Below are 72,089 nucleotides of genomic sequence, written 5' to 3'. Positions count from 1 at the left end.
GTGGTGAAAAATTATAGTGGCTACACTACCCGCAACACGGCCTGCAAGTCTCTTGCTCTATGGGCTTAATTTCTCTTCTTGGCGTCATTCAATTTTACATGCATTAGCCCAACAACTCGCAGCTATGCCGTAAGCCGTTTGCAGTCTCCATCTGAGGTATTTTGTGCGAATTTCCAGGCAACGTTTTATCTGCTCCACAAAGGTTTTGCCTCAATCACTGCTGCCTACAGACTGTGCGACGTACTTGCCGTGTTTGCTCTAGGAAGCACGCCACTTCGCCCTTGCCACCTTTTCCACTCTCCAGAGCCACTTTCGTTTTAAACAAAAGCACACTGGCTTTTACATAACACCTATTTCTTATATTGTTGCTAAGCGTGACCATTTCTTAAATTGTCAAATTTACATCAACATGAACAATTTATACACACAAATATTTTTAAATACGAAAGGTCATCCGAAAATTATTTACCTATTAAACAATTTACATAGTATTTTACTTACATTACTCACATACAAAACAAAAAGCTTCAACCTCCTGTGTAGTATACTTTACTTTAATTATACAGAAAATATAGTACCAATACGCGAAAATTTTAAAGCAAAAAAATAAATATGAAAAATTTAAATGAACCATAAACAAATATTGTTATAAAGGGTCACCATATTATGCGAGATGCCGGGGCTAAGAACTGTTTTGTGGACGCCTTCATTCTAAAGAATCTGTATGTGGCTTGATCACACACACAACCTCCCTCCCCCCACCTCTTTCTAACTACCACGTTAACTAAAGCGAAAGAATAAATACAAGTGGAAATAATTAGCGAAGTTACCCTGTAAATAATAGGTACACAAATAGCTTCACACACTCAATAATTTAGTTAAATTGTGGAGTAATTAGTTTCCATAGTAGTCATTAATCAATATGGAAGGGAACTGCAGTATTAATTGACTACTGAATGAATAACAGTTTCAGTGAAACAAAGCGATTAATTGAGATAAGGACATGGAACATATACTATACATTACAGTAAGTCCTCATAGTGAAGGCACAATAGTTGTAATATTGGATAAAAAGTTGGCCATGCACTTGAATGATAAGAGTGATCCGATCACTCACTCGAGTCCACACATTAAATGCTACACCCCGGCTATCTAACAGTATGACTATCGGTGGTGAGAACTGTGATTAGAAAAAATAGAATATGTGGGTGGTACTGACGACTTTGGAACACATGCTGCTAACGGCATCAGCGCAAAAACTTTTACGAAGTCCCTACAATGCCAGAGCAGCCAAGATATTTTAGCACAAACTTCTTTGGCAATACGAAGTCGGCAAACTGCAAACAGGTGGTTTAGTCACTGAGACCCACGGCTCTGACTCTTCCAATATACTCCGTTCCTGAAGACGAACCCGACCCAAACTATTCTGTCCAGGTGACCGACACAGTGCCTTTCTTAGTTCGTGATAAAGTGTCTCCAGCAGGAGAGACATAGAAGAACGCCCGACTCGAAATCTTGCACCCGTGTGGTACCAGGGTAGACCCTGCGCTCACATTTTTCACGTTGAACCGTTCGCGGCCCCACCACTGTCAAAAGTTGCCCATCGACCGCGGTCGTGGAAACATGCGCCAATCGTAAGATTCAAGGTGCAGTGGAAAATTCCACTAAACTGGCGAACGACATATACGCATCCAGTGGGATCTTGTCATGCCTGTTTCAGGGCAAGTCTCTCTGATGTAACAGAGCGTCACTGTGCATTGCCCAATCGATTTCCTACATCTACGCTGCCACGGGACAATAGTTCCAACCATCGCTACAGACATAAGACCAAAAGAGCATCGAACTGCCGGCGCCAGAGAGTCGCACCCAGCGGTTCGTCTAGAACCTGCTGCTGGGAGGATCGGAATATATCACTCGCTGGTGGTGTCAGTCAAGTTAGGGCGAGACGTAAAGCAATTCACCGGCACCGGGCTTTCTCCTTCCCAGTCCCATCACAGTGTGAACAATAGACCTGAATGCAACTCTGGCCGCATGTGCAGACGGACGAGCCGGTGCTATTGTCCACAGACACTAAAAAATTCACAGGAAGTTCAACCGAGGATCAGTTCGCCTCTACCTTCTCTAGCCCCTACAGTTATCCTGGCTCTGTCATAGACCACCCAAATGAAAGCTAACAGTAACGCAAAGAAAGCATGCAGAGTCCTACACCAAGGATGATTAGAGTTCTCAGTACTCATTGCATTATCCGGAATGAACTTATTCGGCCTTTTCTCATAGAGCCATAATAAAAATGATGATAAAGATGGTAAAAATGAGAGGACACAGGCCAGAAAAGGCATACGAAAGCACGTCACATCTCAAGCATATGCTCCTGAAATCTGAACGAGGGGCCAGTTTGCCCAATGTAAGAGGTAGGACTGTTCACTACGTGTTGATTTATAAAGGCTAGAATGCTAGAATTTGTCTTTACATGGTTGAATTCTGAAGACACCCCAAAAAAACGAAATGCATCAAGAAATCTTCTGCTGTCGTTTCAGCCTGGACTGATTTTCTCAGGAGAAAATTCTATACGTTTGTCTCTTAAACAGTCTGATCCCCGTAACTCGAGACCTAATTTGGAACTACCAAAGTGGTTTTCGCAGAAATAGATCCACTTTAAGTCATGACACAAATAACTGAGATGCATGGGAATTCAATGTAGAAGTCTACATCTTGTTTCTACATTTCAAAAAGGCATATAATAGCATGCGCCGATACTTGTAGCAAAATGTGTCCTGGACTGCTAAAAGGAGACGCCATTTCACCTACTATATTTAGCCTCGGATTAGAGACGATAGATAAAGAATTAACTAAAACAAATCCAAAAGAGAACACTACTAGACTTATCTACGGATGGCATTAATAAGTACTTTCAAAATGGAATTCATCAGCATGAGCCAAAATTATTACATAATCGCTGACAAAACAGGATAATGTGTGCATGACAAGAATGCAGAATCAGTATGGATTCTGGAGATATGCAGGAACACGCGAAGCAGTATTGACACTACGACTCATCTTAGAAGATAGGAACAGAGATGGAAACAGTTACTGCAATTATTAATTAGCCTTAGCGTTAGCCCTGTGGAAAATTACGTTACATTAAAAAACCAAGTGATCTTAATCTGCAGAAAGTAGAGTTCACCGTGATTAGTGAACTGACCTTGCAAGAAAAGAGGAGGCTATTTAGAAAACAAAAATTAAAAACGAAACTAGTGAAAGAAAATGGAGACAAGATGAGATTTAAAATAGAAGACCTAATGCCGGAAAAGACTAACCAGAAATCCAAGCGAATAAATTCAGAAATTGTGAATGATTTGTCAGGGTCTTCTTCAGATGGAAGGGAAAACAGATGGAAATAACTATTGGGTCATATACTACCAGAAAAACATTAGTACGTGCTTTTAGAGATTTCCAATTCACTCAAGATTTATTGTTGCAAGAGTGCATATAACGTACATGAAATGATTATATTTACACATCAATAGCACAAGCAGTTCTGAGGTACGATGTACAACCCACGCTGAAACATCCATATTAGTATGTGGTATAGCCTCCATTGGTGGCAATGCAGGCTCTGACTCAGGCATCAAGTTTATCGTTCAGATGCCAAATACTGTCCTAGGATACGTTACGTCACACCTATTCGACTTTGTCACGTACACTACTGGCCATTAAAATTGCTACACCACGAAGAAGTGCTACAGACGCGAATTTTAAACGACAGGAAGAAGATGCTGTCATATGCAAATGATTAGCTTTTCAGAGCATTCACACAAGGTTGGCGACGGTGGCGACACCTACAACGTCCTGACATGAGGAAAGTTTCCAACCCATTTCTCATACACAAACAGCAGTTGACCGGCGTTGTCTGGTGAAACGTTGTTGTGATGCCTCGTGTAAGGAGGAGAAATGCGTACCATCACGTTTCCGACTTTGATAAAGGTCGGATTGTAGCCTATCGCGATTGCTGTTTATCGTATCGCGACATTGCTGCTCGCGTTGGTCGAGGTCCAATGACCGTTAGCATAATATCGAATCGGTGGGTTCAGGAGGGTAATACGGAACGCCGAGTTGGATCCCAACGGCCTCGTATCACTAGCAGTCGAGATGACAGGCATCTTATCCGTATAGCTGTAAAGGATCGTGCAGCCACGTCTCGATCCCTGAGTCAACAGATGGGGACGTTTGCAAGACAACAACCATCTGCACGAATAGCCCGACGACGTTTGCAGCAGCATGGACTATCAGCTCGGAGACTATGGCTGCGGTTACCCTTGACGCTGCATCACAGACAGGAGCGCCTGCGATGGTGTACTCAACGACGAACCTGGGTGCACGAATGGCAAAACGTCATTTTTTCGGATGAATCCAGGTTCTGTTTACAGCATCATGATGGTCGCATCCGTGTTTGGCGACATCGCGGTGAACGCAAATTGGAAGCGGGTATTCGTCATCGCCATACTGGCGTATCACCCGGCGTGATGGTATGGGGTGCCACTGGTTACACGTCTCGGTCACCTCTTGTTCGCATTGACGGCAGTTTGAACAGTGTTACGACCCGTGGCTCTACCCTTCATTCGATCCCTGCGAAACCCTACATTTCAGCAGGATAATGCACGACCACATGTTGCAGGTCCTTTTCTGGATACAGAATATGTTCGACTGCTGCCCTGGCCAGCACATTCTCCAGATCCCTCACCAATTGAAAACGTCTGATCAATGGTGTCCGAGCAACTGGCTCGTCACAATACGCCAGTCACTACTCTTGATGAACTGTGGTATCGTGTTGAAGCTGCATGGGTAGCTGTACCTGTACACGCCATCCAAGCTCTGTTTGACTCAATGCCCAGGCGTATCAAGGCCGTTATTACGGCCAGAGGTGGTTCTTCTCGGTACTGATTTCTCAGGATCTATGCACCCAAATGGCGTGAAAATGTAATCACATGTGGGTTCTAGTAGAATATATTTGTCCAATGAATACCCGTTCATCATCTGCATTTCTTCTTGGTGTAGCAATTTTAATGGCCAGTAGTGTATTTCTGTACGAGTTGTTGGTTGATGAACAACATGAGTCACGTCATATCCCGCACATGTTTGATTGGAGACAAGTCAGGAAAGTTGCTGCACATCTTGCAGAATTGAGTTTCATAGGCAGTGCTTTGGCAAGAATTATGCTGTTGAAACAACACATAACCTTCCTGTTGGAAGAACTTCGGAAGAGCGTGTTTAATTACATTCTGCATGTACCGAGCGCTGATTAGCGTCCTCTCCAGTAATTCCAAAGGTGAACGAAAGTTGCAGCTTATTGCAACCCAGACCATAAGGCCTGTGATGGGGCCAGGAAGTCTTAGACGGATGCGCTTTCTGAGACTGCACCCACCAAGTCTACGTCGAACGCGAAAACGACCATCACTTCCGTGCAGGCAGACTCTGCTTTCATCGTCGAAGACCACGGCGCGCCATTCCATGTTGCAAGTGATACTCTGGCGGCATCAGTCGAGCAGTGCACTTCGGTGCTGTGTTGTGAGTGGAAGACGGGCTAGAGGTGTTCACGCCCATAGCCCCATTGCTAATTGTTTGTGCTGACACGTCTGGGCTCACAAGCCCTCTTATCTGTGATGTGGTAGATGTATGATTCGCCACTGCTGTTCTTACAATACGACGTACTACTGGGCGTTCGTGGTGTGTGGTCCAGAACATCGTCTACGGATGTGAGAATGTTCACTTGACCACTGATACCAGCATCGTTGCACAGCTGACACAGCACGTCCAGCCTGTGTAGCAGTTCTCCGAAAGGACCATCCCGCCTCTAGGAACGCCACGATTTGACCCCTTTCTAACTAGCTGGTTGGCTTTAGGAAGCACGGCGCATCTCTCTGGCATGGTTGCCTGCTTGCTTCACATGTTAGCAACACACTGAGCCTTCTGGCTCTGAGCATTCCCTATTAGAATGTAGACACAGATGACGCTCTGGCAATTATGGCACTACACTATCTGTTGGCGGACGACGTTGAAACCATTATCGTTACATCTACTGTGCCCCAGGTGGCATATGCCGTCATCAGATCAAAATCGACGTCGTCTTTCCAAGTGTACTAATTTTTTTCCGGTTGTGTATGTCAAAACTGAAAAAGAGTTGACATTTAGTCTATTAAGAGAGGGAGAGTTATAATTTCTAGGAATTCAGCCGCTCCATTGCAGGTATAAACTTCGTGCATATGGGTTTGTCGATATGGCTGACGGTTTTCTTCCTTTCCTGATATAGTGTCTCTCCCTTTTACGATACTACTGGCGCCGCTTGGGATTGAATGTTTCCTGCTGTCTAATTTAATACTGTGTGCACAGTTTTATGAGCAAAGAGGGTATAAATTGTGATAAAGATTGAATGTGACTTACCGTTAAGTCACATTCAGTCTTTATCACAAATTATCCCCTCTTTGCTCATAAAACTGTGCACACAGTATTAAATTAGACAGCAGTTGAGAGTTGGCACGTAATGTTTTGCACTGTAGCAGCGTATCGCTACTAAACTGCACTCTGTGTACGCGAAAATGTGACGATAATCATGACAATTTCCAGTTGAGGAATAATATAATTTCGTGTGGCTCAATGCCCTGGAGCAGGTTTTTCAATAGGATGACACTTTGTCGATTACTGTGTCCCTAACCTGCACCACTTCATTGAGAGCTAAAGACTGGGTTAAAAGCAGTCTGAATTGTACCGTTCTCGAACGGAATCCGATAGCGCGACATTGTTCTTCCTGGCGTGCACTTCATTGTCACACCACCAGTCCCGACAATGGGGAAAAAGCAAATCGGGTACATTGGTTTTTACTGATATTAAAGGCTATGAAGCGCATAGTTATCTAGTTTTTATGCAGCAGAAGGAGGCAATTTTGATTTGAGAGCATTGGCAATTTTTATATCCCGGAAACCACGAAAATAGCTCCAGGAGCCAATGCTTAATAAACGGGTTCACTGAGGTATAGTGAATTGTTTGAGCGTTCGAAGAAGTAGTGTTAGGCACCCTACTTTTGACGCTCTGATTTCTGTGAGTGCATTTTTCATGTGGACAGGACATAGTTCAGTAGTAGCAATGGAATAAACAGACACAGTACGAAAGAAGCACCAAATGAAACGTATTTACAGAGCAAACACTTACAAAGCGATTCTGGGGATGTAGCTTAAGTTATCGTCGAAGCATACTGTGCAGCGGCGCAACGTTTGTTACAGAGTAATGTGGAAAAGGGTAACAAACTGGAGCTAGGAATTCGGCTTCCCCTTTTCTGGTAAGTGAAGTAATTGAATTATGCTGTTTCGATGCTTCTAGAAACCGCGTAAAATGATGTTGCCTTGATGCTACTCTACTGAACCTAATTAAGTACATTTACATTTTAGTTTGTAACATACATATTTTTGGATTATATATAGTACAGTAAGTGAGAAGAAGCTTGGCATAATTCTTGTTTACTTGTTGGTTTCATGGTAGGTTTACGCATTGTAATAAAAGATGATTAAATTCTGTGTGTTCCATTTGGGACTTAATAGGAATTGAGAATTTGTGCAGAGGAACTGATTAAAGTGACGGATGTTAAACATGATGTACAACGACAGATTATCTTCAGTGCAGGATTAAGCATTGGCTAAGTAGGCTTACGATTTCTAGGGACTTCATACACTGGCGCAAAAAATTGCCTCGTGCAAAAATTTAGCTTCTAGTTTAAAAAGTTCGCGGGCAATGACTGCTGCTCCCCGACACGATCATCTTTCGCTCTGCAGAACCTCAGCTCTGTCCTGTTGTATATCGGTACTAGTGCAGCAACCTTTGCTACCCCTTTGACGGCTCACGAATAATTAAAAAACAAAAACATATAATAAAATAAAGAAAATAAAAAGTACACTGCGCTTGCCTCAGGCCTTGCAAAGCGCAACAGGTTCACAGTTAACATAGTAAGTCCAACATTCCTAATTTTTTCCTGAAAAACTGTCGCACAGCGTATTTACGATTTAACGCCTTTTCATAAATTTGCTTATTTATGGACAAGATTTTTGTAGTGGAACCACTTCGTACAAATGTCTAGCATTACCTTAGACTACGTCACAGCAATATTTACGTACAAAATCGGAGAAAGTAGTATGACGGAGATGTCAGCACATAATTGCGTAGAAACATATGGTTGCGGTTGTTTTCACAAACACACTGCCATAAAATGACCGAAAAATTTAATCTTCTTACAAATCCTTACACAAAAATCAAGTTTTGAATGTTTTGTTGAAAATAATAACAAATATATTTATGCAGAAAGGTACACAAATTTTCTGTTGCAATACCAAAACTCATTTTATAAAATTAGTGTATCTGAGGTAAAATACCTGTTTTTGGAAATTGTAGTATCATAAAAATTTAGGTACGTAATGTTTATTTCAGTAGCACGTGACTATTGGCCTTACAGCAGCTTACTGTTTCTTCTTCGTCTTCTTTTTCTTCTGCTTTTATGGCGTCATCGGATCACTTTAGTCAATCGTTTTCTGGTTATCTTCTTCAGTTGGTTTTCTTTCCAAATTTCCCAGTATCTTTTCAATCGTTCAGATCTTTTTTGTCGTTCCTCATCTGGAAAAACCCTTTTTATTGCTTGTCGATTGTCTGTTTTTGGTTTATATCCTTTTTATGTTTTTCAGTTTCTTCAAATTTTCTGTTTTGTTCTGCAAATCGTCAAGTGCTAATTCTAGCTCTTTGATATCCTCTTGATTTCCTTTATGCATCACACTCGTTGCTTCATGTTCGAAGTTTCCCTATAATATTTCTTGGTAATATAGTTTCTGGATGTACTGTTTATTACAAGAGCACACCAAAACCCATGTTCAGTTAATACGAGGGTTGGAATTTTAATAGTGGCAACTATTTATTTAGAGCTCGTACAAAATAGAAAATCAGTAACAGCTTGCACTGTACGTTCTTGAACATTGTCCTGCAAAATGATGGTCAGGTCCTGCAGAAAGTGTCATCACTTCTGTCTCTAAGCTGGTGGTAGGTTGTGTTCCAAAACTGAACAGCATAGAGACAGAAGTGATGACACTCTCTGCAGGACCTGACCATCATTTTGCAGGACAGTGCTGAAGCACGTACAGTGCAAGCTGTTACTGATTTGTTTGACTGATGGGGCTGCTAACTGCTTTACCACCTACTGCACTCCCCTGACTTAAGCCCTCGTGAGCTGAACTCGATTTCTAAACTGAAGGAAACACTTCACGGCATTCGCTTCAGAACTGCTACAAATTCGTCAGGCAATACACCGCCTCGCTCGAATTGTCAACACATCTGGCACTGCTAAGAGTATCCTACGACTTCCACATCGCTGGTAACGGGTTATACAGAATGCTGGTGACTACTTTGAAGGTCAGTAAAACTTTGAAACACGTATCTATTTTGTACGAGCTGTAAATAAATAGTTGCCACTATTAAAGTTCCAACCCTCGTATTACAGATAATGTTTTAAGGTATTACAAACAAAATCAGATAATGTTCTTTAACAAATTCTTCTGCAATAGTAATCTTATTAGTATGTCAAATGAATGCGAAGAGGTGTTGTTCAATGCAATGTCTTTGCTAAGAGTTGACTGAGTTCAAAAACAACTTGGGTTGTTCATTCCAAGTAGAAAAGATGTGATACTAGATAGCTGATGCTTTACATTCACTAGAATGGTTAACACGTATTGAAATTAAATATGACATTTACTGCATTGTAGCGTGGTAGTGGTCATTATTTTGTTCTTTCGGCGTATTCACAAAATTTTGTATTAGTAACCTGCACGTTACACTTTCTCTATGCTGAGGTCTTCAGTGCACAGAGGAATTGGATAATAATTGCACGAGGAATATCTGGAAAGTAAAGATAGCAAGAAAAAGAAATATTTCTGTTGGGAGACCAAAAAGTACATTTGCTTCTTCCTGCAGTGTGGTTACAGTTTTTGGACATTTCTGATTTTGTTTAAATTCTGTAATAGATGTTTCGAAATGACAAGAATGCAAAGCCGGCGTGTCTCAAGGAATACGCCGAAATACTGAGCAGATTTCTACAATATACTAGAGGGCCAACAAACAATTAGTAGCATAGCGTCATCAAAATTCTTTATTTTGTCTTTTCTGTAATCCAAGCAGCGGAAGGTAATCAGCAATCACAAATTTCTACAAGTTGTCGATTTACAGATAGAAAAATATAAACTAATTACATTGATTATATTTTTCTACCTTTTTCTTCAACATCGTACCCTTTCTTCTTGCAATTTAGATATGTTGGACAAGGTAATGTTTTAAAAACACTGCTCGATAAATGCAGCAACAACGTCGTATATTGTGAAAGTCTGTCACTGGTTGTAAATTTAAACCTTGGTGTTCATAAATTACTATGAACACAGTTTCGCATGAAATTTCCCCAAGATGTTGAATAAGACAATTCAAAACGAAATTTGATTGAAAGAGTAGTACTTTGAAGAGATCAGCACATTCGCAAATGCAACTTTCAATCGGTTCACAATAACTGAGATTTAAATGCTGACTACCGAAACAAAACAACGAAATTTTATCATGTATTAAGCCATGTCTTGTACATAAGTCGTGTGCAGGACAATGTACTTGACATTTGTGACATATACTGGCAGAAAACCTGTTACTCTATGATGGTTCGGTGGAGAAAGTAAATTCCACTGACGCAGTTTGTAGTGATGCTGTGCTAGTTCTGGATCAATGGAGCTATTGTTCTTATCAGCAAGGTCAAGGGTCAATGTACTCCTGATCTCCAAAGTCAATGCCTTCTATTCTAAGGCAGCTGTGTGACTTCTTTCCAAGGCCAATGCCCTTCGCATTCACTCTCCCCACCCACCCCCAAACCTACTCACTCTCCTTCCTTCTTTAGGCCAGTTGCGTGGGTCTTATCACTTGTGTTCTATTCACTGTAGTTAAAGATTCAGCATCATGACCATCAGATGGACTCCTCCTCATGCTCTGTCTCTCATCCTATCTGCGCTGCTGCCCTGTACATACAAACACCTCACATGTGCCTCCAAATTTTACACATATTTTGTTTTTGCAATTTGCAGCAGACTATTGTGCCCAATGACATTTCTAAAAGAACTCCAACGTCTGACCACCTCCTCCTTTGCTATCTACAGTTTTGGAGTCATTTGTTATAATTTTGCTGATTTCCCCCCAGTATTCAAAAAACCCACATTTCATCATAGTCACCCAAATACATTAAAAGTTTGACAATTGCCACAGGGCAGTATTTAAACAAATACACGAGCAGTCTCACATTTAAACAAGTGACAGCCTACTGTGGTCTTGGAAAGTATTCCGTAACATTTGTTAGACGTGTACCAACCTGGTACTTAGGTGTGACACAAACAATGGCCAACACACTATGACTTTACTATCAGTTCGACTAGGCACAATACATAGCTGAATTACACTGCTGTTACCACTACTACCACTAGGATAGGAACTGAGGAGTGGCGGCCGCTGTGTCCGAGCGGTTCTAGGCGCTTCAGTCCGGAACCGCGATGCTGCTACGGTCGCAGGTTCGAATCCTGCCTCGGGCATGGATGTGTGTGCTGTCCTTAGGATAGTTAGGTTTAAGTAGTTCTAAGTCTATGGGACTGATGACCTCAGATGTTAAGCCCCATAGTGCTCAGAGCCATTTGAACTATTTTGAACCGAGGAGCGCACACTTTATTTAAGACAAGGAAAATAAATATCTTCCATGGCCCATAATATAATTGCATGTTGCTCTTTGAACTGCCTGTCTGGGCCACTTTGGCTCACAGTGTGAGATTCCAGCCCTGCTAGTGTGGTACTCGTAACTGTTTCATGCTGCTGCCTTCCGACTCGGAGAGAAACGGAATGTAAAATGGCTCACACCGGCCAGAGGTGAATCCTAACTACCAGCATCACCTGTGTCCCTAACTGCATGGCGCATCATGTGCTACCGGGAAAAGTCGAGTCCCCCACTATCCCATCCATATGAGTCCTAGAAAGCTAGTCTGGACATGGGTCATGCCTTTCAATGCAGATTACTAATTTAATTGTAAAACTTATTTGAGGAAATTTGATAGACATGTAGTGAAGTGTAATCTGTATAATCTATGTGATAAAAAGTATCCAAACACCTACTAATGAATAATAATATGAGATATGTCTACTGGTCGAGTCGAACGCTGTAATTAAAGAAACCGCGAAATGCATATGGGAATTGCAACCCATTTTAAATGCTTTTTTCAAGGTATTCTAGAGTAATATCCAGTCACAATTCAACACTGCCATTTCGATGTTGCTTACAGTAACATCTCAACAAACGAGTCTATTCCAACTCACAATACGAATATAAGGCAGAAGAAGCCACTATAATCAGTACCAAACACCCTCCACTATGTACAGTGACCTGTGGTCTCTATGCCGGCAGCACTTAACAATATTACACACACAGCAGCAAGATGTTTAGAGATTAAGCGCATTGTTAATTTTTCCTACATGTTATTCCAGGGAATGACTCTTACATCATTCCACGTTATTTTAGTTCAGTTTCATATTGCTGCGACTATTTTAGCAATCAGCGATTTATAATCACACATGTACATTATGACAAGCAGTGTAATTCATAAGCCATAAGCATTGCTTGCATGACTTCAATGGCCCACTGTTTTTTCACTAGCTGTTTATACTCCAGTGCGCATAGACGGTTTTGCTTTCCTGTTTGCTGCTTGTAATGCACTGTGTGATTGATATTGTGCATACACTGTCTGGTCTGCTATATCTGGACGTCTACTAGCGCATATTAATAGAGGATGTGTTTACCAGTCGAAATGCAGCTCACATCCTGCCCAATTCATGTGACAATTATTTGTGTATTAACTCTACTTTCCCGAGACGAATGTGGGAGGAAGTGATATATTATCTAGAACTTACAATCTAGAATGGTAGGCAGCATTAATTACTGCACTCAAATTGTAAGTAGGCTGTTTATGTTTTCTCTATGTAAGTAGGCTGTTTATGTTTTCTTATTGGCAACGTTACGTAGCGCTCAATATGAAAATCACTGGCTGTGCTGTGTGCAGTCTGTGGCTAGTTTGCATTGTTGTCTGCCATTGTAGTGTTGGGCAGCGGCAGCTGGATGTGAACAGCGCGTAGCGTTGCGCAGTTGGAGGTGAGCCGCCAGCAGTGGTGGATGTGGGGAGAGAGATGGCGGAGATTTGTAATTTGTCATGAACTGATATATATATTATGACTTGTGATGATATCAAGGTAAATACATTGTTTGTTCTCTATTAATATCTTTCATTTGCTAACTATCCCTATCAGTAGTTAGTGCCTTCCATAGTTTGAATCTTTTATTTAGCTGGCAGTAGTGGCGCTCGCTGTATTGCAGTAGCTTGAGCAGCGAAGATTTTTGTGAGGTAAGTGATTTGTGAAAGGTATAGTTAAATGTTAGTCAGGGCCATTGTTTTGTAGGGAATTTTGAAAGTCAGATTGCGTTGCGCTAACAAAATATTGTGTGTCAGGTTAAGCACAGTCCTATATAAATTGTTCAAAGGGGACGTTTCATATGTCGACCCTTAGCCTAGGATACCTCACTGGAATCTTCTGATTTTTCTTGTAGTTTGTGTATTTAGTGTAGCTTTTGTTTATTGCTAGCGCGTAACTGTAGAGAGAATCTCCTTTGTAGTTGTAGCCTTTCATTGTTGTACAGTAAAACAGTTGTGGCATGCATATAGATTTGCACCAAGTATTTCGCAGCTGCAATTAACTAGATATTATTTTCAGTGTTATGTTAATGTGTTCTCTTATTTTTGCTCTTCAAATTGTGTTTTTCTGTGTTGTCGTGTGAAATACTGTGACAATAATGGCGTGTGAAAAACGTAATACTAGGCTCCAAAGTAAACTGAGAAATGACAGTGAAAATGAGAGCAGTGTGTTAGCGCCACCGAGTAATGAATTAACTGATGTTCAAAGTAGTAATTTGGTAATTGTGCATAGGGAAATGGAGCGGGCGGCAAACAATGGCCCTGACTAACATTTAACTATACCTTTCACAAATCACTTACCTCACAAAAATCTTCGCTGCTCAAGCTACTGCAATACAGCAAGCGCCACTACTGCCAGCTACATAAAAGATTCAAACTATGGAAGGCACTAACTACTGATAGGGATAGTTAGCAAATGAAAGATATTAATAGAGAACAAACAATGTATTTACCTTGATATCATCACAAGTCATAATATATATATCAGTTCATGACAAATTACAAATCTCCGCCATCTCTCTCCCCACATCCACCACTGCTGGCGGCTCACCTCCAACTGCGCAACGCTACGCGCTGTTCACATCCAGCTGCCGCTGCCCAACACTACAATGGCAGACAACAATGCAAACTAGCCACAGACTGCACACAGCACAGCCAGTGATTTTCATATTGAGCGCTACGTAACGTTGCCAATAAGAAAACATAAACAGCCTACTTACATAGAGAAAACATAAACAGCCTACTTACATAACATTAATCCTCAGGGGGGTACATGCCTACTTTGTGTACCATGTGTGTGGCAACCACAAGGAACCCTAGCTAATATGGTATTTGCTTATACAACTTTACACATCGGTACCATATTTCTCTAACACACAAATTACACAGCTATCTGATCATTTAACTGAGAGAGACAAACTTTTTTACTACATCAGTGACACATGTTTACGCAATTACACAGTTGGATACCTTCACACTTATGAAATTGTATTTTGTCTGTACTTTGTAAACTGTTCATATTTTTTTTTTTGGAACCATTGTGATACTATGAGAGCTTTGAATGATGTATTTGGTATGGATTCATGATTTTTAAAGTACGTTTGAGGCAGATGACACTTTTGACATGAGCAGAGAATTTTTTTAATTATTGGAGGAAGCTACGACGATTTTGAGATTTGACTGAGGTATTATGATGTTATTTTTACGACGACGATGTGTATTATGCTGCTGAGGTATGTTTACGATTAATAGGCTGAGGCTATATGAGTTATTTGATTATGCTTCATATTTATAATGACGAAATATTGACGAGTGTCGATGGATACGTATATGTGTAATGAGGTAAGGAATAATGAGTAGTGTTTAGGGACTCTGACTTGTGAAAAAGGATGTTGGAAACCAAGAATCGTACTTTAAGAGTTATGACATGTGTGAATCATGTGTGAATGTATCACAATGCCACTGAACATTTTTTGGACACTGTTATATTCATAGGATTTTGTTTCTACAGATTTGCAACGCTAATTCTTGACCTGTGAAATATTTTTGTATGAGACTACCACGGTAGTAGAATCTCCTGTCGTAAATATTTCCGTACGAAAGTTAAGTGACCACCTGCACGTAATGCGTCGCGGGCACCCAGCTGTGTCAGACGCCTGGAGAAAAAGCCATTATTGCGAGCCCTTTTCAGTGGCACAGGTAGCACAAAAAAAAAAAAAGGGGAGGCCATTATCCTTGGAAATATTCGTACATCTGCACACCTGATTATGACAAGTGTCTTTCTATGAGAGTTGAGAGCTACTGACTTACGAAATGTCACATGACTATTGAATGATATTTTTATGCTTTGCTTTTCATAGTTGCTTATTTCATTTGATACCTGTTTTTCAGCTGTGTTGCAGCATTGCTTTTATACAATGAAATGCATTTGCTAATGTGAACACTTTCTGTCAACAGATCTATTAAATAATTATTTTATGATCCACATTCTTTAAAAAAAAAAAAGGAGCACTTGGAAAGGAAAGAACAATAAGAAGGAACTAATAACAGTAACACATAATTTTCTTTTCAAGTACTTGGTAATTTCTTTTGTAGAATAAATTGTGATGCATCACTCTAATGTTAAGATGTGACATAGGTATTAGACATGGCCATTTTAGTGTAATATTTTTTCTGCTTGTGCTATGTCATGTTTAGGTATAAGTTGCTGCTGTTTGCCAGGCATAGTGTTATTGAATTTGACTTTTGCTCATTTATGCTGCTAGCTTTGCCAATTTGCATTTTTTTGCATTGCTGTTTGTGTTGATTTGTTATGTGATGCTGCATTGCCTCGTCCCTTAGTTTAGCATCTGAGCTCAGTAGATTTAAGTTAGCTTAAGAGGGGGTAGCCTCTAAGAGAATGAGTTGCGATGAATTGGAAGAAATGCATTGAGAAAACAGGTTTAGGTAGGATTTTCTTGGAAATAAATGTTGAGGTAAGAAATGTGTGAACATATAAATACAGAAAGCATGCTTAGATAGAATTTTTTTTGGTGGAAACAAAGGATGAAATAAGAGGAAAGATATATGAAGTTTTGGGTAGGACTGCAGTACCAAATGTTACACTGAAAACGAACCCTGTCCTTTCCTATTGGTGTTATCCCACTATGTGTTTGTGTACCCTTGAGTATTTGTTTTCTTCCTGTCTCTGTGTACTGTTTCATAGAATTTTTTTCTCTTCTAATACTAAGCTATATTCACTATGAGGAGGAATACTGTTATCCTCAAATATAAGTTGCATTAATAATATGTTATTTTCTTTGTAAAGTTGTTTACAATTCTGTTCTGTTTCAATGTTCATGTGTGAAATTAATGTTTCGAAAACTATTCTCATTATTTTATGTATGTACTTATGTCACTATTTTTGTAACACTCATGTGTATGTTTATTTCTATTCTTTTGTAAAGCCTGTACTACAAATGTTGTCTGTATTATTATGTTTTTAATGATGTATTTTGTACCTTTGTAATTGTATTCTTATGTTATAAAATTGTAATTGTCACCAGTTCATGACATTATTAACTTGTTAGTTACATTTCACTGCACACGTTTCTGTTGGTCATAGTATGTGGACAATATATGAGAAGTAGGGACTGTTAGTGTTTGCACGTGTGTTAATAACTCAGCAAGGGACTGGATAACAGCATTGCTGGTTCTAAGGACAATTTCAAAAACTTTGTGAGTGCACAAGTGGTGGTTTATGGACTTGCTATATTATCCGCAAGACTCTTCAATGGTAATTGTGCACCTGCACAGTCACAACAGATGGCTGCTGGCCATCTCTTCAAGGACTATAGTGGGTCTACATCTTTGATGATCCATCAATACCTTTATTTCTACAAGGACTGCAGTGGGTCTGCACCTCTGGTGGCCCACCAATACCATTATCTCTACCAGGACTACAGTGGGTCTGCTCTGTGATGACCTACCTACCAATATTCTTCAAAACTTCGACTGACTCTGCTGTGGGTTTGCTCTGTTGTGGCCCATTACCTGTACGCATGTCAAGAGTCAGCACTGTCTTTCCGTTGGAAGGACAACACTACTTCTTCAAGACTGCATGGAAATCCACTACTTCTGTGTGCATTTCCTTTTACTGCTTAGACTTTGAGAAAAACACTGCTATTTTACTGTGATGAATCAGGACTGTCTTTATGGACTGTGACAAAATTTTAGCTTTTGACCAACGTTGTATCAATAAGTGTGTGCATTTGATATCTTTGTTATTGTAATTATGAAAAATTTTTTTCAAATCTGTATTGGGCACTGCCCAAACCAATTTGTAAAAATTTTTGTGGGGAGCATGGGGGCTATGTAAGTAGGCTGTTTATGTTTTCTCTATGTAAGTAGGCTGTTTATGTTTTCTTATTGGCAACGTTACGTAGCGCTCAATATGAAAATCACTGGCTGTGCTGTGTGCAGTCTGTGGCTAGTTTGCATTGTTGTCTGCCATTGTAGTGTTGGGCAGCGGCAGCTGGATGTGAACAGCGCGTAGCGTTGCGCAGTTGGAGGTGAGCCGCCAGCAGTGGTGGATGTGGGGAGAGAGATGGCGGAGATTTGTAATTTGTCATGAACTGATATATATATTATGACTTGTGATGATATCAAGGTAAATACATTGTTTGTTCTCTATTAATATCTTTCATTTGCTAACTATCCCTATCAGTAGTTAGTGCCTTCCATAGTTTGAATCTTTTATTTAGCTGGCAGTAGTGGCGCTCGCTGTATTGCAGTAGCTTGAGCAGCGAAGATTTTTGTGAGGTAAGTGATTTGTGAAAGGTATAGTTAAATGTTAGTCAGGGCCATTGTTTTGTAGGGAATTTTGAAAGTCAGATTGCGTTGCGCTAACAAAATATTGTGTGTCAGGTTAAGCACAGTCCTGTATAAATTGTTCAAAGGGGACGTTTCAAAATCAGTTTCCAACATACCAATAGTTACAAAATGATTTTTCTAACGGTCTCCAGATGCGTTTTCACTTTCCAGGCAGAGATAACCTATTAAATTTCTTATTCGACTCATAAGAACTTTAGCGCTCTGACTTGTACTCGGAAAACTCCAGAGATCTGCCACTATACAAGAAGGCAAAGCACTGCATATTGTGCCCACTTATCCACCTACCTGTCCACTACAGGTTGGTTATTCATAGATATTTTACAATAACTACTGTTTCCAGCGATTGTATACTAGAATACTACTGGAGGTCTTCCATTATGTTACATTCAGTGTGAACTTCAAGTCTCTCTCTGTACCAGTCCTTGGCTACACTGCAGATCGCTGCAATCTACCAGCTTTGGTATATTCTTCTTATAGACAACTGCATCATCAACAGCGAGCCTATCCATATCACGATAAAAAATTAATACTGTAATATGTACTTGCCTTACTAGAATCGAAGTTAAACTCTGCAACTTAAAAACGTAGTCCTTCTTCTTCGTTCCTTTAGAAGGCTACCAAGTTGAAGCCCATCAGTCCAGGTTCGGCAGGTTGGGTGGAGTGGTGGGAAGATGTACCATTCCGAATTTCCTGGATGTAGGGCCTGTCGTGGGAATAAGTATGCCATTGGTTAAAAATGGAATTGAAAATAGGTTATGAGTTGCTTTTATGACCACGGGAGAGAGTTCAAAGGCGGAAATGCTATGTAAATAATAGTGTGGGCGTGGTTCACTTCGATCCCTGTAAGGAAAGATCATTGTACAGTACATACAGGGTGGTCCATTGATAGTAACCGGACGAAATATCTCACGAATTAAGCATCAAATGAAAAAACTACAAAGAACGAAACTCGTCTAGCTTGAAGGGGGAAACCAGATGGCGCTATGGTTGCCCCGCTAGATGGCGTTGCCATATGTCAAACGAATATCAACTGCGTTTTTTTTAAATAAGAACTCCCATTTTTATTACATATTCGTGTAGTACGTAAAGAAATATGAATGTTTTAGTTGGACCACTTTTTTCGCTTTGTGATAGATGACGCTGTAATAGTCACAAACGTATAAGTACGTGGTATAACGTAACATTCCGCCAGTGCGGACGGTATTTGCTTCGTGATACATTACCCGTGTTAAAATGGACCGTTTACCAATTGCGGAAAAGGACGATATCGTGTTGATGTATGGCTATTGTGATCAAAATGCCCAACGGGCGTGTGCTATGTATGCTGTTCGGTATCCTGAACGACGTCATCCAAGGGTCCGGACCGTTCGTTGGAAAGTTACGTTATTTAAGGAAACAGGAAGTGTTCAGCCACATGTGAAACGTCAACCACGACCTGCAACAAATGATGATGTCCAAGTAGGTGTTTTAGCTGCTGTCGCGGCTAATCCGCACATCAGTAGCAGACAAGTTGCTCGAGAATCGGGAATCACAAAAACGTCGGCGTTGAGAATGCTACATCACTATCGATTGCACCCGTACAATATTTCTATGCACCAGGAATTTCATGGCGACGACTTTGAACGTCGTGTACAGTTCTACCACTGGGCACAAGATAAATTACGGGACGACGACAGATTTTTTGCATCCGTTCTATTTAACGACGAAGCGTCATTCACCAACAGCGGTAACGTAAACCGGTATAATATGCACTATTGGGCAACGGAAAATCCACGATGGCTGCGATCAGTGGAACATCAGCGAACTTGGCGGGTTAATGTATGGTGCGGCATTAAGGGGGGGAAGGATAATTTTCCCCCATTTTATCGATAGCAATCTAAATGGTGCAATGTATGCTGATTTCCTACGTAATGTTCTACCGATGTTACTACAAGACGTTAAACTGCATGACAGAATGGCGATGTACTTCCAACATGATGGATGTCCGGCACATAGCTCGCGTGCGGTTGAAGCGTAATTGAATAGCATATTTCATCACAGGTGGATTGGTCGTCGAAGCACCATACCATGGCCCGCACGTTCACCGGATCTGACATCCCCGGATTGCTTTCTGTGGGGAAATACGTTCTGTATTGCAATTTAAAAACCTACCTGTTACCAACTGTTAGTCTAAAATTGTGATCCATATGTTTGTGACTATTATAGCGCCATCTATCACAAAGCGAAAAAAGTGGTTCAACTAAAACATTCATATTTCTTTACGTACTACACGAATATGTAATAAAAAATTGGAGTTTCTATTTAAAAAAACGCAGTTGATATCCGTTTGGCCTATGGCAGCGCCATCTAGCGGGCCAACCATAACGCCATCTGGTTTCCCCCTTCAAGCTAGACAAGTTTCGTTCTTTATAGTTTTTTCGTTTGACGCTTATTTCGTGAGATATTTGGCCCGGTCACGATCAATGGACCACGCTGTATATTTGTACTAGTTATACCCGGCCTCTGAAAATCTTTATATGTTATAGCTGACCCGGAAAACGTTGTTTTGGCACATAAATTATCTCTAGGCAATAAGAATAATGTATAGGTTTAACACGATGTAAACCCGGCGAACTTCGTTCCGCCTCTGAAAATCTTTATATGTTATAGCTCACCCGGCAAACGTTGTTTTGCCATATAAATTATCTCTAGTCTATAAGAATAATGTATACGTGTAACACAATATATACGTGTAACACAATAGCCGTTGTTGGCTGAAGCTCGTGGACGAAAACTGTGTAGGGAGTGGGAAAAGGCTTAGGGGGAAGTCCGGCAGTATCGGTCGCAATTAGTCCTAGCGTTTCTACGGTAGATCGCGCGGATTTAACAATTGCAGCCGATACACGGCACGTCCATGAGCATACAAACATAGCGGCAATTTCGTGTCGAAACGTGTTCGCCAGCATTATGAATAAGGCCAACGGCACACGCATCGATTTTTATCGTACGTAAAAGTATTGTACGATTAAATTCTTTTAGAGGAACAAAGGAGGCATAGGAACTTCTTTGTTCCACTAAATGAATTTTATCGTACGATATATTTCCGTACGATAAAAATCGATGCGTGTGCGCTAGGCCTAAATGTCGGTTTGGCGAATGATGCGTGCTAGCTAGTTAAACTTCTCAGTCTAGTTACGTCGATTCAAAGAGGGATATTCTAGTCATTGGTTTTGGTACGTTTTCTTCAATAAACCTATCTATCGAATAGTGAAATACAATCACCAGTAGACATCTTGTGGGGATAACTGATCAAGTGGTAACTGATCAGTTATCGACGGGGGTTGAAAATTATTAAATTACTAAAATCGCCATTAAAAAATAGGGGTTGGTGGTCGAAGGGTGAAAATTTAGGGTTGCTTGTATTTTGTAATGCCACATCATTAAAAATTAAAAATAAAAACTTCTGTCCAAAAAATTATTTAAAAAAATTTTGGGGTGGACCACCCTTATCTCTTAGGGGTATGAAAAATAGATTACGACCGATTCTCAAAATGGCTCTGAGCACTATGCGACTTAACGTCTGAGGTCATCAGTCGCCTAGAACTTAGAACTAATTAAACCTAACTAACCTAAGGACATCACACACATCCATGCGCGAGGTAGGATTCGAACCTGCGACCGCAGCGGTCGCGCTGTTCCAGACTGTAGCGCCTAGAACCGCTCGACCACCCGGGCGGCTGACCGATTCTCAGATGTACCGAATATACATGTAAAATTGCGTCAGAATCGATAGAGCCGTTTCGGAGGAGTATGGCAACTAACACTGTGACACGAGATTTTTATATGTCAGGATTATGTACACAGAGGCTGGCTGCAGATGGTGCAGTTGTCTATAAGAAGAACATAGCAGTGCTGGTAGACCGCAGCAAACTGCTGAGTATCCAGTGATTGTTACAGAGAGAGACTTAGAGTTGATAATGGATGTAACTAACTGTGAATACACAAGGGAAAAAATTCAGTACTGTTCTATTACACTGTTTCTGAAAACAATAGTTACCCTAAAATAAAATGTAGTACCTTTCTGCTAAACTATTTCTGGAAACAGTAGTTACCATAAAACATCTAGAAATAACAGGTATAAAATGGAATAGGTGCATAAGGAAGAAGGGAAGCAAGGCTGACAGAAGTGTAATTCATCCACGAAAAATCACGCTAGATGATTGCGTCCGACCTGCAAAGCAGTTACATAATGTGACTACTAGGATCGTATTAGGTAGGTATGCTCTGTTTGAGTATGCCACTGAAAAAGAAGAGGTATTTCTAACAAAACATAAGGGCAGGTACAGAGGTATAGCGAGATTCAATGCATCAAGGTGGAATGGAAGAGGAAATCAATGATACTACTATGATGTACCCTCCGCCATGCACTGTGCAGCGGCTTGCAAGGTATTTGTTTATATAAGAGTGTAGCATGTTTGCAAACGATGCAGTTGTCTGTAAGAAGACAGTAGCGTATTGCAGGAGGATCTGTGATTGGTGCAAGGCCTGGGAAGTTACTCGAAAGTAAATGAATGTAGCTGTTGCACATAAATAGGTTTAGAATTCCACAACTGCACAATTACACTACAGCAGTAAATAGTAACTACCGTAAAATGCCTAAAAGTGACTGTTATTTCTATGGAAACAAATATATTTAATTTAATATGATTGTTTGACTCACGTACGTTTTAACATCTCTCCCGAACAAAATTTTTGTGCTGACTGATGTTGATCAGGCAGTATATGTACTATGTCTGTCACACAGCGCACTACAAGCATCTAATAGGGAAGCAAATTCGCTCACATACACTAAAATATATTCCGAAAGAGGAATATAACCTGATAGTGGAAAAAGAGTATCCTACTGTAGATGTGCAATCAATGCTTATAAATTACTTTGGTTACCATAATACGTAACATCAACAAAAGCAAAACGAGGTTAATGGAATGTAGTCGAATTAAGTCTGGTGATGCTGAGGAAATTAGATTAGGAAATGAGACACTTAAAGTAGTAAAGGAGTTTTGCTATTTGGGGTACCAAAATAACTTATGATGGTCGAAGTAGAGAGGATATGAAACGTAGACTGGCAATGGTAAGGAAAGCGTTTCTGAAGAAGAGGAATTTGTTAACATCGAGTATAGATTTAAGTGTCAAGAAGTAGTTTCTGAGAGTATTTGTATGGAGTGTAGCCATGTATGGAAGTGAAACCTGTACGATAAATAGTTCGGACAAGAAGAGAATAGAAGCTTTCGAAATGTGGTGCTACAGAAGAATGCTGAAGATTAGATGGGTAGATCACATAACTAATGAGGAGGTACTGAATAGGATTGGGGACAAAAGGAGTTTGTGGCACAACTTAACTAGAAGAAAGTATCGGTTGGTAGGACATGTTCTGAGGCATCAAGGGATCACCAGTTTAGTATTGGAGGGCAGCGTGGAGGGTAAAAATAGTAGATGAATACACTAAGCTGATTCAAAAAGATGTAGGTTCCAGTAAGTACTGGGAGATGAAGAAGCTTGCACAGGATAGAGTAGCATGGAGAGCTGAATCAAACCAGTCTCAGGAGTGAAGACCACAACAACAACAACCACAATACATACTGTGCCATTACAAATCCCTGATCGCTACAATAGTTGCAGAATTGTCAGACTTAAACGACGGAAAAAATGGTTCAAATGGCTCTGAGCACTATGGGACTTAACATCTGTGGTCATCAGTCCCCTAGAACTTAGCACTACTTAAACCTAACTAACCTAAGGACATCACACACATCCATGCCCGATGCAGGATTCGAACCTGCAACCGTAGCGGTCACGCGGTTCCAGACTGAAGCGCCTAGAACCGCACGGCCACACCGGCCGGCTAAACGACGGAAAGCCTGCACTAGAATAATATAATAGAATTGCTCAGCTAAATGCTTAACAGCATTCTGTGCGGCGTCCACTGGTACGATAAGAATACACTAAAGACATTACATCGATGCTGTGATATTATTCGTTTTATTTCAAAGGCGGAAAAGTAATGCATAAAATAGTCATTTAAGGCACAACCATGTGTTTAGTAGCTCAAAACAAAATAATGTGGTATCGAATTCATTTTTCGAAAATGACAGGTAAGTGTAGCGCACGAGGACAGATCAAATGTAACGTATTGCTTATGGCTTATTGGTCGGAACTGGAGATAGTAGTAATCATAAAATATAGAGAAGTAATCATACAGAGTGAGCTTGAGTGACTCATGAATCTTGTTATACAATAGACCATAAGAAAAAAAAGCACCTCAGCTCCTACTGTCCCCACAAATAATGTAATTCCAGTGGCCTTAGCAAAAAAGTACCATAAACTGTTAATGGTCCATAAATACTGTTACTCCACAGATTTTAAGAAAATGAGACGATGTATTGATAGACTTAGACACATGTCTATCAAACAAATTCCTTCAAGGTTACTGCAGTAGACGGTTGAAATGTATGCTACTCCATCCTATATCCAATACGGTCATTTGAGTATCAAGTATCTCGAGTAACAAGTAGGAAAATGAACAATGTGCTAAATTCTACACATCTCGCTCTTGTGTGTGTAATAATGTTAATCGATGTGGACTTCAAAGTATTAAATCCGCTATTTTACTCACATTTGTACCACAGATCACTGTACATAGTCGGAGGCGTTTGGTACCGATTTTAGTGATTTTTTCTGCCCTATACACATACCGTGAGAAGTGTTTCTATGTTGAGATGTCGAAACGATTCAGTAACACTGCGATTGGAAATTACAGTACCTCCAAACAAAACATTTGAAATGCAACGGAAATCTCACATACAGGCTGCGGGTTTTTTTTTTTTTTTTAGAGAGATGTCACATTAATATGCGTTTGTAAGTGTTCGGATAATTTGATCGGATAGTTTATACAGATCACACCTCCCAACGTCTGCAGAAAAGTTGGTCGAATAAGTCTGTAATTAAATTGGAAGTCTGCACTAGAAGCGACGACGTATTTGGTGGCTGGCTTCCTAGAACTCACCTTACATGGGAGGATCAGGGAAGGCTTGACCTCTCATGGTAACGGAATGTTGTGTCATGTAGCTGGGGACAACAGGTGATGCTGGCAGCTGGAATTCACTCCTTGGCGCTGTGAGTCATTTTGCACTCTTGTCTCCGGCCGAGTCGGAAGGCAGCGACGTGCAACAGATGCGGGTGACACACTGGCAGGGCTGGGATCTCACATTGTGAGCCAAAGTGATCCAGACGGGCAGCTCAAAGGGCCCCATGCAGTTATGTTGCGGGCCATGGAAGATACTTATTTTCCTTGTTTTAAATAAAGTGTCCACCTCCTCAATTCTTATCCTAGTGGCAGTAGCGGGAACAGCAGCGTAATTCAGAGATGTTTTGTGCCTATGACCAGTGGTCTGTGACATAGCTGTAGAAAAGTTCGTAATTCCCACCATTACTTATAAGTCGAAAGTACTATCATGATGTTAAACTTTTCTTAGGTGACCTAACAGTGGCATCACAGTGTGTTGGCCACTGTTTGTAGCATATCTAACTACCATGTTGGTACACATCTAATAGTTGTTATGTAATACTTTCCAAGACCACAGTTGGCTGTCACTTGTTTAAATGTGATACAGCTGTGTATATTTGTTTAAAGACTGCACTGTAGCAATTGTTAAACATTTCAAGTTTCTTATTTGTGCCTTTGGGTGACTATGATGAAAAGTGGGATTTTTGATTACTGGGAAGAAACCAGAAAAATTGTTACAAATGGCCTCAAAACTATAGGTAGCAATGGAAGATTGCTGGCATATAGTGGAGTGCTTTCAAAAATGCCATTGGGCACATTACTCTGCTGCAAACTGTAAAAACGAAACTGAGTAAAATGTTGAGGCACATGTGTGGTGTATGTGTGTATAGAACAGGTGTGCAGATAGGATGAGAGAACATGGGTGAGGAATCTGTCTGATGGTTGGTCATGATGTTGAACCTGTCACTACAGTGAATAGAAGACAAATGACAAGACTCACACAATTTGCCCAGAGAGGTGTTAGGGGCAGGCGTGGGAGGGAAAATGGGTTGGGGGATGGCATTGACCTTGGAGATAAGTCACACAACTGCCTCAGAATAGAGTACATTGACTTCTGAGGTAAGAAGGACATTGACATTTGACTCTGCTGATAAAAAGAACAGGGGGAGCCGGCCGTGGTGGCCGAGCGGTTCTAGGCGCTACAGTCTGGAGCCGCGCGACCGCTAAGGTCGCCTCGGGCATTGATGTGTGTGATGTCCTTAGGTTAGTTAGGTTAAAGTTGTTCTAAGTTCTAGGAGACTAATGACCTCAGCAGTTAAGTCCCATAGTGCTCAGAGCCACTTGAACGCAGAATAGGGGGCCCATTGATTCAGAACATACGCAGCCCGAGTACTGCCTTTTCTGCATCCACATATCTCATAGTAGTTCAGTCTAGCAGCAGCTGCGGATATGTTACGAAAGACTGTAGGAAGAACACTGTATAATTATACGTAAATGCATGAAGTTCCCTCAGTAGTGCGAATGAAAAATGGAACTTGAGAAATGACCTCGACCATGCATAGATTTAAAGCTTATGCACACTCCAGTGACATAGAAGAAGTGTAATGCACTAAGCAGTCTGTGGCCTCACTAAATCCTTTGTAGTGGCAGCCTGTGTGACTATAAACACACAAGCGTCTAAGGCCGCGTCCTACGTAAGCGACTAAAGCGACCGACAGCGAGTGACAGCTTCAGAGGACGAAACGCAACCCCAGGTATACACTCCTGGAAATGGAAAAAAGAACACATTGACATCGGTGTGTCAGACCCACCATACTTGCTCCGCACACTGCAAGAGGGCTGTACAAGCAATGATCACACGCACGGCACAGCGGACACACCAGGAACCGCGGTGTTGGCCGTCGAATGGCGCTAGCTGCGCAGCATTTGTGCACCGCCGCCGTCAGTGTCAGCCAGTTTGCCGTGGCATACGGAGCTCCATCGCAGTCTTTAACACTGGTAGCATGCTGCGACAGCGTGGACGTGAACCGTATGTGCAGTTGACGGACTTTGAGCGAGGGCGTATAGTGGGCATGCGGGAGGCCGGGTGGACGTACCGCCGAATTGCTCAACACGTGGGGCGTGAGGTCTCCACAGTACATCGATGTTGTCGCCAGTGGTCGGCGGAAGGTGCACGTGCCCGTCGACCTGGGACAGGACCGCAGCGACGCACGGATGCACGCCAAGACCGTAGGATCCTACGCAGTGCCGTAGGGGACCGCACCGCCACTTCCCAGCAAATTAGGGACACTGTTGCTCCTGGGGTATCGGCGAGGACCATTCGCAACCGTCTCCATGAAGCTGGGCTACGGTCCCGTACACCGTTAGGCCGTCTTCCGCTCACGCCCCAACATCGTGCAGCCCGCCTCCAGTGGTGTCGCGACAGGCGTGAATGGAGGGACGAATGGAGACGTGTCGTCTCCAGCGATGAGAGTCGCTTCTGCCTTGGTGCCAATGATGGTCGTATGCGTGTTTGGCGCCGTGCAGGTGAGCGCCACAATCAGGACTGCATACGACCGAGGCACACAGGGCCAACACCCGGCATCATGGTGTGGGGAGCGATCTCCTACACTGGCCGTACACCACTGGTGATCGTCGAGGGGACACTGAATAGTGTACGGTACATCCAAACCGTCATCGAACCCATCGTTCTACCATTCCTAGACCAGCAAGGGAACTTGCTGTTCCAACAGGACAATGCACGTCCGCATGTATCCTGTGCCACCCAACGTGCTCTAGAAGGTGTAAGTCAACTACCCTGGCCAGCAAGATCTCCGGATCTGTCCCCCATTGAGCATGTTTGGGACTGGATGAAGCGTCGTCTCACGCGGTCTGCACGTCCAGCACGAACGCTGGTCCAACTGAGGCGCCAGGTGGAAATGGCATGGCAAGCCGTTCCACAGGACTACATCCAGCATCTCTACGATCGTCTCCATGGGAGAATAGCAGCCTGCATTGCTGTGAAAGGTGGATATACACTGTACTAGTGCCGACATTGTGCATGCTCTGTTGCCTGTGTCTATGTGCCTGTGGTTCTGTCAGTGTGATCATGTGATGTACCTGACCCCAGGAATGTGTCAATAAAGTTTCCCCTTCCTGGGACAATGAATTCACGGTGTTCTTATTTCAATTTCCAGGAGTGTAGTTACGGAAGTGTGCTAGGTGAGCGAGGTCCGCGGCGCTGCCTGCCCTCCGCTGCAACTTGGGACGTTTGAATTCAAACGTGTTCGAATCTTGTCGCTGCAGCACGCGCGACAGTGAGAGCGGCATCTAGGAGTCTTCTCGGCAAAGCACTGATGCCGACGCGCCGGGTGCTATGAAAAACGTATCCGATTTTAAGAAAACTGTTCGGTGAAATAATTTGATTATTCCGCATCTCACAGCGTGATATCTTTGCCCGATGAAGGAGTGAATTTATTTTCCTTATTCGTCGTAGTTACCGTACTGTACTAAACTAACTAAATGACAACAAGAAATTTTTAAGAGTTTGCAGAGGTAAAATCGCGTTGCGTACACTTCGTGTATAGTTCATTTTAGGCTATACATTCAGCATCGGATTACATTATTTCCGAACCGGCGTAGAAACTTGATAGTGGCGCCCTCCCCCCCGCCCTTTTCCATCCCACACTCCAAGCGTTAGAGATAGGAAGTTAAAAAAATTTTAAAAATCGATTTTTCAAAAATATGTTAATTTTGTAGCAGCGAACATGTTTCAGGGGAGTTTGATATATAAAACACATATATTTGATGAAATGTGAGAGATGTTATTTAGTCTTCAGTGTGCAGTGTCATGCCTTTTCAGACAGTATTTTTCTATCGTACGTCACTGTATTTCGCTCTGCGGAATTCAACAGTGTATGTTTTGTAATGGAAGTCATCAAACATATATTCGGGACAGTGGAAATTAAAATGTTCTGTCGTGCCTCTCCTGCATCCAGTCGGCCAGTCTGATATCCTACCCGCCTTAAAGAAACTCACAATCAATACGGGGTGGAACTATTTGTAAACGGAAGAATAAGAACTCTTAAGATAATCTGCACTCTTTATTGTCTATTAGCCAATAACTTCCTCTTTTGTGGGACATAAAATTAAATATAGGAAACATAAAACCAGTAAAGACGAGAGACAAGCAAGGCAATACACATTTCTTCAAAACTTAAGTCCTAGTATATTTCTCCCTCTAATCTTGCTACTGTTTTATATGGCGTGCTTTCCTTTCTGCGGAAGAATCTAGTACCTCATCGAAGTTCGTCAAACGTTTTGCTACATGAAAAATCGAAATGTCGTGGTCTGATGCTGAGAAAGTTGTTGATACAAATTGTACCGAAGACTGGTGTGGTTTCTCGATTTGATTACGCCTATTTTGTCACTGTCTACTAGATAAGAAGAAATAGGTCTTTCTAATATTACAGCAATTGCAACACATTCCAAAATATCCGACACTGTTTTGGCATAAATGGTTATTTTTATGTTTCTCATTTACATAAATAACACGACAGAATACGATTCACGAAGTACCAATATCAAATGCCTATCAGGCCTATTACAAGCAGAAAGTTTTATGTTACAAAATAGTTTCTCATTTCATTTATACGCTCCTGTTTCTCAAGCATGAGAGCGGAAGGTAGTATGGGTACGAAATTTTCGTATAAATTTGGAATCATCATATTCTTCCACATAATTTGTGTGACGTTCCCGTTTCGTCTCCTTCCTCGTTTTAACAGACAATTTTGTCATCACTAATTCTGTAACTATTTCTGTCATTATCAAAATTTATTCTCCGGTTAACTTCACTAACCCTGTGAGAATGACCGGTTCAGTTATCCCGCGTTTATTCTCCGGTTAGGCGTTATTACGCGTTCGTACAACGCTTTTCCATGCCATTCCGAGAATAGAATTAATCGGCAGTCAACAGGGAACTGTACAACTGGTCCTAGTGTAACGATGTGGCAAAAATTTTCTGTCAAAATTTCATTTTCTTGGATACACCGAAAAGATAATATGTAATTTTCTTACCTGTTATTCCTGCTAGTCGTTTATTTCCACAATGCTAGTCTGAATCTATGGATTTCACTAATAATTATAACATTCGCACACCCAATCAACCACATAAAAAAAGCGATTGTTATTCACCCATGCAGTTTTATTCCGCTCAGCTCTTATAGCCCAGTCCTATTTTGTTTGTGGGAAAGTTCTTTATTGCTTGATGCGACGGAGATTTTCCTGGCAGAGACGTCACGTGCACAATGCACACATTCAAAAATCAACTTATGATTCATTCAGAAATCAGCTTAGAATGTGTTCAAAAATGTTCAAAAACCTACAGAGATGAGTTTCAAAATCATATGAACAGTCCATAGAAGAACGTGCACTGAATGGTAGGCGCTTTGCGAAACAAGGTTTGTTCTTTCAAGAATATGGATTTGGCGCCCCTGAAATTGCCCCAAGGGGCAGATACCCTGGTCCCCCCCCCCCCCTCCCAACCCCCTTGATCCTGGCCTGATCATAAAATGTAGCCAACATGTCGAAATTGTATTTAAAGTTAAGAGCGGAATGGTATGTCTTTTCATTCTCGAGATATTGGTTGTTCCATCCACGGATGGTTCGCTCACGGCGCACCCGAAACGTTTCGCGAATCAAATATTCGTAAAAATCGGCGTGTTTCATAAACCGTTCAAGATAGCGAAATGAGGCTTTTTTGGGAACGACAGCACACAAAAAGGACGTATTATGTCGTATGATTAACACACGAACTGTTTTGGTCAAACGTTTGAATGGAGCTAAAACAATACTCTCTAATTACACAATGATTTTTTGTCCAAATTTTCATAGCCAAACAAAGAGTGCGAAACGGGCAAATGGGGTGACTAGCGTGAGGTCTACCAAGGAAATATTCTATTGCTTAGAAAGTAATCAGGGTTATTAAGGACAACTTAATGGCTGATTTGAGGAAAAATTGAAATATTTCACGAACAGCTGCCGCTATCTGTGTAAATGAAGTGTCAAAAAGTTCATTTCTTCAAGGCCTAGCTATCTAGCACATAAAATATACATTGGTCTGATATTTAAATGCCCAAAAGGCTTGCTTCGAATCATGTTCTAAATTTAGGAATTTCGAGAGCAGAACACACTTGGGAGGCAAATGAGATGTCAGTAAGATCACGCTTTCTGTTTAAAACTTGAAAAAAAATGAAAGAAGTGAATGAAATTTGTGGAAATATTCCATGAAATTATTTTTCTAAAATAAATAAAATCGATCTGAGAAACATTCGAAGTGGCTTTCAATTACTGTCGAAACCATTTACACAAAACGAGGTGCATTAAATGTTTCTGTGATATGTTTTATTTCTTACTTTTAGACAAATCATTTCACGAAACATCTGACTTTCTTTTCAAAAATTTTATCTGATTTTCTTATACAGAATGCGAAAATAGGGAAAGAAGCAGCCTTCATGGGGACCATCGGAAAGCACTGTTTACATGATGTGAGCAGTGATAACGGCACTAGGCTGGTTAGCTTTGGGACTGCAAAAGGCTTGTTTATAAGTAGTACTGATTTCGACAGGAAGAGAATATATAAAGGAACCTGGGTGTCTCCAGATGGGAAAACAGTGAACCAAATTGACCACCTAATTGTAGAGAAGAGAATAAAGAAGTGGATACAAAATGTTAGAACGGCAGGAGGTGCGGAATGTGGATCAGACCACTTCCTTGTCAGTGGAAGGATGAAAACAATATGGAGAGCCAGGAAGCACAAAAGAATGCAAAGAGTCACTCGATATGACCATGAGAGTCTGACTGAAGATAATATAAGAAGAACTTTCAAGATAGCACTAACAAACCGTTTTGAGGCTTTGAATGAAGAGGAAGGAGATACCGTGGTAGATCAGAACTGGAAGGCGATTGCAGAGACCATTAAAGAAACAGCCCAAGAAGTAATCCCAAAGCGAACTAGGGGAAAAAGAGTGTGGTTCAATGAGGAGTGTGAGGGAGCTATCAGGGAGAGACAACGGGCCGAACTACTGTGGATACAAAGCAATATGCAAGAAGAAGAAAAATCGAAGTTTGAAGAAACACGACGGCAGACCCAAGCCACATTGAGGAAAGCAAAGAGAAAATATGTTAAAAGTATCACGGAGGAAGCTGAACAAGACTTTCATGGAAATAGGTATAAAGAACTTTATAGAAAAGTGAAAAGTTTTAATGGAGGGACATACCATCAACACAGATTTATAAAAGATGCCAATGGAAGAATGTTAACAGAAGATCAAAAAATTGGAAGAAGGATGGAATACTTCAGAGAATTACTAAACTCTGATGAACCAACCAAACAACTTGAGTTTGATGAACCAGTAACAGCAGACCCAGAATATCCTCCACCCACCATTGAAGAGATAAGGAACCAGATTAAAAACCTTAAGAATGGTAAAAGTCCAGGTGAGGACGGTATTCCTGCTGAACTTCTCAAGGCTGGAGACGAAATCCTCTGTTTCAAAATCCACAAGCTAATCGAGCAAATTTGGGTAAAACATGAAATACCAGAGGACTGGAAGGTAGCTGTGATATGCCACATATATAAAAGGAAAGACAAATCCGTGTGTGACAACTACAGGGGCATAGCGCTACTCAACACCTGTCATAAGATCTTCTCCAACTGCCTATTACAACGAATAAAACCTATAGCAACAGACATAGTTGGAGAATACCAAGGAGGTTTCCAGGCAGGGCGATCAACCACGGGTCAGATTTTTGTCGTAAAACAGGTCTGTGAAAAAATGTACAAATACGGACGAGAGATACATCTCCTGTTTGTAGACTTCAAGAAGGCTTACGACAGTATACATAGACCTAGCCTGATTAGAACTATGACAGAGTTTGGTATACCAAAGGAGTTGGTCGAACTGGTAGAGGTATGCCTAAATGACACAAAACTTAAGGTTAAGGTAGGCAATCAAATGACAGAAAGCTTCCAAGTTGTAACAGGATTACGCCAAGGAGATGGGCTATCACCTGTCCTCTTCAACCTGGCACTTGAGAAGGTAATGCGGGATTTCAACAAAGAAAACATCAAGGGCATTCAAATTGGTAATGAACACATTACATATCTGGCCTATGCAGACGACACTGCAGTATTAGCATGCACACAAGAAGATCTGAAGAGAAGTATCCAGACCTTGGAGTTATTGGCAGCTAGGATCGGTCTACAAATTAGCTCTGAAAAGACAGAGTATATGACCATAGGAAGAAAGATCCAGAACTCTCAAGATTTAATTGTGAACAACACCAGGTATAAACATGTGAAAGAGTTCAAATACCTTGGATCATTTTTTACAGAAGTAACATCAACTGAAGCAGAGATAAAAGCACGACTGCAGGCGGGAAACATATACTATCACTCTCTAGACCCTATATTAAAATGTAGAAGTGTCTCGCAACAACTAAGGCTACGGTTGTATAAGACATTAATAATGCCAGTAGTACTTTATGGTTCTCAAACATGGAGCACTCGAAAACAAGACCTTAAGCGACTGCTAACATTTGAAAGGAAAGTCCTCAGGAAAATATTTGGACCAGTCAGAGATCAGACTACTGGAGAATGGAGAAGACGCCAGAGATCAGACTACTGGAGAATGGAGAAGACGCCATAACACTGAATTAGAAGAGCTGTACAAGGAGCCTAACATCTTGGGAGTGATGAGAAGCAAAAGACTGCAATGGGCTGGACATGTTGTTAGAATGGAGGCAACAAGATGGCCCAAAATCACAATGGACTGGATCCCGTCGGGCAGCAGACCAGTGGGAAGACCTAGAAAGAGGTGGATCGATGGAGTGAGAGAAGACCTGTTGCAGCTGGGAGTCACGGAAAACTGGAGACAGGTAGCAGAAGACAGAGACGGATGGAGAGCTCTAACTGGGGTGGCGCGCGGTCCTCTGGGCCTGATCGCGTGAATGAATGATGATTTCTTATACAGACTATTATATTATTTTAAACGCTTGGCCTTAAGACTGATTGCTGATAAATTACGCTCCCAACAATCAAATGTCAGTAAAATTTCATGGTTGTTCATTCTATTTTATTATGAATTTAATGTTTGTGATATTCTGGGACAGGTGTGTATGCACTTAACGATTACGTACTTTGGCAAGACGTTAAAAATATACTTTGAGATGCAGTGCAAACAGTATGGATAAAACTTAGTACATACAATTAGTGACAGTCGGTTAACATACAATAAGTAACTAGGGCCGAATGTGGAACCAAATAATGTTCAGTAACAATCCTAAGACACTGCCGTTACACCATTTACAGCCGTGCGAAAAGATGCTCACCCTTTCGTATTTAAGGTAGTCAGTCATTCTTCCGCACTTATCGGTTATTCAAAGTTCTTTGTTATGTAAGAAACAATTCTCTTTAATTTATTCATGACATAGTCGAACGTCTCTCTGCTCACCCAGCTGGTAGCTGTACTGTGGGAAAGTCAGGTAAGTGTGACAGGTGTGGACGGTGCGTTTGGACTTCAAATTTGCAGACTCACAAAGATAAGTCTGCTAAGCAATTGATCCACGTAGCCTTATTCGACTATACAGTACAGTGCACACTGGCACTCTGATACTGTACAGCTACTGGTGACTACACACACATAAAGATCTTACTCTGTGACAGGTGGGTTACAGTACCCATTACCTTGATACGTGAGTACCACAATGAAATTCTCTTATCACAATGTACGGTAAAGACTATCCTTATCCTGTGCTTCGGACATGCCATCAAAACTACTATTTTCCAGCTACTCCTATTGGTTATTACATCATAACATAACACCCAAGTAACTGACTATTACAACAACTGCCTACACTGTGCGCAAGGCTACTAATGACGAAACGTCTTACCCACTCTCATTCATTTAATCATTAAGGTCAATTTTGGCCCTACAAATCATGTGCTGAAAGTGAAGTTCGCGTATCATTCAATAGGTAAACAGCCGGTCTTCGACCTATTTCTTATATTAAGAAAAGATATGGTAGCTACAAAGGCTACGAAAGACCATGTTAATTTTTTTGCGGATGCACCATAGAGCTCTGAGACCTGTAAGATAGTTTATTATTTCCCAGAAAATTATGTGTGAATACATTCACGATCCCAATATATAAACAGTTACCTGATTGACACACTCCTGTAAAAAGACAAAGTTATCATTTAAAATGGTGCCCACGTGTTCAGGTTGAATTACGAGGAAGGACTGGACTGGGGTTCGGGTAAATATTATTGGCTATTTGTATAACATTTGTTATAATCAAGTGCAAACACACAATTTTACAATAGGTAAACTTTCTGAATATATCCAATGGCTATTGCTGATGAATAAATTTAAAATAGACTGAATCCAAAAAAAATCTTTAACAATTTGAGAACAAGTACACAGGGCACTTAAATAAAACTTGAGCGTTTACTCTAATTTTGAGTTTACACATTTACGAAAAGAATGAATAATCTATCACTGCCAACATGCAGCATAATTATTCTGATAAAGAGGACCAGCTGGGCTTCTAGGATCTTGTACCAAAATTCAGATCTACAGACAGGGTCCCAAGTAATATAAAACCAAGAACATGATGAGCAATAACCACAATTACTTATAAATGCATCACATTTGCATATTGCCTATACATCTAAAACTCACTTTAATTACGAAAACCTAGTCAGTGCCCGATAATAAAACCTAAAAAAATTTTAGAAATTAAGAAACGACCAATTACGGTTTTTCAAAAATTTAAAGCCGTCAGGTAATAAAAATCAAGGATATTTATCAACCTGGGCAACGGCCGTCCACGAGCCTGCAAAACGTTAACCCAGGGTAGTGAAACTCTTAAACTCACGTTAACTGAAACATGAAATACGATCATATCTCTTTTTAAAAAAAGGAAAATGCAACAAAAATATTACAACTATTGGGACAAACACCCGTAACTACGTTACGTATTCGTAGCTTAATTCTCTGTGGCGTGAGGTGATGCAAGAAAATGGTTCAAATGGCTCGGAGCACTATGGGACTTAACTTCTGAGGTCATCAGTCCCCTAGAACTTAGAACTACTTAAACCTAATTAACCTAAGGACATCACACACATCCATGCCCGAGGCAGGGTTCGAACCTGCGACCGTAGCGGTCGCGCGGATCCAGACTGTAGCGCCTAGAACCGCTCGGCCACTCCAGCCTGCCGAGGCGATGCAGGAGGAGGGAGACTTGACGCAGACGATGTCGGCAACCCGATGCGCGCAGATGTCCGGTGCACAACTCAATTGTGGGACCAAGAGATTCGACGTCCCCTGCGGGTGTCACAACAGTCATGAGGCTGGAACAAACTAAGGGGGCGTCGAAGTGGCGGCGCCACCAGCCCTCTTCACAGTCTCCCGTAACCAAGCGTTCAGTCAGGAAAGGATTCGCTTAAGAGGCACCACCTCTGCACAAGAAATCATCAGTCATCACACAATTTTGAATATTTTCACTCTGTCAGATTTACTGCTGAGTATAAGAACCAACAATACAATTACTAGAACCACATCTCAACCACTGCCGTCCTTTGATTCTGCGCAGCACGGGGAGGCAAGATACAAGGATTGCAACAAATCCCGACTCCATCAGTATCACCTTCTCCTTAGCCCCTCTAACGAACGTTCTTAACCAGCTCCAAGCTCACTGTGACGACGAGCAGCACGGTAATCCGATAATGCAAAGACCAAAGCATCTAATGAATCAGTCTTCAAAACACCAGACTCTCTGTTCATTAGCTCATACAAACTGAATTCCCAAATGAGAAGGAAATGACTTCGTACGAATGAAATAAATTTTGGCGCTCAAGTAACACACAGGGCCAAAATTGCCTACAATAATGTGCACTTCCGAATAAAGCGCCGGCAGGAGTGGCCGAGCGGTTCTAGGTGCTACAGTCTGGAACCGCGCGTCCGCTTCGGTCGCAGGTTCGAATCCAGCCTCGGGCATAGATGTGTGTGATGTCCTTAGGTTAGTTAGGTTTAAGTTGTTCTAGGTTCTAGGGGACTGATGACCTCAGAAGTTAAGTCCCATAGTGCTCAGAGCCGAATAAAGCCCGGAGAACCGCTGTGTCAACAGGCCTCGTGCCAAATCCTAACGGCCAAAGTGACCAAATCCGGTCCCCACTCAGCGCATCGCTCCGAGCCGAGCCGAGTGCGACTCGATGCCGCGAACCACATTGCCGCTGACGGCATCCGCCCGGCCGCTCACGGCGGAATGGCCGCGTCTCCCGGTTGGAAAATGCTCTCCGTGGCGCGAAAATCGCTTGTTGTCTGGTGCGAACGGCTGGAAGTTTGAGAGACGGAAGCGCCACTGCTCAACAGTGTTAAGTTGATCTCCCACGAGTTTGATGCTGTCACTTCAAGAATAATTTCCCCAATGATTCCGACGAAGAAAATACATGTAAAAAAAAAATTAGCGAATATTGCGATGTACAAGATCGCTCAGGTCCTGTTACTGCAGCATCGTCACTCATTACGGGAGCACATTCTTGGCACATCAGTCCATTAGCAGATTCCTGACGCTTGTTGTGTAAACAACATGAAATTTTCCTTGGATAAAAAAAAAATACAACGTGAGATCAAACACAGATACATAAAATACAAGGTGTGTCAAAAAGAATCATCCGATTTAAAAAAATCGTAACTATCATGATACTTGAGATATGTGCGTGAATAACGTACTGTTGGAAATAGCAAACTCTGGAGTTTTACGTGGTTCCCGCTAGGTAGCAGCAGTGTGCACCCATTTCAGTTCTAGTAAAAATGGTGTCGGAACAAAAGAAAGCGTTTTGTGTTCTACGCGTTGCGCTGTGCGGGTCAGTAATAACTGTTCAGCTGACTTTCGTTCTAGTTATGGTGTGGATCCTCCTACAGCACAGAGCATTAGACGGTGGCATGAACAATTCCGAGAAACAGGTTATTTGTGTAAACTCAAATCGCCGTGCCGTCCCCGAGTGTCTGATACAGACGTCGAACGCATCCGCCGTGCAGCTCGACAGCTCAACATGCCCCCCCACCCCACCCGATGTCCGCCACGTATGTTTTGCGTCGATGTTTTCACTTGAAACCATACAAAAATTCAGCTACTTCAAGCTCTTCATAAGGGTGATAAAGGACAACGTGTGAAGTTCTGTGACTTCGTTCTTGCCAAGATGGAGGGTAAAGAGTTTTCTTCCACGCTCAGTGTTTAGTAACGAGGCAACAGTCAATTTAAGTGGAAAGGTGAACCGTCGTAATGTGAGAATAAGGGGTACGGAGCAACCGAGTGAAGTTGTACAACATGAGACGGACTCTCCAAATTCAATGTGTTTTGTGCAGTTTCATGGGAAAAGGTGTATGGTCCATTTTTCTTTACCTAGAACACTGTTACAGGAAGCACATATCTCGATATGCTTGAGAGCTTTCCCCGGCCGCTGTGACCGAGCGGTTCTAGGCGCTTCATTCCGGAATCACGCTGCTGCTACGGTCGCATGTTCGAATCTTGCCTCAGGCATGGATGTGTGTGATGTCCTTAGGTTAGTTAGGTTTAAGTAGTTCTAAGTCTAGGGGACTGGTGACCTCAGATGTTAAGTCCCATAGTGCTTAGAGCCATTTGAACCAATTCAGACCTTTCTTCTCCCACAGATGGAGACTGATTCAAACCACTTCATTTACCAACAGGATGGGCACCGCCGCACTGGCATCTGGAAGTTCGGGAATTTTTAAATCAAAGGATTACAGAACGGAGCAAATGATTCAGCATTACATTACTGGCCTACAAAGTCACCGGACCTGACTATATACGATTACGTCTTGTGGGAGTTTATAAAAGACTGCTTATGTGCCTCCGTTACCAACAACAATGAACGAACTGAGGCATTGCATAACATCAGCTGTGGAAGGTGTAACTCAAGATATGCTCGCTGCAGTGTGGGAACAATCTGAATACCGCATTGACATATGCTGTGCACCTTAAGGGTATGAATTTTTTTCATTAGTTTCCTGTTAATCAAAAAACATAATTCATTGTATATGTTTATTAGTTTCAGAAATATAGACGTACTAAATCGGACGATTCTTTTTGATATACCGTATAGAATCACGAAAAGAGTAATATTTACATGATTCTCATAATAACCGTTCCTGTAGCAGTTGATTGTTTACCGTTCTGTGCAATAGCGAGCTACATTACTGACTCCTGAAGTGTATTCTTACCTCAGCGTAATATTACTACTCAGCCCTCACTTTACTGTAGTATCATACATGATTCTTCATCCACCAGAAAATCCTCCAGCCTTGCGTTAATAATTTTTCCAAGAAAAAACATGCAAATGCAATGTGATCAGTAACATGCCAAAATAAAGATAAAAGGATTTGTTGCGTATAGCTCACCTGAAATCAAAGCCATAGCTTACCATCATACACTGTAACTCATACTACACGTAAAACATTTTAACAATGAAATTGTGCAAGATTGACTGCACTCTATAGATCAGCAATATATTCACTAAAAAATCTTCACATTCGACACGTGGTGCTGTCCTTGTGAACTTCTTGTTCTGATCGTCTCTGCTTTTGGGTATTCCACGTGTCTCACCGAAAACGGGTATACAGGAAAGAATTTGAGAGTCGACAATTTCTGTTACCCTACAAACACCTTCTGTGTTCTCCACTCTCGCAACTTTGTCACTCTTCTTCTGTTCCTCCATAGCCTGCTCAATAATCATAAAGCCAACTCTAGCATAGTATTACGTCTCAGTTTTCAAGAGGAAGGTAAAGATACAAGCTCTCGAACCGCATCCGGAAGATATTTATCCTTCGGTACAAGTACTGGCGGCAAAGAATCAAAATTGTTCGGTAACTTATTAACTCCTTGAAATTTCCAGATGTATGTGTCCCGTGATCAATGACGATGGTGGCAGTAAAGATAACACAACTTGCAAAATTCCTTCATTACATGACCTGATGGGTCCGAAACAGGATAATGTGTTTGATTAAAAACATTTTTAATTTTCTCTCCAGAAAGAGTGCTCTTCCAGCGTTGCGACCGAATTTGTGGAACACTGTTAGAGATGACCTCGTCCATTTTGCCAGCTAACTTCAGAAATATAAATATAGAAGGAAAAACTTACAAATAGCCAAGATAACCGAATATAGCTTCATTTTGATGACCAGTTTTGGCAATCTAACACCGGATCTGTAAAGCATATAGATCAAAATTATAAAGTTAATAAGACAGATATAACATGGTGTAGCTTCTCCCTTACATTTTACACTGAAGAGCCAAAGAAACAGGTACACTTGCCTAATATAGGGTACGGCCCCCGCGACCACGCAGAAAAGCCGCAACACGACGTGGCATGGACTCGACTAATGTCTGAAGTAGTACTGGTGGGAATTGACACCATGAATCCTGCAGGGCTGTCCATAAATCCGTAAGAGTACTTGGGGGTGGAGATCTCTTCTGACCAGCACGTTGCAAGGCATCCCAGATATGCTTGTAACGACAATTATACGTATAATAAATTTATTTCTTTATGAATTTAGATAAATTAATAATAGCAATGTGTTGAATTTCTTTTTCGATTCTTTTCGTGTCATGTTAAAGAAACTGTGTGTAACTTTTGAAACGAATATTATTATTTCTGTTAGATTTCAAATAATGTGGTAATCAAAGGGAAGTGTATTTAGTGTTAAAACTATTGTAAGATGTGAAAATTGTAATTTATACACTTGGTCCATACGTAGGTAATGCGTTAGGATATGTGTAGTAGAAAACCTGTGGTGAATACCCTACCTGTAGGGGAGCGGGAAAAGGTGGAGGCAGGCGAGGCGGGAAAACGCACACTGGGCGCGGTTCGGCACAACGGGCTCAGTACCACAGTCGGAGACGAGCAACAGTCGGAAGTACACGTACTGTACCGAGGAGGCTACCCAGGAAAAGTGGATTCCATTGAGCCTCGGATGAACCGATTCCGACGACTACTTGGCATGGCTATATTCTGAGGCACAAAATTGGAAAAATTACGACGCTAAGAAGATGGAAAGTGCCGATGTTGTGTGAGCCTTAGCCGTGCTTGTATGTGTGCCGTGCTGCCCGCTATCTCGCTGCCCGCCATCCGCCGCACCGACTTGCACAGGTCAAACATTTATTTCATCTTTAGAAGTGTATCTGTGTGGACCAGTGTCGAAACTGTTTCTAATGGTTCAATAATAATGTGACTTTTACCAAAATTGCTTTAGCCATGACTTATCCTGATCACTGACCTAGACAGGATCCTTACCTCGTATTGTGCAATCCGAGTATCCTAAACTGAAAGTTTAATGTTAAAGTTAATGAGAATTATCAGCAGATTAATCTATACCATAAAGGTATATAAAGTTCTGTGTGTTGTTGCAAATGTTGGTAAAGAACAAAAGAGTTATTTTTTTTAATTGAGTTAGCGATGTTATTTAATTAATTTGAGACAGAAATAATGACAGTTAAATTATTCAGAAGTAAGACAAAAGAGTAGTTATCCAGAGATTGATAAAATTTGTGTGTTAATTTGCCTTCAGTACTTAACAGTTTCAGTATAACCACTATAACAGTTTCAGGGCCCCCCCCCCTCTTTCTCTTATCCATCCGTTCAAACCTTGATGTGTACTGATCAGATTTGACCAGTGAAGCTAAATTCTAGATTAATCCTAAATGTATTAGTGTTTTTCCATTATTCATAGTGATAATGTGTGTGTACTTTCAAGATTGTCGACGCTAGGGCAATCTATGCCCGATTTCAGTCTGCTCAACATACAAAATACAGTTAGTAGTAATCATTACTGTGTGGTGTTGTGTAAATGTAGTTCGTCCAAATTAGTACAAAATGAGAAAACTTTAGTTCAGTGGATTTTTCTGGTTCCAAACTTTGCCATATAACGTATCATTACTACGTGTTACTATGCTTGTACATGCACCCACTTGTACAAGGAAAAACTTACTCATTGCCTAAGTAGGCTGGCGACCGAATTGTTAGTTATAGGTAGCATCTACTGTGTGTACTTCTTGTCCATGCGAAAGAATAATTATACTGTACATTTGCTTGATGCATCACTGTGGTTATTGACTGAAGATAAGTCCGATTTTGCTTCTATTAGGTACACGCGGTCAACTAATGTAATAGAAATCCTTGTTTATAAGGTGAAGCCCGTGAACTTATTACAGTACAGGCTTTGTAGAGCTAACCTACGTCAGATTAGGGCGCTAGTGTTACAAGTGGCTTCCCGGTGACAGGATATCCAGTTGTTGTCGGTTACAAATTAATGTAAATACCGAACAGTGGATGTTCAGTGGCACGAATTACAATAAAGTTTAGTAAAATAAACTGCAGTGTGAGTCAAGTATAATAGTGTGGTATAGTTGGCATTCAATATGGACAGGAACGTAGGCAGGGTAGATGCGCCAAGTGAAATGGAGAATGCGGCTGGCAGTAGCCGGAGTTTACGCGGCCAGATAACAGATGGCGTTAGCGAAAGACAGTTGGCGTACATACAATACCACGAACATGTCAATGAACAGATTGAAAGGTTGAGATCGCCTCGAACACAACAAGGGACAAAACAGGAAGCAGAGGGTGACTTTGTAGATGATAGTGGGTATGTGAACGAATCCACTGACATATTTGATTCACCACAGATAAAGAAAGAACCGAAAGAAACTTCTGAAGTAGAATCGGAACACATCGATCCTGTAGAACAAAACAGTATAAAAATTTTAAGTATGAACGACTTATTTGAACAATTAACCAAACAAATTGCAGGACAGAATGAGCAACTTCAAAATCAAGTCGGCAATCAGGTTAATCAGCTTAAAACACATGTTGATCAGCAGCTCAAAACGCAAAATGAGCAGCTTAAAACACACGTTGTCGAGCAGCTCAAAACACAGAATGAACAGCTCAAAACACACGTTAACGAGCAACTCAAAACACAGGTGGATCAAATTAAAGCACAGGTGGAAGGACAGGGAATTAAAATTAGTAAACAGATAGAACAGGTAGAACAAAAAGTGGGTAATTTAAGTTCTGTGGTAAATACTCTGAAATTTGAAATTGATACCATTAACAAAAATATGGATACTATGCAGGAGGAAATTGGAAACATTAATAGTAGATTTGATGTTGAAATTCTCAACATCCAAGAGAAAGTAGAACCTCTGGTTGAAACTAAGGTAGACGAAAAAGTTTTCGGTCTTAAAACTGAGATCGTAAACGAATGTCAACACGGGATATCGCAATTGAAAAAGGTAGTTTCAGACACTGAAAGTGATTTAAGTAAAAAAGTAACCGGATGTGTTCACAATTGTGAACAAAATACTACGAAAATTCAGGGCAAAATTTTCGATCTGGAGAGCAAAATTAAAGATAGGCCTGGTGTTGTCTGTAATGGCACACCAATTACGAAGCTGTTAGAAGGCGAGGAACGCTTCGATCCGGCCAAGAAACATAACGGGTGGCATCCGTTAGATTTTATCAAAAATTGCGAGAGAGTATTTCCTGAGCACTTGTCTGATCAGGAAAAGATAAACGTAGTAATTAGCGCCTTAGCAGGTGACGCTAAGCGCTGGGGAATAAATTTAAATACCGAACGAATGACTTTCGAAGAATTCAGGCAAAGATTTACGGAAGAATATTGGTCTGAACAAAAGCAGGACCATTTATGGCGCGAGTTCATCATGGCCAAACAGCATGATAACAGGGGCAGGAACACTTTGAAAGATTTCTGTGAGTATTGGTACCGGAAATTGACACACCTAAGAGGTAGAAGATCAGATTCGGAAATTATCTGGGAGCTATATAAAAAGCTTCCGGAGGATTCAAAAAGGTATGTAGGAAGCAATCATCGCAGCTTCCAAGCATTTCTCGAAAGAGTCGAAGACGAAGATCATTGGCGCGAAAGTCGTGCCAATTATCAAAGTTTTGGTAACCGTAATAACCGACACAATGACGAACGAAATGACGGCGATGGATTTCGCGTCAATGTAATACAGAGAGGAAGAGGCAGAGGAAGAGGTAGAGGAAATAATCCAGGTCGCGGTAGAGGGTATACCGCGCAAAATAATAACGACGCGGGAAACTAATTTCCGCGAACGTTGCGGGCCAAACGGAAGCGGACAATACATACCGGCCCCGATTCAAGAAAAGATACCGGACCGACCGTAATGTAATAAGACAGGCTAAGGACGAGCATGGAACGCGGCGACGTGTTGTGGCGAAACCAGCGTCAGGTGCGAGCGAGAATGAATCATCGCTGCCGCACAGAGCGCTACATGTTAACAGGCGAGTGGAGCATCAGAGGGCAACGGCCCAGCCTAGCCGAACATCTGTTCGGAAAGAAGCCGCTAGCAATACGGCAGCAGTAGGTACGAACGTAGCAGTCAGAGCTAATGAAAATTTTACGAGTGATAATTCCGTGGCAAAGGAAACAATAAATGAAACTGTGAATACACAGAGAGGTGCGGTTAGCAGTGTTTGCAATGAGATAAAAGGCGAGGATGAATTAGCAGAAGTAACTGATTGGCGTGTGCAGATCGATGATCTGTACAAGGGCCTAAAGCAATGTGAGTGGGAGGATTTTAAGAAGGAGTATGAGGCGAAGAAATTAGTTGGTGGAAAGAGAGATAGTAGGGACGTCCATAAATTGACGTGGCCCAAATTTGAAGAGGGGAGAATAAATAGCGCCGCGCAAAGTACGCGTGCTGCCGATGGGAGGAAGGTTAATGATAGGAAGGATTTGGAGAATGAAATCCTCAGCATTGACGAAGAAATAACTTCTGCTAACAGTCCGCCAATAGTACAAGCTGCTACCGAGAGGCACCGTGGAGAAGGGGTAGATGATTACCTGAAAGTAATTAAAGTCCACGAGGATTACACCGAATATGAAGTCACAGTGGATGTGAATAAAGATGATGATGAGGCCGTTTTGCCAAAAGAGGAGATTGAATTAAAATCTAAGCCTGACGACAATACAGAGGAAGAACTTAGTGCCTGTCTCAGAAAAGCTTTTATGTTAAAACCTGAAAGCGATCCGGAATGGTCGGATTCCGACGATAGTTCAGATAATGAAAGATACGCAAATACAGACGGAAATGAATGTACTAACGCTCCCTATTGTGCAAAAGTAGCGTACTTAAGTGAATCTGATGTTGAGGAAGAGAGTAGTGATGAATCTAGTGAAGATGAATTTTCAGGTGTAAAGGAAAATGAATATACTTTTACTGAAAGAGGGTATGAGAAAATCAGTGAAAATAATAGGGATGCAGTTAATTGCGATATTGTACCTAACGATGACGACGTATCAAAACAAAATCCAGACGTTGAAACAGAACAAAGAAAGAAAGAGCCACCGGACGACTCAGTGTTTATTTTGCAAAGAGTTCAAGTAAGCAAAGATTTTGAACTTCAGAAACCGAAAAAGCCGCCAGATATAAATGGTTCACAGGTTAGGAACGTATCTTGGGACGATGTCACAGTCGACCAAGGTGCGTTGCGGAAAAAACAGGAAGTCACAATCATAGAGCCTGGGGCAGGTTTGTATCGGATTTTGAGAATGTCATGAACACATTACATCATGAAACTACAGGATTTCCACCGGAAGAAATTTTGTTAGGCAGAAGTAGTAAAAGTTTAATTGAAGAAAAACTAGAGTTTCCACCTTGTACAAGTTTGGGATTGGATCAAAAGAAAGAATTGGTGATAAAAAGGGCAAAGCAGAAAGCTGAATCTAGATCTAAAAGACACAATAAAAATTTAAAAGTTTCAAAATTTAAAATTGGAGATTATGTTCTTTTAAAAACCCACGAAAAGTCTAGTGAACTAAACCATGAAATTTCAAAATTTAAATATATTTATAATGGACCATATATAATACAGAATATTCCACACGACAATGCTTACTACCTGATCTACCCAAAATCCAAAAGACCTTTAGGCGTAAGAAATATTCTGAACCTGAAACTGTATGTACCTAGGAACGAGTAAATGTGCTGTATCTTATGCTGAACCCAAGTTGTTCTAAATATATCCAATCTTTGTAAATGTCTGTATACCCTTGAAAGTGTGCTAATGTAGTTATGTGAGTTTCAGATCACCAATTGTACTGTAACTGTAAAAATGTATGGAGAAAAGGACTGAAAAGAAAGGATAAATGCTATCAGTCAGATAAAAGATGGGACTGTCAAAATGAAAATGGGCAGTGTATGAACCATAATATGAAGGACTGCCAAATACCAATGAGGGCACATAAATAATCGATGGAAAATTGTAAATGTGATCCAGGAGATGTCACCATATGAAGTGAAAAGGGCTGCCCAAATCCGCATAATAGGCAGCAAATATGTGTAGTTAAATTTCTGAATATATGTGTGTGTGTTTTGTTTAGTAAGTAAGAAAATGGACTGCTATTCAAAGCAAGCAGCGACAAATTATAGTGTATACAAAATATGAAATTGTTTTTGTAGTTAAATGTTGGTATTCCAGAATTTTAAATTATTTCTTTGAGAAATTTAGAAAAAATAAGTAAATTGCTATTTTAGTGAGATTGTGATGGGAAGTTGGACTGTGCGAAAGGCACTTGAGTAAATGACAAGTCAGTATTCTAGAAATATTAAAAAAGTGTAAACCTATATACAGTAAGCAAAAGGAAATATGTAGTGTAAATCTTTTTGGACAATTAAGTAAAAATTCAGAACCACTGTATAATTGTAAGATTTAGTGTTCCCATAAAATTTGGACTTAAGAAAATTTTCTGGAAACAGGGGCATGTGTAACGACAATTATACGTATAATAAATTTATTTCTTTATGAATTTAGATAAATTAATAATAGCAATGTGTTGAATTTCTTTTTCGATTCTTTTCGTGTCATGTTAAAGAAACTGTGTGTAACTTTTGAAACGAATATTATTATTTCTGTTAGATTTCAAATAATGTGGTAATCAAAGGGAAGTGTATTTAGTGTTAAAACTATTGTAAGATGTGAAAATTGTAATTTATACACTTGGTCCATACGTAGGTAATGCGTTAGGATATGTGTAGTAGAAAACCTGTGGTGAATACCCTACCTGTAGGGGAGCGGGAAAAGGTGGAGGCAGGCGAGGCGGGAAAACGCACACTGGGCGCGGTTCGGCACAACGGGCTCAGTACCACAGTCGGAGACGAGCAACAGTCGGAAGTACACGTACTGTACCGAGGAGGCTACCCAGGAAAAGTGGATTCCATTGAGCCTCGGATGAACCGATTCCGACGACTACTTGGCATGGCTATATTCTGAGGCACAAAATTGGAAAAATTACGACGCTAAGAAGATGGAAAGTGCCGATGTTGTGTGAGCCTTAGCCGTGCTTGTATGTGTGCCGTGCTGCCCGCTATCTCGCTGCCCGCCATCCGCCGCACCGACTTGCACAGGTCAAACATTTATTTCATCTTTAGAAGTGTATCTGTGTGGACCAGTGTCGAAACTGTTTCTAATGGTTCAATAATAATGTGACTTTTACCAAAATTGCTTTAGCCATGACTTATCCTGATCACTGACCTAGACAGGATCCTTACCTCGTATTGTGCAATCCGAGTATCCTAAACTGAAAGTTTAATGTTAAAGTTAATGAGAATTATCAGCAGATTAATCTATACCATAAAGGTATATAAAGTTCTGTGTGTTGTTGCAAATGTTGGTAAAGAACAAAAGAGTTATTTTTTTTAATTGAGTTAGCGATGTTATTTAATTAATTTGAGACAGAAATAATGACAGTTAAATTATTCAGAAGTAAGACAAAAGAGTAGTTATCCAGAGATTGATAAAATTTGTGTGTTAATTTGCCTTCAGTACTTAACAGTTTCAGTATAACCACTATAACAGTTTCAGGGCCCCCCCCCCTCTTTCTCTTATCCATCCGTTCAAACCTTGATGTGTACTGATCAGATTTGACCAGTGAAGCTAAATTCTAGATTAATCCTAAATGTATTAGTGTTTTTCCGTTATTCATAGTGATAATGTGTGTGTACTTTCAAGATTGTCGACGCTAGGGCAATCTATGCCCGATTTCAGTCTGCTCAACATACAAAATACAGTTAGTAGTAATCATTACTGTGTGGTGTTGTGTAAATGTAGTTCGTCCAAATTAGTACAAAATGAGAAAACTTTAGTTCAGTGGATTTTTCTGGTTCCAAACTTTGCCATATAACGTATCATTACTACGTGTTACTATGCTTGTACATGCACCCACTTGTACAAGGAAAAACTTACTCATTGCCTAGGTAGGCTGGCGACCGAATTGTTAGTTATAGGTAGCATCTACTGTGTGTACTTCTTGTCCATGCGAAAGAATAATTATACTGTACATTTGCTTGATGCATCACTGTGGTTATTGACTGAAGATAAGTCCGATTTTGCTTCTATTAGGTACACGCGGTCAACTAATGTAATAGAAATCCTTGTTTATAAGGTGAAGCCCGTGAACTTATTACAGTACAGGCTTTGTAGAGCTAACCTACGTCAGATTAGGGCGCTAGTGTTACATGCTCAATAATGTTCATGTCTGGAGAGTTTGGTGGCCAGCGCAGCGGAGGTGTTGAAACTCAGAAGAGTGTTCCTGGACCCACTCTGTAGCAATTCTGGACCTGTAGGGCGTCGTATTGTCCTGCTGGAATTGCCCAAGTCCGTCGGAATGCACAATGGACATGAATGGATGCAGGTGATCAGGCAGGATGCTTACGTACGTGTCACCTGTCATAGTCGTATCTAGACTTATCAAGGGTCACGTATTACTCCAAATGCCCCACACAAATACAGATCCTCCACCAGCCTGAACAGTTTCCTGCCGACATACGGGGTCCATGGATTCATGATGTTTTCTCCATTCCCGTACACGGCCATCCGCTTGACACAATTTGAAACGAGTCTCGTCCGACCATGCAACATGTTTCGTCATCAACAGTCCAATATGGGTGTTGACGGGCAAAGGGCTAGGTGTTAAACTTTGTGGCGTGGAGTCATCAAGGGTACACGAATGGGCCTTCGGCACCGAAAACCCATGTCGATGATGGTTCGTTGAATGGTTCGCTCGCTGACACTTGTTGATGGCCGAGCACTGAAATCTGCAGCAATTTGCGGAAGGGTTGCACTCCTGCCAAGGTGAACGATTCTCATCAGTCGTCGTTGGCCCCGTTCTAGCAGTATCTTTTTCCGGCCGTAGCGATGTCGGAGACTTGATTTTTTACCGGATTTCTGATTTTCACGATACACTCGTGAAATTGTCGTATGGGAAAACCCCACTTCATCGCTACCACGGAGATGCTGTGTCCCATCGCTCGTGCCCCGACTATAACGCCACGTTCAAACCCACTTAAATCTCGATGACCCGTCATTCTAGCAGCAGTGCCGGCCGCGGTGGTTTCGCGGTTCTAGGCGCGCAGTCCGGAACCGCGCGACTGCTACGGTCGCAGGTTCGAATCCTGCCTCGGGCATGGATGTGTGTGATGTCCTTAGGTTAGTTAGGTTTCAGTAGTTCTAAGTTCTAGGGGACTGATGACCACAGCTGTTAAGTCCCACAGTGCTCAGAGCCATTTGTAGCAGCAGTAACCGACCTAACAACTGCGCCAGACAGTTGTTGTCTTATAGGCGTTGCCGGCCGCATCGCCATATTCTGCCTGTTTACATATCTCTGTAATTGAGTACGCATGCCTATACCAGTTACTTTGGCGCTTCAGTGTATATGTTATGGTGTATCTCTGTATGTTGACTATTATAGTGTCAACTGGTGGCAGTTCATAGAATCATTGCTGTTGACGTATGACCCTGAGTCTTCATTCATCAGTTGTACAAGCATGATGGTGCGTAGTCAGTGCAACATGCAAATTGTTTTATGTGAACCTCGTTTTATATTTCACACGCTGATATACGTATTAAGCTCTCCATGTTTCTGGTATGACTTTTTTATCATGTGCCATGGCATACTGTAAAACTTATAGACAAGCACTGTACATAAATATGTACCACACCCTATTATATCTGTCTCATTACACTTACAACTTTTTCGATCTATATGCTTTACAGATCCAACGATGCCTACTTAGATTGCAAAAACCGGTCATCAAAAATAGTTGTATTCAACTATTGTCTAAAATCCAATAAAAGTCTAATTCAGTTGCCTTCCTTGAGCACCATCAACAAAGGATTATTATAAGAGCTAACTGCTTTTCAATCTCCTCTTCCACTTTGTCTTTATATGTATGCAATATTTGGTATGACTTAACAAAAAAACTTTCAATGTGGCTTCGCCCTTAATTTATGTGTGAAACATTTAACTGTCAGCAGAGTATCATGAATTATAGGCTGTTGCTGTAGAAAATTAAACACTCTTTTTTTAACTGATCCATCAGCATACTCCACATGGTAAACCCGATTGTGTATCTCTTATAAAACATCCACACTCCTTTAGCACAACGTTAGTAACACTGCCACACGCAAGAGAATTTGGTGTGTGACAGTTCGGTTCTAGCAAGAAATTTAAGACAATGGATTGTACTTCATTCCCCCATCACTCTTTCAATAAACGTTATTTTAACAGAGGTTCCTTTAACTTTCAAATCACCAGGTCCGAAGTTCAACACTAAGTGGCGCAAAGACAGAAATTCTACTGTATCACTTCTGTTGTCAGTTCTGGTCCAACAAAAAATTCGCAGAAAATCCATACCCCTTACATGTAAAAATCAGAAATCCGGTAAAACATCAAATGTCCGACATCTTTGCGGCCGGAAAAAGATCCTGCCAGAACGCACTCCTTCATACCTCTAAAATGTACCGTCACTCAATAAAGACACATCACTCCCAGATAACATTTACACTGAATGCAAATGCTGTATATACTATTGATGTCAGTACCTTGCTTTTCTTCTAATAAAATTTCTCTCAGAGCTTCAAAATTCCTCATGTTTCTCGTCACTGTTCCTCTTCTACCCCTCTTACACCAACAGAAATGACTGCCTATGGTGCTCATCACTCTCGTGGAAGTGGACATCTGCACACAGACTATTTGATGTATCAGCTGATGTGATTTCGATAAAGCATGATCCTGAGTCTTTATCTTTCCCCCTTCCCTTTTCATTCCCACTATTCCCTTGGCTGTGGCTCAATATTCTTGAACTCCAACCATCTCTACCTCTTCTTAAATATGCATGACCATCTTGGTCTTTAAATTCGTTAGGGTATCGACTGTTTCAGTTGCCATATGTTCTGTGCGAGTCTTGACTCCATGATCATAATTACTACTTCGTTGTAGCCATGGATCAGGACACTGAAACCTAGCAGTTTCTCTTCTCCTGTGTGTCTCTTCCCTGTTCGTAGAATCTGGTTCTTCTAAGAAACTCTGAAAGTGTCAGGATCATATTTATATCATCGGGCTGGGATAAATTGCTTCAGATGTGATGGTAATTTCGTTAAATAATTCGGATTACCTCAGCTGAATTGTAGTGGTTCCACAAGAAGCTATTTTCAATAACAAATCTTCAAAGAAGCGCATTGGATCTTTAAAATTAGACTGACAAAAATTTTTCATCATTAGGGTACCATGTTTAACCTGATATTGTATCGTCTCAGTCTAACAAACAGACAGGAATAAATGAATTCCTCATACAAGCCACATTCGGAGGTAATGTGCACATGCACATCACTGGTCTTCCTTCAAGATAAACACGAACAAATTCAATTTTGCGGCCAGCTGACGATGTTGGAGGTAAGTAACAGTCAAACAGTTAATTTAGTCTTAGTCGTTATAACCGTAGCAACCTTATTTTCTCCAGTGGTAACTGTCCCCCATCGTATGACTAGTGATATCGATAAAACCTTCTGAAATGTGCTTTCCAATGCAAAAATTTGCTTTCCAAATTCTAGATTTATTCTTTCAAGTCTTTTGTACTGTCCTTCTATTCTTTCGTTCTAGTCACTAGTTGCTCATTTAATTTATTTGCATTAGCCCCTTGTTCTTTTATAAAATTCAATAAAAAGCCTAATACCATCGAATTCGTATCCTGATTAACGGTAAGGTGAAGGGTTTGAGCAACAATTCGCTGGCTAATTCGGACGCTGTTGGTAATATGAAGGACAGAACTACATTACAACAATAGATTAACAGTCGTGTGCAGTTTCAGTGACACTGAAACAACTTATCTCTTCAGATACGACAATGTCCTTACTTATTCCAGTTATTCCCATTATTCCGAGATAATCACTGGCCATCATGATCTCACTGGCTTGAGGATCTGACGAGAACTGTATGCACCGAATACTAACTTGACCTTGGAAAAGGCAGAGAATGTTTAGTTTTTTTTAACATTTTTAGTTTGCCTGCTACTCATAGTCTCCCTGTGATTGGAAACACTTCTGTCCATGAAACTCCCTGGCAGATTAAAACTGTGTGCCTGACCGAGACTCGAACTCGGGACCTTTGCCTTTCGCGGGCAAGTGCTCTACCATATGAGCTACCAAAGCACAACTCACGGCCGGTCCTCACAGCTTTACTTCTGCCAGTATCTCGTCTCCTACCTTCCAAACTTTACAGAAGCTTCTGCCAGGAAGTTTCATATCAGCGCACACTCCGCTGCAGAGTGAAAATCTCATTCTGGAAACATCCCCCAGACTGTGGCTAAGCCATGTCTCCGCAGTATCCTTTCTTTCAGGAGTGCTAGTTCTGCAAGGTTCGCAGGAGAGCTTCTGTAAAGTTTGGAAGGTAGGAGACGAGATACTGGCAGAAGTAAAGCTGTGAGGACCGGCCGTGAGTCGTGCTTCGGTAGCTGAGATGGTAGAGCACTTGCACGCGAAAGGCAAAGGTCCCGAATTCGAGTCTCGGTCGGGCACATAGTTTTAATCTGCCAGGAAGTTTCATATCAGCACACACTCCGCTGCAGAGTGAAAATCTCACTTCTGTCCATTTTTAGCAAATCAGAATAACAACCACAAATGAGTGTCACCACAACACAATAACTTTATACCATTGCCTTACTGCACCACATAATTATGACTCAAATTTGCCACAAGGTGACAAGGAAATTATGTACCACTCTCTCATAATAACAGATATCAGCACTGAAAGAAATAGTATGATGATGATGATGGAGGGGTTGTATGGCCGCACGACGGCAAGGTCTTCAGCGCCCACTCAGTAACAGATTGAATGGCTCTGAGCACTATGGGACTTAATTCTGAGGTCATTAGTCCCCTAGAACTTAGAACTACTTAAACCTAACTAACCTAAGAACATCACACACATCCATGCCCGATGCAGGATTCAAACCTGCGACCGTAGCGGTCGCGTAGTTCCAGACTGTAGCACCTAGAACCGCTCGGCCATCCCGGCCGGCTAACAGATTGAGACGGGCGTCAAGAATATACTCAGAACAGTAAGTTAAAACAGAACGTAAAACAGAGGTAACAAGTTTGGAAAAATATGTGCCTACCCACACCGAAACGTGGGGCGAAGCATGCCGTCAGCAGTAAAACATGGACAACACAAGAAGAAAGTGGTAGAGGAAGCTAAAACAATATAGCAGATGGAAGTGGCTGGCTGACCGCAAGGAAAAAAAGGGAGGAGCCAGCCACTTTGCAATACACTAAAACCTCCAGCCTACAAATTTAGGCCAGAGTCCATACGCATCACAAAACTTTAAAACCCTCGACACACACGTCTCATCATTACCTAAAACACAGGCAGATCCCCATCAACTTGTGCTTCTGCCCTTGCATCACGGTATAAACTGCAGTCTATTAAAATGTGTCGGACAGAGATGTGCACACCACAAGCATCACAAAATGGGGGATCCTCCCGCCATAAAAGAAAGCTATGTGTGAGAGGGCAGTAATCAGCTATATCAGGTATGGTTCATCAGAACAGAACAGTGTTCTCAGGAGCCATAGATGAAACCAAGAGAACCTCCAGATTCAAACATCATCATAAATCCTCACGAAATGGAAAAGAAAATCATCGATTCACCGTTACTAATTATCAATATCATAAACTTTTCAATGACGAAAGGGAACGGTCAGAGACTCAGTAGTCAAGACCCGACTCACATAGCTCTACCAGTGAAAAATTTCGTGGTCAAAACTACACGAAAAATTCATAAAATCGAGCAAAATTACTAAACGCAGTTAATTCCATTGCTTTTTTCACTTAAGAAATATGCAAAAATAATTACGCACTCCACTGCCTTGAAACTCTACATACGACCATGGGGAGGAGGGGGGGGGGAGGGGGGTTATGATTAAGTTAGAAGGTTGTATTTTTCAGATCCTTGCCAGAAACACCAGGTAACGGTAACGGTAGTTGTATCACTGACGCCAAAAATAAAAAAAGTCACTCTAGCAGTGATACCAAATACCATATTAGCACTAGAAAATGTAATTCAGCAAGAAAGCTGTACTCACCTGACACCAGTGAGAACAGCACCACAAGAAAATTTCAGTCACGTAGACACGACTTATAACTATCAGAGCAGAATTCAAGGTGGAATGCATCTCATTATAATCAAAAGTACCACACAACATGGCTAGAACCCTCTAGTGAAGGATGCTGCCTCGCAAACTCACAGCAACCAAGGTAAGTGTTCATCTGCTACCGGCAGAAAATATTTAGCTTTCAGAAGTTACTCAATTTGAACGCCACTTCGCTTGCATAGAATACATCGAAAATTTACACTGAAATCCCGCCATCACTGGAAACTTGCCTTCACATTAACTGCATATGCAAATTTAGTTTGCATATAACACACAAGAGACAAAAAATAACAAGTTTTATACACAAAAGCTGTAAACACACCAGAAAAGTTCTCCGCCTAACAAATTCAGCGTTAGAACACACTAAATAGACACAAAGTCCCCTCACTTCATCTGACTCAACTAGTAGACATTAACTGCCTACATAAAATACACATACTTATGATAACTTCTTGACCAGCACTTAAGTTAATGGTCCACTTACCCACAGAAGTAATTTCATCAACAATGTAATGCACTAGATCCTCTATGTGACACCCACACATACAAGAGTATTGACTGAATATCTAGGACACAGTTTCATCATCGCATCCAGCATTACACTGAGGTGAAAGTCATGGGATAGCGATATGCACATATACAGATGATGGTAGTATCGCGTACACAGGGTATAAAAGGGCAGTGCTTTGTCAAAGCTGTGGTTTATACTCAAGTGATTCGTGTGAAAAGGCTTCCGAAATGATTATTGTCGCACGACAGGAATTAACAGATTCTGAACGTGGAATGGTAGTTGGAGCGAGACGCATGGGTCATTCCATTTCGGAAATCGTTGGGGAATTCAGCATTCCGAGATCCACAGTGTCAAGAGTGTGCCGAAAATACCAAATTTCATGTGTTAACTTTCATCACGGGCATCGCAGTAGTCAAAGGCCTTCACTTAACAACTGAGAGCAGCGCCGTTTGCGTAGACTCTTCAGTACTAACATACAAGCGATACTGAATGAAATAACATATCCGTTAGGCCACTGCGGCGAAATTTGACTTTAATGGTCTATGGCAGCAGACGGCCGACACGAGTGCCTTTGCTAACAGGATGACATCGCTTGCAGTGTCTCTCTTGGGCTCGTGACCATATCGATTGGGCACTAGACGACTGAAAACCGTAGGCTGGTCGGATGAGTCCAGATTTCGGTTGTAAGAGCTAATGGTACGGTTCGAGAATGATGCAGACCCCACAAAACCATGGATCCAAGTTGCCAACAACCAGGTGTTGGCTGGTGTGGACTGTGTTTACATGCAATGGACTGGGTCCTCTGGTCCAACTGAACCGATCATTGATTGGAAAAGGATATTTGCGGCTATTTGTTCCCAAACAACGATGGGATTTATATGGTGAAAGGTGGCTACACTGAGCCACAGCGCCAGAGATTGCGCCAAAGAGTATTATTCCGCCGCCTCCACTGGCAGTGCTTGTTGAAAAGTCCCAGTAGTCAGTCGTTGTTGAGATGTGGTGGTAGTTAGTGCTTTGGAGAGAGGATGTTGATACCTGTACTATTTGAGGCCATGTTGTGTGCAGATGTTTTGATGGGCTAGACATCAGATGCTGTTCGAATGGAGATATTGTAAGATCAGAGTACTTTTCGTCAAATATATATAAAGGTAAAGAATTTTTTTTTATTTTTTTATTTCAAATGTGTGAAACAATAATGCTCCTTGGTCACAGGTTCAGTCAACAAAGCATCTGGCTCGTGTTCGTGTATTAGACTGTATTTCTGGTTTCGATGTGCAATTATAGTATTTATGTTTTTTTCTAATTACTTCAGTATAAATGGTGTTTAAAACATCCGGTCTTATTGAGGAAGAACCGTGCCAGATGTGTACGTTGAATCACACTTCCACACACAGAACAGCTACACTTGTGTTTTGTTGTTTCCTAGGTTTTATAGTTGCTGGGGACTTAAGTAATTAATTGTGTTAACGGAAGTTTTCTTTCATTCTTTGTCGTTATTCTATGCAGTCAGATTGCGTACTAATACCAGTCAGGGCCAACCGGTTACGAGACTGCGTAACCGGACAGACAGCTACTAATATCAAAATTATTTGCATAAATTTAATTAAGCCCCATGCACGTGGCGACCGCTGCTTCGGATCGTCCCTTGGAATCTTCTGATAGTAAAAATAGCAGACAGTAGTATTGTTGTAGCAATTTGTAGTTTAGTAATTGTACTCTATATTGCATGTGTAGATTTGGTAATTGTTATTCTTCTAATGGTATTTTTTTGCAGAATTTAATTTTTGATGTCTTGTATACGCGTTTGACAATTTTGTGCGATTATGAAGATTTCAATTGTTCGTTAATCGTGTTTGTCGGGAGGCATTTCGTGTGAATGGTATTGTTGGAGATAAAGTCTCATTGTGTGTAATTTTCGTATAGTGACGAATTTTGTATGTTTTGTAAATGATTACGCGATCGATGAAAAAGGCAAAAATGATGGATAGTCAGAATGACGAAATTGTTGACATGGCGAACTCGCCAACACAGGAGAACAGTATGATGAATAATGAAGTGGAAAACAATTTAATAAGTCGGGAAAATAGTCCGAAACCAATTCAAAATTTTTCTCAATCAGAAAATTCACAGAATACGAGATTAACGATAGAAGATTCTGAAATAGTATCGAACAAAGATAGCTTTACAGCTATGACGAAAGAAGTTGGTTTTGCGGGAAATGTTAGGGGTGAAAAGAATTTCGAACCAATTAAAATGGAGCAGTTGATGGGTGCTATATTAAATTTGGGGTCACAGGTGGGAACATTGGCAACATGGTTAGGAACTGATATGGGAACAATGGAAACACGGTTAGACTCACTGGGATCACAGTTAAGATCTGAATTAAAAACAGTGGGATCACAAATAGGAACAATTAAAACAGATATGGGAACAATGGAAACACGGTTAGATTCACGGATAGGGACATGTTTCAAAAACATGAAAGATGAATTAAAGAAAGAAATTAGAGAAGAAGTACAACCGATTTTGAATGCTCACCATAATAGATTAATTTCAATAGAAATCAGACAAAAGGAACAGGATAGAGAACAAAAAGAAAGAGATCGCGCGATAGTACAAAAATTTTCAGAGTTAAATGTACAACGTGCACACGATAAGCAAGAAATACTTGAAAGAATCGAGGAATCCGTACCAAATGACAAAATAAATAACCTAACACAACAGTATGAACAGTTAACTACTAAATGTGTCAATACTGAAACCCGAGTCGCGACACTTACGGAAGACGTAAATAAACAGAAAGAACAAATAGATGACTTATCGGAAAGAATTGAGGAGATTTCAGATAAATTGACAAGTCTTAGTTTAAATGGGGACAGAGATTCAGATGATACAGCTCCATTGCCATTTGCAGAAACCGAAGAGTACCAGAACATAAATAAGCATTCCAGAATGAGATTTTCACTCTGCAGCGGAGTATGCGCTGATATGAAACTTCCTGGCAGATTAAAACTGTGTGCCCGACCGAGACTCGAACTCGGGACCTTTACCTTTCGCGGGCAAGTGCTCTACCAACTGAGCTACGGAAGCACGACTCACGCCCGGTGCTCACAGCTTTACTTCTGCCAGTATCTCGTCTCCTACCTTCCAAACTTTACAGAAGTTCTCCTGCGAACTTGCCCGCGAAAGGCAAAGGTCCCGAGTTCGAGTCTCGGTCGGGCACACAGTTTTAATCTGCCAGGAAGTTTCATAAATAAGCATGTTGAAAAACAGGGAAAATTTAATGAACGCGTTAAAAGGGAATTTGAGGCATTACAAAAGCAAGTCAAACAAATTGAAGGCGAAATCGTAGGAAAAGACAGCAGAAGAAATTTAGAATCACAGATAGCAGAGGGGTTTGAAGAAAATAATTTGTTTCATTTACAGGATGCAACAAGAGAGCGCCAGGCGCGCGAACTTGACAATAATCGACATTGGGACAGGGACAGACGCGGTAGGTCTTTGTCGCCACGAGGAGAAAACTTTGACTATAAACACTTCTTAACTGTTCGGAAATTTAAGATCTTTCGCAATTCTAAGAATGACATACATCCATGTTCATGGTTAGATCAATTTATGTACGCACTTCCACCAAATTGGCCACTAAGTCACAAACTGGAATTTATGTGTGGATATTTAGAAAACGAACCGGCGACACGGATGCGTGCACTTATTAGAGATTGTAATAATCTAAATGATTTTTATCATGCATTTCTATCGGCATATTTGTCCGAAAACACGCAAGACAGAGTCAAACACAGTCTTATTATGCAGCGTAATTTTAAACAGTCTGAGTTCCGCACGCCGGCAGAATACTTTGAAGACATGATTCGAAAGAATCAATTCCTGTCCAACCCTTATAGTCCGACTGAATTAATTCGCATTTGTTTAACTAAGCTGCCACAATCCATAAGACAAATTGCTTTAGCCGGAAGATGTAAATACGACATTGAGACTTTTAAGACGTTGCTACAAGAACTTGAGTATGACAACGACGACGGGACTTCGTGTAATTTTTTCAGTAACAGTAATTACAATAGATTTTCAGAGAAAAGGGATAGTGATCGGAACGGACGTTATAGTGGTAATTTTGAAAATGACAGACGTAACAGACAGGACAATAGATACCAGCTTATGACAATAACAGACGGTCTAACAGAAATTACACAGACAATTATAATAACGGAAATTCCTACCGGAATGATCAATCATACGGAAACAGTAATCGGTATCATCAAGACAGAAATTATTCATACAATAATAGAAATTCTTACTACAGAAATAACCAGGGTAGTAGATATAACAATAATTTCAGAAGTGACAGTCGAAATTACACAAGAAGTAGTCGTGCAGATTGCCAGGAAAACAGAAATTTTAATAACAGACACAACCAAGAATTTGCATGTAACAGACAGGAGGGACCTAATTGGCATCCTCCGCGTGACAGAAATTCAGAGAGACAAGTGCAAATTGTAGAAATTGATCCGCGAAATGACGGAAATAATCAAAGACGTGACGCGAACAATCGACAATGACTTGTAGCTTCGGCTTCTGGCAGCAATATAGACGGTTCAAAACGTAATGACACTACGACTTTACACTACGTACGCCTGGAGGACATGAGAGACATTTTGTTGGACGAAAAGGAAAATAATGTAGACGCATTTTTACATCCTGTTATTGAAGTATGTGTGGGTAAGAATAAGTTCACTGCAGTTTTAGATTCTGGGGGCCCATCGAATGTCATTAGTGAATCAGTTTTTCGTATATGTGTAAGAACTATCGCTTGTCCTGTGTTACCTGTTTCTAAAACTACAATTCGAGGCGCTATTTCTGGAAAAAGCGTGGAAGTCAAACAACAGACCAACTTAAATTTCATTTGTCAAGGATACGAATTTTCTGCTAATTTTATTATTGTTCCATTACTCAGTACACAAATTATATTAGGTATGGAGTTTCTTAACACACATAAGGCAATTTTGAACTTTAAAGAAGGAAGTGTGAATTTGACTGTTGCTGGAATCCCGAAATGTTTGAAATTTTTCGAGTGTTTAACAAGGTCTGAATCAGATACAAAATGTTTAAGGTTTCTTACTTCTGATGTTTTCGCTGAGTATTATGACGACAATGTGTTCATTCATGACAATGACAATATATACAGAGACGGGATGGATGATATAATTAATAGCGAAGAATTAATTAATGAAAAGGTTAAGAAAGCTGAAGTGCCAGATGACGTTGCAAGAGAAGAGCTGCACCAAATTTTGACTTCACATGCTACAGTATTTAGTCATCACACAGGAACTATACAAGGCTTACAATATTTATTTAAAGTAAAAGAACACACACCATTTCTGGGGAAAACGTACGCTATTCCTTTGGCTTACAGAGACAAGGTTAAGAGTGAACTTCAATGCATGTTAGATCAAGGCATTATTGAGCCAGCAGTCAGTCCTTATACCAGCCCATTACACGTCGTTCTTAAAAAGGATGGGTCAATTCGTTTGGATCTGGATTCCAGGCAGATAAATAATATAATAATTCCTGAAACTGACCGTCGACAAAATTTAGATGAACTTCTTCAACATTTCCATGGAATTAAAGTTTTATCCACGATTGATATGGGCGCAAGTTTTTGGCAAATAGAACTCCACCATGATTGTAGAAAATACACTGCCTTTTTAGCCTTTGGTAACTATTACCAGTTTCGGAAATTACCGTTTGGACTTACTGTATCTTCAGCAGCATTCATTCGTAGTTTAAACAAAATTTTACCTGTTTATCTTCGTGACAATATTACTTCATATGTTGACGATATTCTTATTGCTAAACGTTCTTGGAATGAGCACAACAAAATTTTGGATTCATTATTACGTATCTTTGCAAGAGTTGGCATTACTGCGAACTTGGAAAAATCTGAATTTGGTCGTTCACTGGTGAAATTTCTCGGTCACATTATTTCTACAGAAGGTATTCTTCCTGATCCAGAGAAACTAGACGCTATTCGTTATTATGCTGTTCCTACTACAAAACGTGATGTTCGTAGTTTCCTTGGTGTCTGTAATTTTCTTAGACGCTTTGTTAGATTGGACGATTTGGCCACACCTCGTTTATGTGAATTATCTGGAAGGAAATCTAATTGGTGTTGGGATGAGAAAGCTCAGTCAGAATTTGAACAGCTTCGTGATGCTTTAGATGCTGCTCTACTTCTTTCACATCCGGATTTATCTAAAGATTTTTGTTTGGCGACGGACTCATCATACAAAGGCCTAGGTGCACATTTATTTCAAGAGATAGAAGAAAACGGCGTTGTAGTACAGAGAACTATTGCATTTGGAAGTCGTGTTCTCTCTAAATCAGAAAAGAATTATTCGATTACGGAACTTGAAGCCTTGGCTGTTGTTTGGGCTTTCACAAAATTTCGCATATTTTTGTATGGCAGACATACTAAGGTTTACACCGATCATCGAGCTCTGGAATTTCTTATGTCAACAAAATCAACTCATGGAAGATTGTCACGATGGGCGCTGTACGTACAGGAATTTGATTTTAGTATTGTTTACATACAGGGTTCTTCAAATATTATCGCTGATGCTCTATCACGTGCACCTATGGATTTGAAACAAAGTGCTGAGGAGGATTGCAAAGAATACAATTATTGTTTGATGTATATTAAAGATGTTGCGTTTGAGAATTTTATTTCGTCTTCGCTCCAGGACATTGCCAAGGAGCAAAATAAGGATCCCATCTGGAAGGACATTAAGGAGAAGTGGAGGAGAAAGGAAAGCGCAGCGATTAGACAGTATTATTTAGTTCGCAATGATATTCTGTTTAAACGAAAATTGGTCAACAACTCTGTTTGGTTAGTTTGTATTCCTGATGAGTGGGTCAATAAATTGATTTGGTACACACATTTCAGTTATGCACACTTTGGTCCCAGAAAATGCTTTCATAAATTACAAGAAAATTGCTACTTCAGTAATATGGAAAAACGTATTCGATCTGTTCTTGCCAAATGCAAATTATGTCAAAAGGCTAAGCCGCCAACTATTTCTCACAGAGCACCGTTGTTTCCTATCATTCCAGCGAAATTAAAGGAGATGGCTGCAGTCGATTTGTTCGGTCCAGTGGTTCGTTCTACTAATGGTTTTGCGTACATTTTAGTAGCAGTGGAATTGACATCAAAATATGTGTGTTTTACACCTTTACGCAAAGCAACAGCTCGTTCAGTATCTAATGCCTTCATCAAACATTTTCTTAAGGAAGTGGGTCACGTTGATAAGGTTATATCAGATAATGGATCACAGTTTCGCTCTAAAATTTGGCTTCGTACTCTACGGCGTCGTAAAATTAAACCAATTTTCATTTCACTTTTTCACCCTCAATCTAACGCTTCAGAGAGATAGATGAAGGAAGTGAATAAATTGTGTCGACTTTATTGTCATCAGAATCACAGAACATGGGATCAGTATCTTCAAATTTTTCAAAACATTCTGAATGAACTCCCTAATGATTCAACTTCTTTACCGGCTATATTGATATTAAAAAATAAAGCACCGACAAATCGCATTTCTGAAATCGTTCCTTTTCCGCCTACACGGAAACTGCGGCATTCTGAAGTTGTCAACCTGGCTCTGCAAAATATTGCATCTGCGGCTGCTAGAAGAGAGAAATCAGCTAAACGTCCTGGTCGTTTAAAAACCTTGTCAGTTGGTCAAAAGGTGTTAATTAAGTCTCATCGTTTGTCTCACAAAGGAAAAGGCTTGTGTCGCAAATTTTTTCTGCTTTATAACGGTCCATATAGAGTTCGCAAAATTATTCATGATAACACTGTCGAAGTAGAAACTCTTAAATCTCGGCGCTCTAAGGAAATACATCATATATCGAACGTTAAAATTTTTGTGGAATGACATACTATTGAGAAACTGACAGTTATACGTAAACACACGGAGAGTACAAAGATACCGCGCCGTGTTCCGGCGGCGGCACATACTCAAAGCAACAGTCAAGTCTGCGCGGCACACAAGGCAGTCGTTGACCGCTAACAATTACTTCCTACGTCACGCTTACCTACAGCTGATCGAGCGCTCAGTGCGAATGCACTGACAGACGTAAACAAATACACAGTCTAATTTCTCTGATTAAATTCAGTATAAAGCTATAGTGACTTGTTAAATTATGTTATTAACGTTCAGTATTTTTCAGGATACGGTTGTATAAAATATTTAAGAACTTCAGGTAAATTCTGTGTGTGTCCGACGTTAAGAGGACTTGCTATCGAGAAATTTTCAGGAAGAATGTCATTTCGAAGAAGAAAGTAATAAACTAAAAAGGTAACTATTAATTTAGTTTATTTTTCAGGTAACATATTTCCACTTAGGTACGTACTTTAGACGTAATTTGCTGCCCGCGATTACGTGATTTATACTTTGTGCTAAATTTTATGTTCTATGAATTTACTTGTGAAGCGACGTGCTTGCGTACATTAACTGATTTTGACAATGATTGATTAATGAACAGTGTTATTACTTGTGTATATTATGCATCGCTTGGCTGGTATGCTTTTTCACTGATGTCACATTTTTTTTTTATTATGTGCCTGCTGTGCTTATTTATTTAAATTATAATTGTCACTTGATTAGTTGTGCTGATATGGTTATGTATGTAAGTTATACTTTGTGATTTATCTGCTTGCGCTCTCATGTTTACTTATTAAGAGTACATATGAACATTTATTTGCTTATGCTGACATGATGCTAATGACCTGTTTATTACGTAAGATACATATTTGCTGCTTTGCGTATGGATTGCATATTTATACATTTCTGCTTTGTTGTCATAACTATTCTTTAATTTAGTGTATAGAAATGCTGATGTACAGTGTACGAACATGGAGTTTAGGTCACACTATGGTATTAATTATAGATTGTTCGCTTGGCAGAGCCTCGTTGTAGGAATTGTGCTGCATCCACTTGTTGACATTTTGTTCTCTACTGGTATATTTACTCACAATTGCATGTTTTGCTCATGCTTAGTGCCTTATATTTTTAAGATAAGAAAATGAACTGCTATAATTCTAAGAACGACATTAGTACAAGAAACTTCATAGATGTCACATGAGCTGGAGGTTTTATGGAAGCTGTATAAATTTATGCTAATAGAAAGGAAGCTAACGACATGACATAACAACACTAGGTTTAGACCATTGACAGTTATTACACTGCATTCTTCGTGAGCAATTGAAATAGCAAGTGACACTTCACACAAGAAATACTCCACATGTTTGCTTCTGTTTTGCCATAATTCTTAAAGTGGTGTACACAATGTGAATTATTACTATCATTAACACTCCGTACTCGTACTTACTTACTGAGAGTTATTCAAACTAAAGGCTGTTAGAGGTCATGTATGCATTTCTTTTATTTAATGATGGACAAGGTAACCAAAATGTATTTTATAATTCATAATGAGTAGAAGATTTGGCTCAGGTGGACTACACAGAGGTTGTGTATGGACATTGTGTCTTCGGATTGTATGGGATGATGAGTGAAGTTTGCACTAAGATTTTATCTGTACTTGTTCGAGGAGACTGACTAGAGGAAAGAGTTGTTATGGAAGTGAAATGATATTGGTGATAAGGTTTATATGTATCGACGTATTGAAGAGGTATTATTGAGGTATTGAGATTGTGTGAAGTTGATGATTATTGGAGTTTTGGTGGACAAGAGGTAAGGTAAATGATATTGATGATAAGGTTTATATGTATCGACGTAAGAGATATTATTGTTGAATTAAGATTATGAGATACTGATGATTATCGGAGATTTGGTGGATAAGAGATACATTAAGTGAGGAGCATTTTTTATTTTTTTTTTGGTTTATATGGAACAAGGAGGATGAAGATGGTAGACTAGAACACTAAAGTGGAAGGAAGATTGTCTACACACACACTTTGTTAAATCACTAAGCAGTATATACTTTTTTTTGGAGAGAGGAAGTATTTGCATATCTTGGCACACTGACAGTTGTTCAGCAACCGTACATTTGATTTGGCTTGGCAAACAATGGTCTTGACATGATGACTATGACGTTGACTAACTATTATTGACTGTTATACACTGTTGCCACTACTACTTGATACACATGTTGAACGTCGAATTTTGACAGAATTGCATTTACACAGTTAACACTATTCAATTACACAGTAGTACTTAATGTGGATGAAAGATGAGTGAGTGTATTTTGTGTGTTTTCCTTTCCTAATCCCAAATAATTGGTACCGACCTATCTCCTAAATATTATTTTACTTGTTTGCTGTGGCTTGCACTGACACCCATAAATATTATAGGTTTACTGATATTTGTGTATTTGTAATATTTAATATGACAATTATTTGATATCATTTGTGTGTTTACTATTATTTGTATGTTTAGTGTAAGAGCATTGATAATAATTTTGTAAAAGCAATTGTGTGTGCCTTAAAAACCGTTGTTCGTGCTTGCACCTATTCAACATTGCTGGGTGCCACTTGGAAATGTTTAATTTATGCTGATGAACTGTGATGAACTGTTTAATTAGTGATAGTGAATATTATGGACTGTTTACCTGCACCTGCTCAACATTGCTGGGTGCCACTGATGGACTGCTTCTACTAAAATGATGTCACTTGTTGGTGTCTGCACCTGTTCAACAATGCAGGGTGCCACTAATGGGCTGCTTCTACTGGCATAATGTCACTTGTTGGTGTCTGCACCTATCAACATTACTGGGTGCCACTGATGGACTGCTTCTACTGAAATAATGTCACTTGTTGGTGTCTGCACCTGCTCAACATTACTGGGTGCCACTGATGGACTGATTCTACTGAAATGATGTCACTTGTTGGTGTCTGCACCTGTTCAACATTGCTGGGTGCCACTGATAGACTGCTTCTACTAAGATGATGTCACTTGTTGGTGTCTGCACCTGTTCAACATTGCTGGGTGCCACTGATGGAACTGCTTCTACTGACATAATGTCACTTGTTGCTGTCTGCACCTGTTCAACAATGCTGGGTGCCACTGATGGAACTGCTTATACTGAAATGATGTCACTTGTTGCTGTCTGCACCTGCTCAACATTACTGGGTGCCACTGATGGACTGCTTCTACTGAAATTGTTGTGGCGTAACAAGACAGCTACGCCACACTGAAGTAGCCAAAAGGCACGCGTTAATCTCACATAGGCTAGAGAGAGGTCTGAAACAGGATACATAATGAATGGTAGCAAGAAAAGTACGTAGCTGCTATAATACTTAACTTTTAATCCATCATTTGTATACAGCATTCCTTGATGATACAAGTGAGACTCTATCTTAAAATGGTTAATGGCGCCTTGCTAGGTCGTAGCCATTGACTTAGTTGAAGGCTATTCTAACTGTCTCTCGGCAAATGAGAGAAAGGCTTCGTCAGTGTAGTCGCTAGCAAAGTCGTCGTACAACTGGGGCGAGGGCTATTCCGTATCTCGAGACCTGCCTTGTGGTGGCGCTCGGTCTGCGATCACACAGTGGCGACACGCGGGTCCGACATGTACTAAATGGACCGCGGCCGATTTAAAGCTACCACCTAACAAGTGTGGTGTCTGGCGGTGACACCACATTCCTCCCCCGCAAACCGGCGAACGGTCGTGTTATAAGGCTTCCGCCCGCCGTGGGGAGGACCCCATGTTGACGTATGCGATGAGGTGGGGAGCCTAACAACAGGCGAGGCTGTGCCACCCGCACCCGGCTATTCGGTCCGAGGGGAGCTAGGAAACGCCTGAAAACCTAGTCCAGGGTGCACGTCAACATGCGGTGTATGCGGCCGTAAAGAGACAGGAGGGGCCGAAGGGTCGACCTCCATTGCGTCGGGGTATCCGACGCGCGAAGACGCCATGTGGTCCGGAGCGGGCAAGAGTTCCATGGCGGAGGACAGCTGGTCACGGGAAGCGATCGGCGGCGCGTGACCCAGGGAGGCGCTTGGCGGCTGCAGCGAAGCGTCGAATGCGAGCGGCGCCGGCGGGAGAACAGGCGGCGGCGGCGGCGGCGGCGGCTGCGGCGGCGCGTCGCCATGGGGCAAAATGGAAGGCATCGTCGGTAACACCTGGGGATGAGGCGAGCCAGTAGATGGGTCCCCAGGGCGCTGACCGGACGGCCCCGTCGCTGAGAGCAGACGGGGAGCGGCAGAGGCGACAGAGGCGCAGCTGATTGAGATGCCGACACACCTCACCAGAGGCCCCCAAAACCAAATACATCGCGCGGCCGAGGCAGCGAAGAATGCGCCCTGCGAGCAAACGCCGTGAACCGCGATAGTTGCGATGGAAGACAACGTCGCCTGGAGCAAAAGCAGAAGTCTGCCGCTGCATAGGAACCTGATGCGGCGGGTGCAGCAAAGACATCAAGGTTCGATGTCTTTTTTTGTGTATTACTGTTTGTGAAATGTTATGAGACTCTTACCTGCACATATTCGTCATTGCTGACGCTATTGATTGAATTGTTTAACCACATGATACTCGTGTAAACTATTATGTAAAGTCACATGTATGAAAGAATTTGTATTCCTTACTGTATTTTATATATTAGGTTATTGAAAGGTCAGTGCAAAGCCAAAATTTTATCTAGTTATGTGATATTTACGTATTAATATTATCTTTTATTTTTGTCTGTATTTTTTTGGACGAATTTGGTGGTATTTTCACCACCACTGCTGGCAAAATACCATCAAATTCTAGCCCGTGGAGGATGGGCATATGAAAGGTGGCTACACCGAGCCACAGCGCCAGAGATTGAGCCAAAGAGTATTATTCCGCCGCCTCCACTGGCAGTGCTTGTTGAAAAGTCCCGGTAGTCAGTCGTTGTTGAGATGTGGTGGTAGTTAGTGCTTTGGAGAGAGGATGTTGATACCTGTACTATTTGAGGCCATGTTGTGTGCAGATGTTTTGATGGGCTAGACACCAGATGCTGTTCGAATGGAGATATTGTAAGATCAGAGTACTTTTCGTCAATATATATAAAGGTAAAGAAAATTTTTTTTATTTTTTTATTTCAAATGTGTGAAACAATAATGCCCCTTGGTCACAGGTTCAGTCAACAAAGCATCTGGCTCGTGTTCGTGTATTAGACTGTATTTCTGGTTTCGATGTGCAATTATAGTATTTATGTTTTTTTTAATTACTTCAGTATAAATGGTGTTTAAAATATCTGGTCTTATTGAGGAAGAACCGTGCCAGATGTGAACGTTGAATCACACTTCCACACACAGAACAGCTACACTTGTGTTTTGTTGTTTCCTAGGTTCTATAGTTGCTGGGGACTTAATTAATTAATTGTGTTAAGGGAAGCTTTCTTTCATTCTTTGTCGTTATTCTATGCAGTCAGATTGCGTACTAATACCAGTCAGGGCCAACCGGATACGAGACTGTGTAACCGGACAGACAGCTACTAAAATCAAAATTATTTGCATAAATTTAATTAAGCCCCCATGCAATGGATGACCCTTCGTTGTGTCACCGGGCCACAATTGTTCGCGATTCATTTGAAGAACATACTGGACAATTCGAACGAATGACTTGACCAACAAGATCGCGCGATATTAATCCCATGAACACTTACTGGACGTAATCGAGAGGTCAGTTGGTTCACAAAATGCTTCACCAGCTACACTTTCACACTTACGTACGGCTACACAGGCAACATGGCTCGATATTTCCGCTGGGGACTTGAAAAGACTAGTTGAGTCCATGCCATGTTGAGTTGCCGCCCTACTCTGGGCGAAAGATATAGCTTAGAAGGTCTCCCATGACTTTTGTAACCCCAGCGTAGAAGTATATTTTCTCATCTGTGTTAAGCGTCGCACTAGCACACATACGACCTCCCAGTAATAAATTACAAATAGTGATTCCCCCTGGAGCACAATACATCAATATGGTAGCAGCCACATACGATATTGTCATGTCTAAACCACAATTAAGTCCAAATCCGAAGGCAAGGTCGTCAATGAAGTTCAATGCTTGGTACTAAAAGTACGTTTAATACTGACAGGAACGTACAGTGAGAACAGAACGGGCCTCCTGGGTGGGGAGTATAGCTATTTATACCAGCATCGATATTCTAGAATACTGTTATTCATACAAACATAGAATATTCCAGAATATACAAACATTACAACCTTCCAGAATTGATAAATCTCGAAAACAAATACAGTACTGGCCACTAAAATTGCTACACCACGAAGATGGCGTGCTACAGACGCGAAATTTAACCGATAGGAAGACGATGATGTGATATGCAAATGATTTGCTTTTCAGAGCGTTCACACAAGGTTGGCGCCGGTGGCGACACTTACAACGTGCTGACGAGAGGAAAGTTTCCAACCGATTTCTCTTACACAAACAGCAGTTGACCGGCGTTGTCTGGTGAAACGTTGTTGCGATGCCTCGTGTAAGGAGGAGAAATGGGTACCATCACGTTTCCGACTTTGATAAAGATCGGATTGTAGCCTATCACGATTGCGGTTTATCGTATCGCGACATTGCTGCTCGCGTTGGTCGAGACCCAATGACGGTTAGTAGAATATGGAATCGGTGGGTTCAGGAGGATAATACGGGACGCAGTGCTGGATCCCAACGGCCTCGTATCTTTAGCAGTCGAGATGACAGGCATCTTATCCGCATGGCTGTAATGGATCGTGGAGCCACGTCTCGATCCCTGTGTAAACAGATGGGGACGTTTGCACGACAACAACCATCTGCACGAACAGTTCGACGACATTTGGAGCAGCATGGACTATCAGCTCGGAGACCATGGCTGCAGTTACCCTTGACGCCGCATCACAGACAGGCGCGTCTGCGATGGTGTACTCAACGACGAACCTGGGTGCACGAATGGCAAAACGTCATTTTTTCGGATGAATCCAGGTTCTGTTTACAGCATCATGATGGTCGCATCCGTGTTTGGCGACATCGCGGTGAATGCACATTGGAAGCGTGTATTCGTCATCGCTATACTGGCGTATCGCCCGGCGTGGTGGTATGGGGTGCCATTGGTTACAAGACTCGGTCACCTCTTGTTCACATTGACGGAACTTTGAACTGTGGACGTTACATTCCAGATGTGTTACGACCCGTGGCTCTACCCTTCGTTCGATCCCTGAGAAACCCTACATTTGAGCAGGATAATGCACGACCGCATGTTCCAGGTCCTGTACGAGCCTTTCTGGATACAGAAAATGTTCGACTGCTGCACTGGCCAGCACATTCTCCAGATCTCCCACCAATTGAAAAAGTCTGGTCAATGGTGGCCGAGCAACTGGCTCGTCACAATACGCCAGTCACTACTCTTGATGAACTGTGGTATCGTGTTGAAGCTGCATTGGCAGCTGGATCTGTACACGCCATCCATGTTCTGTTTGACTCAATGCCTAGGCGTACCAAGGCAGTTATTACGGCCAGAGGTGATTGTTCTCTGTACTGACTTCTCAGGATCTATGCACCCAAATTGCGTTAATATGTAATCACATGTCAGTTCAAGTATAATACATTTGTCCAATGAATACCCGTTTATCAATTGCATTTCTTCTTGGTGTAGCAATTACTGTTTGTTGGGTTTGAAATGGCGACACACAGCGCGCCAAACAGTGACGCAAACGACTAAGCCACGCTGCATACAACGCAGATCGCGGCAGTATGTAGGCCAATACATGAAGGGCTTATTTCAATAGTGATACAAGTCCACTTTTCTTCTTTCTGACATACAGAGACCTAAAGTTAAATGAGCGCTGAAAAATCTGCAGTTGAGATACCAGAAATATTCAAGAATATGGCTTCTTGCTAGAGATGAACCTTTCTTTCTGTTTGTTTGGACTATTAATGTCAGAAGCATTATAGAAAAGTGGAGGTAATGGACTTGTACCACTATTGAAATAAGCCCTTCATATAATAGCAGAGAAGAACACTTGCACGAAATGTGTCAACATGGTCAGGCACTGAAAAAAACACAAATTTAAATATTTTCCTTTTCATGTCGCTGTCAATACCTTTCATCTGATCTTCCAAGTGCTTAGTCATGTCTGACAGAATTTCAATGTCGTTCGCAGATCTCGAAGTTTATACATCTTCTCCATGAGTTTTAATTCCCTTTCCAAAATATGTTTGGCTTCGCATGCTGCTTGTTCATTGTACAGATTGAATGACATCGGGGATAGACAATAACCCTCTTCGCCTTCTCACCTATTGCTTACCTTTCATGTCCTTCGACTGTTATACTTCTAGTCTGATTTCTATAAGAGCTGCAGATAAATTTTAGGTCCCTGCATTTTATCCCTGCCGCCTTCCTAAACTCAAATAGTGTATTCCAGTAAATATTGTAAAAAATTTTCTTTGTATCTTCAAACTCCGTAAAAGTAAGGTTGCTTTTCTTCAGTCTGTTTTAAGATTAGGCGTAAGGTCGGTATTGCGTCGCTTGTTCCTGCACAACTCCGGGAACGAAAATGATCTTCCCCGAGGTCAGTTTCTACCACTCTTCCCTTCCTTCTGCAAAATGTAAATAATATGATTAATCATTATGTAGTGTGTAGAATGAGCAATGAAATTGGACATTAAGTCGTTGTAATGCAATTTCGTTTTCTTTCAGTATAAGAAAAAATGCTTATAAGTGATGAAACAAATTTTAGAATAATGTAATTCTT

The sequence above is a fragment of the Schistocerca piceifrons genome, chromosome 7, assembly GCF_021461385.2.
Source record: "Schistocerca piceifrons isolate TAMUIC-IGC-003096 chromosome 7, iqSchPice1.1, whole genome shotgun sequence".
Classification (NCBI taxonomy): domain Eukaryota; kingdom Metazoa; phylum Arthropoda; class Insecta; order Orthoptera; family Acrididae; genus Schistocerca; species Schistocerca piceifrons.
The sequence above is the reverse complement of the archived record's forward strand: the minus strand, read 5'-3'. Positions refer to the sequence as shown.